Source organism: Diabrotica virgifera, chromosome 6 (assembly GCF_917563875.1).
Source record: "Diabrotica virgifera virgifera chromosome 6, PGI_DIABVI_V3a".
Classification (NCBI taxonomy): domain Eukaryota; kingdom Metazoa; phylum Arthropoda; class Insecta; order Coleoptera; family Chrysomelidae; genus Diabrotica; species Diabrotica virgifera.
Window position 1 is genome coordinate 22,267,935 of NC_065448.1, and position 72,089 is coordinate 22,340,023.

General features: G+C 33.0%; 2 protein-coding genes across 2 annotated transcripts; one reads left to right on the top strand and one right to left on the bottom strand.

Moving 5' to 3' along the window:
* Positions 1-8,914: 8,914 nt before the first annotated feature.
* On the top strand, positions 8,915-42,963 carry LOC114331450 (DNA translocase FtsK 1-like). The gene is made up of 4 exons (XM_028281037.2): positions 8,915-9,033; positions 18,155-18,838; positions 42,078-42,234; positions 42,391-42,963. The coding sequence occupies exons 1-4, from the start codon at positions 9,022-9,024 to the stop codon at positions 42,885-42,887; spliced, it is 1,350 nt and encodes a 449-aa protein (XP_028136838.2). The 5' UTR covers positions 8,915-9,021; the 3' UTR covers positions 42,888-42,963.
* Positions 27,293-52,998, bottom strand: LOC126887377 (ice-structuring glycoprotein-like). Its single transcript, XM_050654836.1, has 4 exons — positions 52,842-52,998; positions 47,337-48,203; position 46,009; positions 27,293-28,134 (listed from the first exon to the last, which is right to left on the bottom strand). Exons 1-4 carry the CDS (start codon positions 52,851-52,853, stop codon positions 27,380-27,382), a joined length of 1,635 nt encoding a protein of 544 aa, XP_050510793.1. The 5' UTR covers positions 52,854-52,998; the 3' UTR covers positions 27,293-27,379.
* Between the last annotated feature and the right edge of the window lie 19,091 nt (positions 52,999-72,089).

A 72,089-nucleotide genomic window follows, 5' to 3' on the forward strand; every position in this document is an offset into this window, starting at 1 on the left:
AATAAAACAAAAAATAAAATTCCTTTATGTAAAAGGTATATTTAAAATCCCTAGAAAGGGGTTACATCATAAGAAACAGAACATTTTCGGAATCAGTATTCCATCATCAGTGTTATCATAGTTTACATGTTTTAAGCCATCAAGATATACGGGTAAAATCCCTAACTTGTTTTAAAGTTGTAAAGAGTTTACGTTATTAGTGTAGTAAAGAAAAGAGAGACGTTCTCACAAACAATTTATTTCACCACTGACGACCGGTTTCACTGTTTACAATTTGTACAGCATCATCAGGTCCGGTTAAGGTAAAATCAAATGCTACAAAACACAAAAAACCAGAGTTAGTTAGTCTGGTTTGAGTAAAATTTAATGATACAGCCAATATCAAAGTACATCTGTTAAATCATGCACATGAATACCCACATCCACGTGCGCATGGTGTACAATCCTCATACTCACAAACATGCACGCATTCATGTGCAGTGGCAAACAAAAGTATGTCAAGTATAAGATATATACTTACTTTCCGGTATAAGGGAAAAATGTAGTAGTATTCAATATCATACTTTAATGCACTTTGCTAGAGGGATGGTTGGTGAAAGGAAAGATTTCAATGTAATATATTAACTAAACATCGATAGGGTCCTGAAGGGTTTAGTAGGAAAATACGTCATTAAACCGATAATCTAATTTGTTAGTTATATATAGTAATGTTATTTTAATTATATATATGGTGATGTTATTTTAATTATTAATGTAGCTTTTATTTATATATGATAGTTAGATGTTGTCTTGGGTGTGCGACTTTAAGAAAAGATTGGTCGTTTAAGTAATACACTATCTATTACTATTACTATTACTTAAACGACCAATCTTTTCTTAAAGTCGCACACCCAACACAACATCTAACTGTCATATATAAATAAAAGCTACATTAATAATTAAAATAACATCACCATATATATAACTAAAATAACATTACTATATATAACTAACAAATTAGATTATCGGTTTAATGTCGTATTTTCCTACTAAATCCTTCAAGACCCTATCGATGTTTAGTTAATATATTACATTGAAATCTTTCCCTTCACCAACCATCCCTCTAGCAAAGTGCATTAAAGTATGATATTGAATACTACTACATTTTTCCCTTATACCGGAAAGTAAGTACATATCTTATACTTGACATACTTTTGTTTGCCACTGCACATGAATGCGTGCATGTTTGTGAGTATGAGGATTGTACACCATGCGCACGTGTATATGGGTATTCATGTGCATGCTTTAACAGATGTACTTTGATATTGGCTGTATCATTAAATTTTACTCAAACCAGACTAACTAACTCTGGTTTTTTGTGTTTTGTAGCATTTGATTTTACCTTAACCGGACCTGATGATGCTGTACAAATTGTAAACAGCGAAACCGGTCGTCAGTGGTGAAATAAATTGTTTGTGAGAACGTCTCTCTTTTCTTTACTATACTAGTATGGACTCACACATGCAACCCATTCATTATTAGTTTACATTATATTTGAAAATTTAAGGGATGTTAAAAATATTCCTAGATTAACTCCCGGCATCACATGACTTATATCATGCTGGTTGTAATGTTCAGAAGTTAGGACTCACATAGCGGAGTTTAGGTGACAACTCCGCTGTTCTGTTTGTTCTGTTCTGCGATGACAACGTTCTGTTTGTTATGATGTAACCCCTTTCTAGGGATTTTAAATATATCTGTCACATAAAGCAGATGTAGTTTTTTGAAGTTATACTTCTTTGCGTGCGATTCAGGGTGAATTTTTATTATCCCACGCGCCTGCGCATACCGACAATATGTAGTTAGTTGCTAAATCTTTCAAGTTATGTATGTATTAGCGCAGCGCAAATAAAGTGAGAAAAGAATATATATATATATATTAGTGTTTTTAGTAAATATTGTTATTGCTCTACTTTTTCTATTTATTTAGATTAATTAGCAAATTCGTAATTTAATTGATTATCCAATTATTTTATTTATTGCCTATGTAAAAACACAACTAAATTCCAATTAAATTTTCCAATCAATTTTATTCTCAGGGCTAATTTAGTATTTGATACAATACCTGTGATCTGTGGCTTCTAGTATTTCTAGTTGCTTACTTCTTCCAGGGTAGAAACAGGGAAATTGAAAACACTCAAAATCATATAAATGTAATCTATTGTTTTTATCAATTAAGCCGTGTACATATGATTCAAGAAATACTAAAATTTAACTTTGTTGCAACAATCTCTAACTTAATAAATTTAAACTCTAACTCTGGTATCTCCTTGTTTTGACAAAAATATTTATTTAATTAATTTCTTATTTACTCATACTAAATTGAATGAATTTTACTTTTCTTCTTTTGAATTGATTTCTCAAATTTGAAATGACTGACTGCGTTAAAAAAATTGTTCAATAAACAAATAAACAAATATGGTTTTGATATAAATAAATTTTCCCCATTCAGACAAATGATTTGACTAACCTTTTATTCTTCACTCCCTCGTTTTCTGGATTGCGCCGTCCTTGATTCTCTCAACACGTACTCTCCGGTTGTTGCGAAAAAGTCCCTCTCGTCAAAACTGCTTCCAAAAAAACACACAGGACTTGCTCGAATATCTTGTGCACAAACGGATAATAATCAGCTACTCGTTCTAGACAAAACAAAGGAATCTCCCTCGGACCAGGAAAATTAACTCTTCAACCGGTCGACGATTTGGTTTCAACTTGATTCTGCTCGCAAAGGCCGATCACACCACTCTACACTGATTATGCACTTTTAAAACTCGACTGCCTTCTTCAGATGTCAATTCCACTGTGTCTTTATTTTTCTCTCAAATCCATACTCTCACATCCATTATCCCTTCTCCTGATATTTTCCATCCAATAAACAACAACCTCTCTCAAACCAATTATTTCTTAAGAAACCAAATATCCTTCCATATAACTTTTCCAATTTGTCAAATTTCAAGGAATATCATAATTAGTTCTTTACTACTTTCTACATTTACAACTAAAAACTAATACAGTTTGTTTACCACATTAAAATACCTTCCTGGAAGGATCTTAAAAACGTTATTGTCCCGTCAACGCTCTCTCCACTTTCTAATCACCGAAATGTTTGTTAATGTACCATCTATTTCCAGCTAGTCAACTACACTTGCCACCAAACAGCCATGATGTGAACAAGTCAAATTCGAGCTCAATGGTACCTAGAGCAGGAAACATTGGATATTTTTAGGATACATGTTTAAACTCACATCAATTTTCTATGTTCTTATGACGGATTATTTGTAAAGGGTTTTTACCCAAATATTTTTTACTTTGGTGGTTAGCATGTTGGATTCTGAGCAAACAATGATGATGATCGGTCAACCGATTGAAAACTAGTTATGTTTTTGATGTCGCCCTGTATAGCGATTTTAACAAATATATCTTTTATAAAGGATGATATGGTTTTTTGTAATAAATGATATACAGTCAACTACAAGAATTTTTCCTCGTGGAATTCTCTTAGCATTTATATGTTATTATTTATCTAAAATGTGAACTAATGACAATTTCAGTTGAAAACACCTTTATTTCGAGTCTTCGATTTCTACTTCATAAACCGGTGTCAAAATGCAGATTTGTATGTAACGAAAAATTAAACCTGGATGGGAAAAAGGATGCTTAGTAAGTTGAGTATTATTGTGAGTAACGGGAAAATTAACCCAAGGGGAAGTTTTGTCGTGTCCAAAATTTTTAACTGACTACCAGACGGATAAGCACTGCGATTATAATTTTTCCAATCTTGGATACCATGTTGCACCACCGTTACAATCAATTATGCTGCCCATATAAACAAATTCTACCACTCTACCAATTTCTTGGTTAATGACTACAGCGAGCTGATTGTTTCTAGTGTCAAATCGCATTTCGTTAGTTTTGTTGATGGTTAGTTCTTAGCCAATCTTCTTTGATCCTTCTTGCTTTACTTAAAGTTGCATGTCGCATTTTTTATGTTCTAAGAGGCATATATTATAATCACCGTAATCTAAATCTTTCAGTCTGTTTGTTAATACCTCTTTTAGAATGTACATATTCTAATATTCCTCGTTTTACCTTTGTAATACGAAGTTCAGTACAATATTACATAGTAGGGAGGGTGATAAAACACTGCCCTTTTTTATTCTATGATAGCTTTTGGGTTAGATGTTATGCCTTTAAGAAGGTATTTGATAAAGGAAAGATGAAGATCTCCAACACGATGGGCAGACCAAAAGACTTTGGTGGGAAAATTGTTACATCGCAGCCAATGTAGACAGCAAGCTAACAATATTTAGATTGTCACCACTAGTGTTGCCCAAACGCAAGACCAAGACGAGACTTGGACAGTCTTGGTCTACTAAAGTTAAAACTACCTCTTAAAACCCACAAAATTTCATTTGCATATCTCAACCGATTTTAGAGCAATAAATAAATCGTCAGTTTGTGAGAAAAAATTCAACCCCTCCCTATTTGGTAAACAAAGCATTTATAAAGTAAGAAAAAACACAGTTTGATTGGTACACCCGGTATACACTGACAATAATTGACCTGTCTACCAACAATATATATTATTACTGCGATACTTATAAAGAATAGAATAAGAGCAAATATTAAAAAAAATCACTTAAATTTAAATAACAACAGGTTTAGGAAATTTGAGACATTAAAAATGCCCCGTTTTTAAGGTGGTATGGTGCCATGGACGTATAAATAAAGATGGGTGGTGCGTTAATTTCTTGGAGAAATATAAGTGCTAAGGTGACATAATTTTAAAAAGTTTGGATACGATATTCGATATTACTGTAGGCGTCGCAACGCAGGAATGTTGTGTTATATGAATATGATTAGAAGACGACTATTCTCAAAACCAGGACAATTAATAATTTCAGAGCAAAGAAGTCGGCTGCTGAGCAAAGGCGTAGCTACCGCCGCGCCGTATCAATTATACGGGGCCCTGGCGCTGCATGTCGAAACAAAACTTCCATTTAAAAAATTGAACAAAATATTCTACAATTTCCCTAATAAAACGCTTTGAAACAGTGTATTGTTTGGATGTCAACCTTTTCGTGTAATGGATTCTTTATCTATAATATTTGCCGCCGTATTCCATAACAACAAAGAAGCTTTGTTTTTGGTTTCAAGTTACTTTTCATTGTTCATTCACTGTTGGCAGTGACACACTGTAAAATGGCCAAATTGCAATTTTTGTTATCGCTTAATCTTTGACGATTTGGAAAAGTGTGTATATTGTTTTGGGTATATTTTCGTGTACTTAATCTATTTATTGTTTAGCCCATTTTTTCATTGTCCAGTCACCGTAGGCTTATATAATATAACAAGAACAAGTGTTGTTGAAAAAACTGAATCTGTTTTCAAATCTATTTTTTGAGTTTGGTTTATTAGAGTTTATTAGGTTTATTAGGTTCAATTTGTGCAGTCGATTCAGAAAGTTTAAATTTTAAATTCTGAAAATATTTTGAAGTGAAAAAAATGAGTGAAATAAAAAGAGAGTAGCTGAGTGGAGCGATGAAAAGAAAAATGAAACAAAAAAGGAAGAAGTTCTGAAGAAGATACCAAAAATTTCTTCATTTTTCCATCAACCAGATTCTCAAAGTGATTTAGATTGCAATGGTAAGTAGGTACTAGATCTCTATCTACTAATGAAACAATAATTCTTATCTAATTGTCGTCTGTAACAGGGGTGGCCAAGGTCCTTGATATTCTTTGATAGAAATTTAAATTTTTTTAGAAGCCGTCATTAAATGCGTATAAAAAGTTATGCAAAAAAGAGGTGTTGAAAAATTTTTTACAGAGCTTTTTTACTTCTTTTGATAATTCTTTAAATCTCAATGAATAAATGGTGACAGCACTTCTTAGTAATTCTTTCAGATGCTGGTTAGTTCGTACTGATGAGTATTTGAATTTCAGGAATTTTAAAGTGGAATAAAATTATTCACACATGTCTTGTTCTTCATGTGCCGTGCTCGATTATCGAGTGTTGGCTATCAAAATTGGCTATAGTAATTCTCTTGGCGGCAGCTCGGAAAATGGAAGCTGGAGTTTCTCAAACCACTCTCTTAGGTTTCTAAGCCATGACGTTTTTCTTCGACCTGGCCCTATTCTTCCGTCTCCTTTGCCTTTTATTATTAAATGGAGTATATTTTAACTCTCTGGGTGGCGCATTCTTCTCTAGGTGCCGTCTCCGCTTCGAAGGTTGGCAATCATCAAAGTGATTTTTACTTTTGAGAGTGCGGCTCTAAATAATTCGTTGGCACTACATCCAAACCATGCCCTAAGATTCTTCAGTCATTAGTTAAATCAGCTATCAGCTTCCTATAAATTTTTTTCCTGGATTTTCCTTACATAATGAACTGGAGTATTAGATATTTATCTCCTCCCATCACATGTCCCATATATCTCAGTTTTCTTCTCTTAATTGTTAGAATTACTTCTCTTTCCCTATGCATACGTCTGTCTGATTACCTCTACGTTGGTTATTTTATTTACCCGTGAGATCTTCAGCACTCTTTGGTACATCCATATCTCGAATGACTCCGGTCTTCTCACGTCAATTTTCTTCAGTGTCCACGCTTCCATTCCGTAGTGTAATACGGATAGCACATAGCACCTCATAACATGGCCAAAAAAATATTCAAGTTTGCGAGTTTTTACTGCTCTGATGACTTCCCGTAATTTTCCCCTCCGATGTATAACAACTTCGTTACGAACTCTATCCACCCAACTTATTCGTAGGATCCTCCGATACACCAAGGTTTCAAAGGCTTCCAGCTTTTTGAGAAGGGTATCCGTTAAAGTCTAACCTTCGACACCATACAAAAGATTACACATTCACATAAGTACGGTGTTCCATTGAACATTTTCTAGCACTACCTTATATCATTTCTTGAAAAGGGCTCCGCGAAAATCTTTGATACGGGGCCCCTGTGGGGCTAGCTACGCCACTGCTGCTGAGAAAGGATGTATAACTAAAAAATTTTATTTTTACATTATAATAATGACCTCTCAGTACATGTCAAATGTGTCGAGTGTTCTTTTAATGGATATTTTGATTCGCTATGTAAGTTTATGGTATTGTTCGTAATGCGCATAAGTCCAATTTTCAAAATTTTTGTTACAATTTTGTTTGTTTCTCATAGAGTACCTAAGAATATAGCCGAACTTATATACTCCCTAAAACGACCCTCAGTTCTAACTGCAAGACGCAAGAGTCTCGCAGGCTTAGTCTTGTTCTTGCTCAAGTCTTGCACGGTAAGTCTTGGTCTTGGTCTTGGTCTTGGTCTTGCGAAAACGCAAGAACAACACCAAGACTGCAAGACCAAGACCGATTTTGGGCAACACTAGTCACCACGCCTTGACAAGGGGAAATGAAAAGAAAGAGGATATAAATATTCTAGAGCACAGAAAATGAACAAGAAATTGAATGTTGTTCTTGAAAGTACTCAAGCCAACAGATAACTAAAGACAGAATACTCAACAAGGCCATAAAAGAAATAAATATGCAGGACAGAGAACCCATATATTATATGCTCAATAGTATCCTTTACAACCAAAATATTTTAAAAGAAAATGAAAAAGGATCTACATAGAACTCCGTTATCAAGAGTACATTAATATATATTATGGAAGTAAAGTATGGCAGATTAAAGATAAAACAGAAAAAAAAATTACAGCTACACAGATGAATTTCTTGAAAAGAGCAGCAGGAAGTTGGAGAATAGAGGAGAAAAACGAAGGAATTAGGGAGATATTGAATGTAAAACTAAATAAGTAACTTGATAAGGCCACGTATAATGCATGGACGAGGGAAGACTACCAAAACGATTTTTGAATTTTCCCCAAGAGGAAGAAGAAGAGGAGGAGATAGGAAAAGTTGGAAAGAAAAAGAAGGCGTAGATAAATATATGTAAAAAAGAGAGTTAACTAGTAGTATGTGGAAAACATCATGTGGATAGAAATCAAGAAATTAGTTGCGGTTGGGTGTCAGAAAACGAAGGAAAATCTTTTAAGCGGACATTATGGTCTTCTACTAAACTGGACATTTACAAAGCAGCAATTAGACTGGTGGTGCGACATATGGTGCTGAAGTAATATGACACAGAAAGATGAAGAAAGCTTGAGCATCCTAGAGAGAAAAATCACCCGGAGAATAGCAGACCCACGAAACTTAGGTAATGACCAATTTAGAAAACTGCTGAACTACGAAGTAAGAGAAGTTTTGGAAGGAGAAGACATCGCCAGATATATCATATAAAAAGGAGGAATCCAGAACCAGTTATCAATAAATTGCCAAATGGAGACCAGTATCAGGCAGACCAGGAGGAAAACCGAAAACGAGATAGGAGGACCAGATAAGTGCGGATATTAAAAAGATGGAAATTAGGGAATGGATAACCATAACCAAAACAGGAATAAATTTAAAAAAATTGTAGAAGACTCCAAGTTACATAACAAATGGTAAAACCAAAATGTTAAAGAGGACTGATTCCCCGAGGGAAATAAATCGGAATAGCCCAAAGATATCACTCCGAGGATCACTCCTCTAGGAGTGTAGATGCCATGATGATGATTACCTATGGTCTTCTAATATGCAAATAAACTCTGCCCCCTTCACTGAAAGGATTCCCATTTTTAAACAATAATTTCTGTTTTTACTTTTTAAATTGCAAAATAAAAAAAATGTATCTGTAAAAATAGTTCATCATAACATTCTAGACTTGATGATTTAAATATTTATTATACAAATAAAATCTAAACTAGTTAAATTACATAACCACTTAGTCGTGGAATTTGACGATTTACAAACAGCATCCTCACTTTTGACTATGGATGTCCATAAGGACCCGGTGAAAGGTCCGGGGGGCATCTAACACCACGCCTCCACCACATTAGAACTATAAAATCGGATGACACCAAAAAATTACTCACAGTAAGACTCATCTAATAAACATGGCGTTGAAAGTGAGTACTTTTTGTTTTTGTGTGACATACATTTTGTGTGAAATTGTGAAATATTCGCGAGATTAATAATACGACAGCGTACCATCTTTTAATTGGTTTAGAAGTGATTAGTGATTATTTATGGGATGTAATTATTAATAATATTTAAATGACGTTTTAAACGTTTGTTTTAAACACGTATTTTTGATTTGGATCAGATTAATTTTTTTTGTATTAATTACTAATTATGTATTAACAAAAAATTTAATTTAAAATGATTAAATTAATCAATTACTTTTAATGGGAAATAAGCCACAATTTTACCAAAAAAATGAATTTTATTAACGTTTCGAAGCCCAATTCGGGTTTCGTTGTCAAAATACAAAATACTACTAAAATAAACAAAAATATTGTTAAAAAAATTCTTCTAATAATTTATTTAATCTGACTCATTTATATTGGCAATTAAGACGTATATTATACATTTTAAACTAGAAGACTTTAAAATGATATGGCCAATATTTATTATTTGCGTTCCTGGGACGACTTTACTAAAAGATAGTTCATTCAATTACATGAAATCAATCCCAACTCAAGAATATCCGTCAAAAAAAAAATCATAGCATGTGATCTGTCTTTAAAAAGACAACCAAATGCAACGATGACAGTAAAATTTTCGCGTTAGAGATTCCATAGTAAATCACGAGGGAAAAACAGGAAAAAACCTCGTGATACTATCCCGACATCGTAATTATTTGGTCTTACATTTAATTTAATTTCAAAAAACTAATACCAAATTCTGACTATAATCTGTTTAAGTTATAAATAATATTAATAATACATAGATATACAATGAGTAATACTAAAATATAAAATTTGTATTAACTCGATATGTTATTGACTTACTAATCGTGGTATTTTCTTTCTATTGACTTCCTTTTTCAGTATGGGAAACCACATCTTACTGCATTCTACCGAGGAATTTGCGACACAATTGGTTTCATTTAGCATAATTAGCGCCTGTCGGGATAGTATCACGAGGTTTTTTCCTGATTTTCCCTCGTGATTTACTATGGAATCTCTAACGCGAGAATTTTACTGTAATCGTTGCATTTGGTTCTCTTTTTAAAGACAGATCACATGCTATGATTTTTTTTGTGACGTATATTCTTGAGTTGGGATTGATTTCATGTAATCGAATGAACTATCTTTTAGTAAAGTCGTCTCAGGAACGCAACTCATAAATATTGGCGATATCATTTTCTACTTTAAAATGTATAATATACGTCTGAATTGCCAATATAAATGAGTCAGATTAAATAAATTATTAGAAGATTTTTTTTACTTAGCAACAACATTTTTGTTTATTTTAGTAGTATTTTGTATTTTGACAACGGAACCCGATTTTGGCTTCGAAACGTTAAGAAAATCATTTTTTTTTGGTAAAATTGTGTCTTATTTCCCATTAAAAGTAATTGATTATAAAAATGATTAAAAATGATTGATTAAAAAAATTTAATTTTTGTGGTATAAAAATAAAAATTAATATGTAAAAATATAATTTTTTTTATATTTTGAATAATCTATATTGAATATTTAGTTGAATTACCTATATCTATATATTTTTTAAATACATAAATTAATAGAACTTTAAATTTGTTATTAATAAATTTTTAACTATTTATAATGGGAAAGAAGCCACAATATTATTAAAAAAATGATTTGTATTAACGTTTCGACACCCAAATCGGGTGCCGTTGTCAAAATACAAAATACTATTAACATAAACAAAAATGTTGTTGCTTAGTAAAAAAATTCTTCTAATAATTTATTTAATTTGACTCATTTATATCTGCAATTCAGATACATATGAGAAGACACAATTCAGATACATTTTAAAGTAGAAGACTTTAAAATGATATTGCCAATATTTATGAGTTGCGTTCCTGGGACGACTTTACTGAAAGATAGTTCATTCGATTACATGAAATCAACCTCAACTCAAGAATATCCGTCACAAAAAAATCATAGCATGTTCTCTCTCTCATTCTCTCGCTTTCTCGTTCTCTCGTTCTCACGCTCTATCTCTCTCTATCTCTCTATCTCTCTATGTCTCTCTAATGGCGTTACAGCCCAAGTCGGCATCCATCTCAAAGCTTTTCTACTGGTCGACGTCCACCATTTATATTTTTGCATAATTTTCTAAGAGGGTTCTTTGTAATATTGATAAAACTCCTGATTGAACCTTATTTTCCACATACCGTTATCGCAGATGAGCCCCAATATATTTCTGAATATCTATTTTTTAAAAATATTAATCAGGTTTATTGTCTTTTCTGCCATGACCTATGTTTCTACGCCATATATTGCTATTGGTCGTATGATGCATATTTTCATGCACGTCTATGCATGTCTTTGAATCCAGAAAGCTGCGACCGAGAGAAGTGTTATTTGTTAACAAGCATTATATTTTCCGTATTTCCTCCGCATCGCTGGCTGCCGTCCTCAGTTTTCTGTACTTCCAGGTATATGAGTTGTTTTACTACTTCAATATTTGCGTTGTCTGTTGTCTGCAAGTTTCGTTGTTTCCTTGCTTCTATTAGATCTTTAGTTACATCTACTTTGGCGGATAACCCTATTTCTTTCGCATTTTCTTTAAGCTCCACATAAAGTTCAATGATGTCTCTTACAGTTTCTTCCATCAAGTTTACATCGTCTTCGTACATCACAATTTTAGTCCAGAGAAATAAGGTTTTTGTCGGGACACTTGAGCAGCCAGGTTGCAAGTGGGTTTTTTTGGATACTATAATATACCTAACACATTATAAATACAAAAATGCCCGTCACAGTTCGGACGAGAAATTTAGTTATTAACAAATAAGGGTCAAAAATGGCAATTCTTTTGTTTAAGTCACTAGAGGTAAAAATAGGGTTATCAAATATCTTATCTATAATATTCCTTTTTTTAGTAGATGATTCAAGGTTTAAAATGGCACTTTTTGAATTTTGTTCCGATCATTTGTTACTTCGGAAATTGCAAAATAAAACTAAAATTTCGAAAATAAAAAAAATTGCTATAACTTTTACGAAAATGACCTTAAGATTTTCATTTTGCATGAAAAGTTGACTCAAACAGACCATATAATACACAAAAAATTTTAGGACGATTCGTCAGTCAGTTTAAATTTTATTCAATTTGTTTATCCCAAAGATCAATGTTATTGTTCAGAAAATAATAATGATATAGCAATTCTGTGGAAATCACATGAAACACTACCATTATAGCTCACACATAATAAGGATGTGCCTCTATAGTTGGGGTAGCTGAGTTTGTCTCTCTTCTTGTTGATTGGACATATAATTACTTTTTTAAAATCTACTGGAATTTCTACTGTGTTCCAGACATACGTTATTAGTTTATGAAATCTATCTATCAATGTGTGTCCTCCAATTTTGAGAATTTCAGCTGGTATGTTTTTAATACCTGGAGGCGTGGAGGCCTTTTATTCATCAGTAATTTAAGGGCATCTTCCATTATTTCCTGTTTCGTGGGTCGGTATGTTAATTCATTATTCTGAAAGCAGGCCCTCGAAATAGTTTTTCCAACCTGATTTTATTGCTCCATCATGACTGATAAATTTGTCTTCACTATTTCTAAAAAGACTACTGCATGGTTTATCCTTTCTGAGTTGTTTTAGGAAATTATATCCTCCCCTAGTGTCATTCTGATTGAAATCTTTCTCCATTTGTAGTATTTGGTCGTTTTCGAATCTCCTCTTCTTTCTTCTGCATATTTTGTCTAACTTTCTTCGTTCGTCTTCAAATCGTTCCCACCTTTCTCGTATTCTTCTTTGAGTATACTATACTGCAAGTATAGTCCATTTCTTTTGTCTAGTGTTTAAATTCTTCATCAAACCACAGCCCTTTTCTTTGATGCTTTTTAATTCCTCTCACTGTTTTAGCAGTTTCCCATGTTAATTTCTTAATTTCATTTCAATTTCTTGTACTGGTTCCTCCCTCGGTTCTAAGAGTTCTCTATTTAATTATTCTTCTCACAATCATCTTAGTTATTAATCACCCTGTAGAATTCGGCATATTTCCAAGACTGGAGAATATCATTGCCTACATTTTTTGTTAATAACTTTTTGGATAAAGGAATTAAAACAATTTAATTTAATTTGAAAACTTAACATTATTATTGTTACAAAACATATTGTTTATTTCCTGATAGGTATATGTAACACTGGATGTATATTATATAAAACCAAAGTATGTTCAAATCTTTATCAGTTTTAAATAAAAAAAAAACACCGTGTGCAATATGGCATTGGTTGGGAAACTTGGACCATATGGCCCCAAATATTTTCTCTCGAAGCTAATAAATATTCAAATTTATCAATTTAGAATTTAAGATTTTCAATGAAGAGGAATATTAATGGCCTACGAAAGTCGGTGATGCAATTTGGTCTAATTAGCATCATCGATTAATTGGACTACCTTGAGTTAGTTTTTAAACAAACGCTTCATTTTCATATTTGAATATACAGTGTGAACGTTTCGTTTGGAATCGCCAAATTTCCTTCGTTACATTTAAGCAAAAAACGCAAAAACAGATCGATTTTTTTTATTTTGGATAACAACAACTGTGTTAAAGTTACCATGACGTCGTCATAGTCAAACTAGGTGGTCTATATGTGTTTGGTTGATATTGTTGAAGACTATGTGTTTGGTCCACGTTTTGTTGACGGCCGTGTGAATGGTGCTATATATCTGTATCTGTAATCATTTGTCATTACCATTGCAAAATATTCCACTTATCGTCAAGGATGGTTGTTAGATGACTGTAATTTTTTAAATATTATTTATAATGCATTGTTATCTTTATTTATATACTTATACTACAAAACTGTGATATAGCCGTATACTAAATAATAAATAAATAAATTTAGACGACAGTGCTCTAGTTCATCACACTGCTCTTATTCACAATCATCTAAATAAAAACTTTGATGTGAGTTCGACATTGACATGCAGATGAGGGCCAACTGTTTGGCCACCCCAATCACCGGAATTGTCTAAAATTGATTTTTTCAAAAAAACTTTGTGTATCAAAAACCCTCAACAACACTAGAAGACAGTGCAGGTTTATCCACTGGGCGCTTGGGGCGGGCGCCCAGGGGCCCGAAGGGGCCCATTCCTTTTAATTATAAAAAAATAAAGTCGCTAAATAATTTACATATTACGAAAAAAAATCTCATACGCAGATACGCCAATACACTGCAAACGTCTTTGTTCTATTGTTACATCTTTTCACGCGTATACACAGTGCCGTAGCCTAGCCCCACAGGGTCCCCGTGTCAGTGTTTGTGGCGGGACCCTTTTCCAAAAACTACAGAAAGTTGTCAGATTTCGCCATGTCATTGATTAAAAACTACCCAGGTAGTGGGTAAAAACTGTGTAGGTTATTAATCAATAGCCATGTCTCGAATTGTATCCAAAATAATCGTACAAACGGAGTTTTTTAGTTTCTAATAATTTCATTTTGAATTGTGGGGCTCAAATAATAATTTATCTCACTTTTCGGCTTTAAAATAAGTTCTTTTAAAATAGGAACAAAATAAGTCCTTTTAAATACAAAAATAGATATACATAAATCTAATTTATAGATAAAGAATTAATTATTCTCGAAAATGCCAATATCATAACAATAGGTACACACCCTTTCAAACATTCAAAAGTAAAGCGATTACAAAAATTGCAATTTGGCATTATACAGTGGCCTCTAAGGCTAGCACTCCACTTGCGATTTGTAGTCGCAGCAACAAAAAATCGCTGTCGCAGAAAATCTAGAGTCTAGAAAATTAGTCGCTGTTTTCAGCAAGGAAGTAACATCAGCTTTTAGATGTTTTTTAAATCTAGAGATAAAGAAGAAGTCAAGACGTCAATTAATTCTTTATGCGAGAAACATAAAAACGATATTGATGAAACCAAAGAGAAGTTGCATAATGAAATTACCCATTTTGTAACGTTATGCCAAAATTTGAATAAACATCATACAATTTATGAAAAATTTGATTCTTCCAGGGTGTAAAAGCTTTTTCCCATATTTTAACTTTACTGCAAAATTTGACGATACCAATTTCTAATGTGTCAGGCGAGCGTTCTTTTTCGGCTTTAAAAAGAATAAAAATACATTTAAGGTCACATTTGGGTCAAGAAAACCTAGACGCATTATCACTATTGTATATAGAGAATGAAGAACTGGAGAAACTGAATTGTGATAATATTATATGGCTGTTTGCGAATGCCAAGTCAAGAAAAAAATGATCAAATTTTTGTCTTTATGTATTTTTTAGAATATGTTTTTTTTTTGCTTGTCATGTGTTGTTTTGTGGAACTTTCTGTTTTTTATTTATGTTTTTAAATGTATTTCTTGGATTATTTTTTACATTTGCTATTCTTCTTGCTTATTTAAAAGAATATTTTATGGATTTTACAAGAAACCTTTATAGTTAATGCATGTGTTTTTTTGTTAAAAAACTGACAACGAATAGCAATGAAGGGGGCCCCTAAACCTCCAGCGCCCAGGGCCCGAAGTTAGGTTAAACCGGCACTGCTAGATGATATGAAAAATATAATAATACAGTCTTGTAATAATATTGACTTAAAATGTTAAGAAATGTGGTTTGGTCATTAAAATATAGGTTACAAAGTTGCATAGACATTGGAGTTGGTAAATTTGAATACTTAATTTAGCTTACTTTAGCTAATTTGGAAACTGGAATATATCGTGTACCTTATTATGTAAAATGATTGCTTATTTATTCCTTCTTTATATACAGTGTGTTTCTTTTATGCGATGTAGAAATAAAAATAGTCGAGGAAATGAAGCTGGAAAAATGGCAAAACTTCGCAATTGTTTCGTCCAGCATCGATTTGTACAAAAATTTGGGATTAGGCTCATTTCACCCTCTAGTTCATTTTCTATATTGAGCCGTTGTACGCTTTTGGTTTTTTAAGGGTGAAAACCACCCCTAATTGTAAAATATTATAAATAACATTTTAAAATTTAATATTGTCAACATTTGCTTCTTATTAGTTACATAATGATTGTTTTGTGCTTTAAGATATAATATCACAATATTTCAACCCTTAAAACCACCCTTGTTAGAACTATATATGAAAATTTTACTTATCCTAAAAGAATAATTTCGGCTTGCATCAATTTACATAAAAATTTGGGGTTAGGATCATCTTACCCTGTACTTCATATTCTATATTATGCTCAAGGACATTGATTATTTTTAGGGGTGTAAACTACCCTTATTGTCAAAAATTATATAAAGACATTGTAAACTTTAATATAGGTAAAATTTGGTTTTGACTGGTTAAATAATGATTGTTTTATGCTTTAGGATATAATATTTCAACCCTTCAAAACCACCCTTAATAACATTGCAATTTTTATAAGTAGACAATTTAATAGATCTATACAGAAAAAAAGTAGAATTAAATAATTACAAAAACATTTATTTACACAAAAATACGCATTTAAAAATATATAAAAATACACATACAAATAGTTTTTTAGTCATCCAATATACGAACCGGCTCTGTGGTATTATATAGGTACATTGAAAATGCTCTATAAGGGGATTATTCGAATTTTTCGAAAAAAAAAATCGTTTTATAAACATAGCTCCTTCATTTTTGGCGATAAAAAGATATTTTAATAAAAGTTTTGCAGGAATTTTGAAGATTAATAAGACTGTGTAAATTAAATTCCGTAAGATACCTTAATTTTTAATTGAGGTAGATTTAAAGGGCTCGAATAAGGGGATGTTTGCTCGTAAATAGATGTTTTAAACAGCTATATCTCGCTAACTGTCCACTGTAATAAAAATCTATGCATAAGAAAATTTTAGCTATTAAAAAAGCTACAATTTAGTAATCTATCATTTTTATCGTATCTCCAATATTTTCGGAGATATTTTGAAGAAAATGATAAAAAATGCAAAATTGCAAAAAATCAATTTTTTTTAAACTCCAATTTTTCTAAAATTAGGCCTTTTAAATAGGTAAAACTTCTTGGGTATATTGATAATATAAATGTAAAAGAAATTAAAGAAAGTCGAAGACAAATTTTCAGTTACAAGGGTAGTTTAGGGGTTGTTTTCACTGTTTTTTTCGTAGAGAAAAATAGGTAACGACTATTTTTTTGATCATAAGTTGCTCCATTTTTATGCTAGAAAGTTTTTATTATTTTTTTTTGGAAGATCTTATTATTTGCTTATAAAAACATCATGTAAGTTTTTCTGGAAAAATGCAAAGATTTCCCGTTATTTGACTTTGATTATTTAAAATTATGCATTTGACGAAAAAAGCTAACCTTTAACATGCCGTATCTCGGTTTGTATTGGTCGTAAAAATATTATAGAAAAACAGTTTCGTTTATATTACTAAAAGATACAATTTTGATATCTACAGTTTTTTTATTAAATGCATACTTTTCGAGTTATTTTCAATAAAACCCTCTAAAAAAGTCAATTTTTCCGTCGAAAAACTGTTACTTTCAACCACAAATAACTCGAAAAATATTAGTTTTACGAAGAAAATGTAAAAAACATTTTTTTCTTAAAATTAGTTTTTCATCGATTTACATGGTTAAAATGTAATAAAAAATTCCACCCCCGAGATGGGGTGCCAACTACCTCCAAAATTTTAGCGTACAGCAGCATGATATAGAAAATGATCCTTGGAGTATTCCCTACCTTCTCTGAAAATTTCAAGTAAATCCATGCTGGACGAAAAGATTGCGAACCAAAATGCTTTATTTCCTCGACTAAAATGGTAATAACGCGTTAAATACCCTGTACATTAGTGTTCAACCCCATATTATAGAAACGGGAATTGTGAGGGAAATCTAAGTACATATGAGAAAATGTATAGGGTGTTATATTTAAAAGATTTTATGCTTCTTTGCATCGTAGTTATTATTCGCTTCTGTAGATTTCGGCATTAATATCTAATCCTGGAGAAGATCATTGGCAGAATACTGTACTGAATTAAAATCTTATAAACTTAACATAAATATAAATTTAATATGTAAATTTAATATTTAAATAAATTTATTTTCTTTCAGATCATTACGTTTGCTGCTTTCATTGTAGTAGCTCGAGCTGGTGTTCTAAATGAAGCCTTTCCACCACAATTAGCCTACGCTGCATCGCCAGTTGCGAAAGTGGCCTACTCAGAAGCTCCAGCTGTGTCATACTCATCTTTATCGGCACCTTTTGCTTACCCCGCCCCTCCAGCTATCGCAAAGGTAGCTGCTCCAGTGCAATTTGGTGCTTCACCGTACGCCGGATTGTCATTTGCTCCATCAGCACCGTTTCCTTCCCCAGCATTAGCTCCAGCTTTACCTTACCAGCAACCTCAAGTTTATTCTTATGCATCTCCACCTGTTGCACCTGTTTCTTACGCAGCACCTTCACTCAAACTGGCTGCCCCATTAGCTTATGCTGCACCCATTGCTAAGACTGTTATTGCTGAACCATCTGCACCTGCTCACTACGATTTTGGATATGCTGTTAACGACCCCAACACTGGAGACAGCAAAAGCCAGCAGGAATCGCGCAGAGGTGACGTGGTGCAAGGAAGTTACTCAGTGGTAGATGCTGACGGTACCAAACGTACTGTCGATTACACTGCTGATGACCACAATGGTTTTAACGCCGTCGTTCGCAAGGAACCAGCTGCAGTAGCTGTGAAAGCAGTTGCACCAGTCGTGGCAAAAGTATCTGCTCCAGTTGCTTACGCTCAACCTGCTCCAATTAGTTACGCGCAACCTGCTCCAGTTGCGTATGCTCAACCTGCTCCAGTAGCATATTCTCATTCTGCTCCAGTGGCCCTTCCTCAACAATTCATTAGGTCATCTCCTTATGGTCCGTCTTTTCTTAATGCTTACCAACATTAACCACTGTTGGTCAAAGTGTTTTTATTGATTTGTTTGGAAAGTAAGGTAATGGGGTCTACATATATCGCATTAAATAACTATGGGTAATACTGGTACTGCGCTATATCTTTTGCTGTCTCCTGTATGCCTTTCCTCCTCGTTCAGACTCACTTTCTTCTGTGTTTATTGTTTCGGTTGTTAACGTTGGTTTTTTTGTCTGGTATGGTATTTACTGTACAATGTATATAGTTTTCCTTAGTTTTGATTGTGCTGTCTTTTCTAGAGGCAGGATTGGAAAATATCAAAAGAAATATACAAATATACATAATATATCTTATTTAAATAACGTTCATCATCATCATCCTCCTCCTCCAGCCCTTTGCGTCCACTGATGGACATAGGCCTCCCTCATTTTTGTCCATTGTGCTCTATTTTGAGCACTTTGCATCCAATTTCTCGACATTTTCTTGAGATCGTCAGTCCAACGAGTAGGTGGTCTTCCTCTACTTCTTTTGTCTAATTTCGGCCTCCACTCAAGTAATCTCTTTGTCCACCTCCCATCGCAGATTCGGGCGACGTGTCCTGCCCAGTTCCATTTCAGAGTGGCAATTCGGGAAATTACATCAGTAACCCCTATTCTTCGTTAAATAACGTTACGATTTATATATTCTTTAAAATACTAGAGATGTTGTCAAGGATGATAAATTATGTAATATTGATTTGATCTCTTTGTTATGTTATTTTATGAACACTATTAGGCCTGGATCTCGCGCACCAAAAAAAGTTTATTAATAGCAAGCTGAAAATTTGTTATTAGCTTAACGGTGTCTAGTCGGACAAACTTTGATGTACGGGAACACTGGAATAGGGGAAGTTTTAATTGTGGAACAGATTACAGGTTTCGAACGACAGACTACGAAAACGTCCCATAGTACTTCCAATTAATTTGTAACCTATCAATTAACTCTCATGCAAAAATCAGACTGTTGTTTACTGCCAACATAATTCCTGTTTTTTCACATGTACTACGTGCCCGACATATTAAAATGCCCAACATATTTGTCGAACAAACATTTTTTCATATATTATGTAAAGTTTGCTATTGAATAAAAAAAAACAACCTGCTAGTTTTCACAATCATAAACTTGTCAATATGACACGTTCCACAGTTAAAATCACGTTCCATAATTAAAACTTCCCCTGTTCCAGTGTTTCCATACATCAGAGTTTGTCCGACTAGATTCCGACAAATTTTCAGCCTGCTATTAATAAACTTTTTTTGGTACGCAGGATGCAGGCCTATTATTTTATGAACACTATGAGAATAATGCCATTTTTTATTGAACCTTAAGCCTTACTTATCATAAATTTGTTATAAACTCTTTAAAATTTATATTTATTTTGTATAAAATAGTTTACCAAATGTACTTTTAACGTTGTACCTTTTTATTTTACTTTATTAAAAGATAACATTATACAGAGTTAGGATAAAGTATGGAACCAAGCAAATATCTTTGAAACGAAAAGAACAATATTTATGAAACTTTGCATGCAAGTACAGTGACGCAAAAGGCATCTGATGCAATATTTTTTGTTACTACTTCACTTCGGGTTTCACCGGAAATACCCTTAACTTATTTACTTTAAATGGGACACCCCGTGTATTTTTACAGGTTTTAAAGAACTTGTTATTTTTAATTCATACATACCAAGTTTGGAAGAAAACATTATTAAAATAAGAAATAAATCCCTTTAAAGTTAAAAAATAGGTTAATTTATTTACGTTAGACCAATGATGTTAAAAATTAAAAAATAATTTCAAATGTTGAAAATGCTTGCCGTTCACCTCCTGACAACGTGCAAACCTATAAATAAATTCGTGAGTCACTCTTTGCAAGATTTCTCCACGTATTAGTTCACATTCATCAATTATTATTCTTTGTCTCAAATCCTGCAAGCATGTTGGTCGCCTAACGTAAACACGTGATTTTAGATAACCCCAAAGAAAAAATCTAACGGGTTAAGGTCCGGAGAACAAGCGGGTCACTCTATGAATCCTCTACGTCCAATCCATTGATTTGGAAAATTCACCTCAAAAAAATGAAAATTCACCATAACCGATTATCATTAATATTGCAATACGATCTTTTTCACTTAAATGAACCATTTTAATACAACTTATTTCTGTCAGTTAGTTCAGTAACAATTTTACCTACTATACTAAATTTAAATAAGTCATGCAGTGCATTTAAACAACAATTTTAGTCTACAGTATAGATGGTACTCGTTTATTTCCTACTACGTTCTATTAATACAAAAAATTATCTACGGAGACTCTTTAGCAAATTTTTTCTTTCAAATTTGGTATGTATGAATTAAGAATAGCAAGTTCTTTTAAAATCTGCAAAAATATACAGGGTAACCCATTTAAATTAAATAAGTTAAGGGTATTTCCGGTGAAACCGGAAGTAGAGTAGTAAGAAAAAAATATGGCATCAGATGCCTTTTGCGTCACTGTACTTGCATGCAAAGTTTCATAAATATTGTTCTTTTTATTTCAAAGATATTTGCTTGGTTCCATACTTTATCCCAACCCAGTATATCACACCAGACAGATCTTGTACAAATAACTGAAAAAAAAAGTTTGTATCAGTAGGAAAAGAATTACACATAGCTTTTGTTGACTTAGAAAAGGCATATGACACGGACGCAGAATAAATCCGTGGGAAGCCTTGAAAGACCTGAATATTGACAGCCACCTTTTGCAGATTATCATAAAAATGGACAGAAATAATACAGTACAAGTTAGAAAGGGATACATATTGTCCCACTCCAGTAACGTCACAAAAGGCCTTAGACAAGGTTGTAGTATGGTCTCCTCTTTTGTTTAATTTGTATGTTGAACAGGCCTTACTCGTAGAAGCTGTCAGAAAATATGTGGAGGAATGGGTATTCCAGTTAAAGCAAAACCCTTTTCTCTCTTAGTTTTGCAGATGATCAGGTCGTGATAGCTCAGGATACTTTCCATCCTGATGCTTGCTGATAGCAAGTCCTTGTCAATGACGTTAACATTAATCAGGTGGAAGCATTTAAATACCTGGGAGCATTGTTTGACAAGATCGGATTGGGGAGCAGAGATAAAGCAGAGAATCCGGAAAGGCAGGCAAATTGTGGGAAGCTTGAATTCATTTTGGTGGGATAAAAATATTTCTAATAAAAACAAGAAAAGGGTGGGCAGAGCAATAGTAGAGTCGGTATTGTGTTATGGCTCGGAAGTATGGACTCTCAACGCAGATGAAAAGAAAGCTACTAGCCGCAGAAATGGACTATAGAGAATAGAATAGAATAGAATAGAAATATGCTTTATTGTCATGAAAAATTTAACAATTTTACAGACAAAGCTTACAAGTAACATAAATAAGAACAATAACAAATACAATTTAGTAAAATTATATAAATCGTCAATATAAATAAAATAAAATGAAGTGAAACAAAAAACAGTAACAATCTATTGCAAAATTTAAAAAAATTGCAAATTGCATAATCTACCATAAGAAATTTAATAAGTTAAGTTAAGCTGCAGCTCCGACGCCCCTGAGGGGCATAAGGAGTTTCAAGAAAGAAGAAGAAGTTAAGCTGCTGCATATGACACTCAAATATAGATTAAGATTGTACTTATAAATAAGAATACAGTACTTTCTTAGGTATTGGTTAAGAAACTCTGCTATTGAATAATATGGTCTTTCAGATAAATAGGCTTTTGTCATTTTACGGAACTTGGGGAAAGATGTTGCAGATTTAAGTTGTAGAGGGAGATGGTTGTAAAGTTTTTTTGCAGAATATAATATAGATTTCTTTACTAACTCACTGGACGGGATCGGTAAATTTATGTCAAAGGTAGAGTTTCTGGTGGAATAGTCATGTCTAAGTCTTACTGGAAAGACATGTAGATGTTTACGAATTAAGCAAACAGTTTCTAAAATATATAAAGAAGGCAGTGTTAGAAACCTGTGATCTTTGAAGTAGCTTCTGCAATGTGTTATTCTTCTGAGGCCAAACAGATATCTTATTGACCTTTTGTGTAATTTAAAAATAACATCGGATTGGACAGCCGTACCAGAACCCCAAAAAGGGAGACCATATCGAAGATAGGACTCGAACAAAGAAAAATATGTTATTTTGGAAGAGGCTACATTCATTTCCTTCGAAACAGATCTTATTGCAAAGCAAGCTGAGGATAGTTTCTTGCTTAACACATCAATATGGAGGGACCATTTAAGGTTGCTATCTAAAAAAATACCAAGAAACTTTACAGAATCAACGATACTGATCTGTCTGTTATGAAGAGGTAAGGGTTAAAGAGCTCCTTTATAGGATAATGCTTTATATTTTATCTACGTTAAATAAGAGTAAATTTGAATCGGACCAGGATTTTATTGTGAGTAGATCAGAAGTTATAGTAGCATGAAGAGTTGCGATAATTGAGTTGCTCCAAGTGATACTGGTATCATCAGCAAAAAGAAAAACTTTTCCATCGATTTTTAAGCTAGTCATGTCATTAATAAAGATAACGAAAAGTAGAGGACCCAATACTGAACCTTGTGGTACCCCACATACAACATTTTTGAGACTACAGTCTGTATTATTTGCTCTAACCAGTTGTTTCCTATTATCTAAGTAAGATTGAAACCAGTTCGAAGAAATACCTCGAATTCCATAGAAATCTAGTTTTTTATCAAAATGTCGTGATTGACACAATCAAAAGCTTTGACATAATCACAAAAAACAGCGGCAGTGTGCAGATTATTGTTTAATGCTTGATCAACCTCATGTAGTACAGAAAACATGGGATATGTGGTAGGTACATTTATTATTTAAAAAACCGAACAGTTTTTGTGATAAAATATTGTTATCAACGAGAAAGGACAAAAGTCGGACTTTTATGAGTCTGTCAATAATTTTGGAGAATAATATAATATGTATCGGTTTTAGAACGTCTTTCGATGTTGTCCGATGCCTAACTTCCACGTCCTTCTATCATCCCATTGGCCATCTCTAAGATCCCTTGCACTCATTGGTTTGGTAGAATAACGGTAGTAATGCAATAGGTCTATAATTGCAGGCATTAGATTTTTCACCACCCTTATGAAGAGAAATAATGATGGCCGTCTTTAGACACTCTGGAAATTTACCTTTCTCAAAAGAATCATTAGTTAGAGAGATGAGAACTCCCAACACACTGTCTGGGAGATTTGAGCAAATTTTTATAGTCCTGTCGCCAGGGGGGGTACAACGGCCTCCTTAATTCAGATGGACTTACTTAAGTTTTTTTTATATATTTTGACCCGCAGAATACGAATTTTTTGGGTAACAGTTGATCCGGATGTCGATAAGATTGTTATAGACAAAGAACTTGAGGAATTACATAACAGCGATTTCTCGCAAAACAAAACATCTTTTTGTATTTTTTGGGTCATTTTAAGCAAAAAATATTCCTACAAGTTTTTTCGTAGAATGCATAGTTTTCGAGATAACCGCGGTTGAACTTTCAAAAAATAGAAAAATTGCAATTTTTGAACCCGAATAACTTTTGATTAAAAAATAAAGTAGCAATTCTGCTTACCGCATTTGAAAGTTTAAGTCAAATTATATCGGTTTTGATTATTTGCATTGCTAAAAATTAATTTTTTTATTGTTAAACTAATCTATAAACACATAGTGTTTCCCGTGCCTAATACATGCGTTTTAACGCATGCTACGTAGAAATTGCCTCGCTTGCACTCGTAGCTACTCTACCTACTCGTTCGATTTTAAATGAGAAATCATTGAAAACATCACTCACATACTAGGTGTTTAGAGCTTTGATTAACAATAAAATAATAAATTTCTAGCAATGCAAATAATCAAAACCGATATAATTTGACTTAAACTTTCAAATGCGGTAAGCAGAATTGCTACTTTATTTTTTAATCAAAAGTTATTCGGTTTCAAAAATTACAAATTTTCGATTTTTTGAAAGTTCAACCGCGGTTATCTCGAAAACTATGCATTCTACGAAAAAACTTGTAGAAATATTTTTTGCTTAAAATGACCCAAAAAATACAAAAAGATGTTTTGTTTTGCGAGAAATCGCTGTTATGTAATTCCTCAAGTTCTTTGTCTATAACAATCTTATCGACATCCGGATCAACTGTTACCCAAAAAATTCGTATTCTGCGGGTCAAAATATATAAAAAAAACTTGGGTAAGTCCATCTGAATTAAGGAGGCCGTTGTACCCCCCCTGGCGACAGGACTATTATGGATCATCGGTACTACAGGAAGATTTTCTTTTGATACTATTGATTGTTTGGATCAGTTCAGATTTATCAACTGGTCTTATAAATAATGAATTCGAGACCTTTCTTGAATTAGGGAGATAGGAAATGGGATCTTGTTGTGACACAATAGTTGATGTTATATTTTTACTCACATTAACAAAGTACTCATTTAGATTTTCTGGGTATGGAAGGTAAAATGTTTGAGCTGTGTGAGTTTTATTTCGAAGATCGTTTATTATGGACCAAGTTTCTTTTGCAACACTTTTTACAATTTTTTAGCTGATTTCATAAGTTTTAAATAGATTGCCCTGTACTTGGTGATATATTCAGTAACAGAGACGTTGGTGAAAGATGTGGCGGAAGTGTGGGTATAAGAAGATGTGCAAGAATTTCAAGTTCAAGAATTGCAAGACTTTCAAGATGGGAAAGGAAAACTAATGAAGAAATAAGAACAATAATGAACGCTGAGGAAACAATAGTAGATAGAATAGAAAGCAGATCATTGAAATTGTTTGGACAGCTATTAAGAATGCCTGAAGAACGTTTGCCTAAAAAAATATTTCAGTGGAGACCACCAGGAAGAAGAAAGCGGGGTAGATCGCGAAGGTCGTGGAATGAGAGCGTCAGGACATCGATGTATGACAGCAATTTACAAGAACACGATGCCTTGGACAGAGAGGCTTGGCAAAGCATGATGGGAATAAGGCAATATGCTGTTAACAATTGATTAATTATTGTAACACAATTGTACCGTGAATAGATAGATAGATTATTTCTTTACTTAGTGCTCACTTCAAAGAGAGGGGCAAGTCGGGCCCAGAGATATACAGCGGAATCAGCGTCTTAAACCCAGCACTAAAATTAACAACCAAAGTGAGAACAAATAAACTGAATGAAATGATAACTCGGGTATAGCAGAGCAACATTGGTTTATGTCAGTAAGATCATGCACCGACGCTATATTTATAATAAGGCAGGTGCAAGAGTAATACTTCTAGGAATATCCAAAACAATTGAAAATATCTGCCATAACAATACAATAGAAGTTAAAGTAGAAGAAGAACTATCTGACCCAAATGAAGCTGACAATTTGATAAGATAGGTAGATTCTTTAACAGGTAAAACACTGAAAAAGTAAGAACTACAAAAGGACACCAAATGGTAGAGAAACAACTAAAAATAATTTGCTATGCAGACTACGCTAGACTAGGATCTCAAAGTAAAAATGATTTACAACGTATGCTGCACCAATTAAATATAATCGCCAAAAAAGAAGAAGAATAAGTACTTTTTAATAGAATTTTAATTATACTAGCTACCCCATACGATGACGAGTATCTTCTTTTGCCCTTTAATTCGTCCAATTTTGAACATGGGCTTCCCCCAGTTTCCTCCATTCGCTTCTGTTTAGGGCTTTCTGTTTCCAGTGAGTTCCTCCTATCTTTTTAATGTCGTCTCCCCATCTCATCTGGGGTCGTCCTCTTGCTCTCTTTCCTGTCCATGGTCTCCATTGTTGTATCGTGGTATTCCACCTATTGTCCGTTTGTCTAGCGTTATGACCTTCGAAGCTCCATTTTAGCCTGGCTATATGTTGTCTTGCGTCTTTGACTTTTGTTTTATTTCTTACCCAGTTGTTTTGTTTTTGTTTGTTAATTTTAGTCATAACATTCCTCTCTCCATGGCTCTTTGTGTCTTCATTATTTTTTTTCATTATTTTGGCGAGTATGCAGTCGTACAAATATAACTAGACGGGAAAGTGAGAAAAGGAGACACTTTCTCGCCTAAAATATTTAACCATGTCTTCATAAACTTAACATCTTAAGAAGAAGCAATAGATCGTTTATAAAAATAACGGTTACAACAAGAAAAGAAAGTTGGATATAGTAAAAAGACTACAATAGATGAAAACATGAGTCATGTATAATAAGCCTAATAAGCGCATGGGTAAGAAATAAGTCATTGTTATTGGTCTAGAACCAATTTGTAAGACAAGAAAAAGTTTGAAATATAATAAAACGGATCTTTATTTTTATGGCAAAAATTGTATTATCTAATAAATAAATATTTACAAAATGGTTTTCTTACAAATTAAATTAGTGATAGTATGAGGGTGCAGCATATCCTAGGGGAGCAGAATGAGCATAGGCAAGTGGAGCTGCTACTTTGAGTGCTGGTTGAGCGTATGCGATTGGGGCGGCAATTTTGGCTACAACTGGTGCTACTGCTTTAACGGCAACTGCGGCTGGCTCCTTGTGTACAACTGCATTGAAGCCATTGTGTTCATCAGCGGTGTATTCTACGGTACGTTTGCTGCCATCGGCTTCAATAAGGGAATAGCTTCCATGTACAACATCACCGTGACGAGATTCTTGTTGGCTTTTGCTGTCTCCTGTATGGGGATCACTTACAGCATATCCAAAATCATAGTTAGCTGGTGCTGATGGTTCTGCGTAAACTGCTTTAGCAACGGGGGCGGCATAAGCTACTGGGGCAGCTACTTTAAGGGCTGGAGTGGCGTAAGAGAGAGCTGGAGTAGCGTAGGAAACAGCTGGGGCTGCATATGACACTGGAGCAGCTATTTTGGCGATGGCTGGGGCAGCGGCGTAGGCTACTGGTGCGGATACACTGGAGTATGAGACAGCTGGGGCTGATGAGTAGGCTACTTTAGCGACTGGTGCGGCGTAGGATAAAGCTGGTGCAGCATAAGACACAGGTGCAGCAAATTTAGCAACAGCTGGTGCGGCGTAAGCTACAGGTGATGACACACTTGAGTATGATACAGCTGGAGCGGCTGAGTAGGCTACCTTAGCTACTGCTGGAGCTGCATAGGCAAGTGGTGCAGAGTAGGCTTCTCCGATGACACCAGCACGGGCTACTGCGACCAATGCGGCGAAAGCAATAAACTGTAATAAAAATTGTATATTAGTTTGCTTAATTCACTTTGTATGACGCTTTATTAGTGTATATAATATACATATAGCACGTACTAAAGTAGCAAATACAATCAACTGAAAAAATAGTTTTATTTTAATAGATATTTTTCTGTGTATGATTTAACTAATTTAGTTCAGTAGTTAATAATTATTTGCAAAATAATGTATTAATGCAAAAATTCCGTTAAAATGGAGAATGGAAAATTCTATGTTCGGGAAGCATTCAATAACTGGAAGAAAAAATGAACAGGTATGGGGAACAAGTCAAATCTGACATATCTTTTCTTCGCAGACGATCAAGTGATTATGGCAAACGATGAGTACGACGTGGACTATATGATTTGAAAAGTAACTGAAGAATATAAAAATTGGGGACCGACCATCAATATTAACAAAACGAAATATCTTAGAATAGAAGACGAAGAAAGACACTCACTCTCGTTTAGACATTAAAAAAATGTGAAGAATTTTAATACCTGCGGACAGTGATACTCAAGAAAGGAACATCAAAACGGAACATTCAGCAATAAATACAAAAGGGCCGAAATGTACAAACACTAAACTCATTACTCATTGCTTGGGTCTCCTAAAATTATTTTAAGAACAAAAATGAAAATCTACAAGTTGGTTGAAGAACCAACTTTAACGTACGAATCTGAATGTTGGTAAATGGCGATGAAAAAAAAAATAATAAAAAACTGGAAAGGGTATAAATTGACTGTCTAAGAAGAGCGGGTCAGGTATCCAGACTTGATCACCTCCCAAATGATGAAATAGGAAGAATAATAGGAAGGAGCTACAATACCGTAGCGTAGGTAAAATAGAATTTAAACAACTTTTATGGTACGGGCATGTAATGAGACTGAATGATAAACAATGGTCAAAACAGGCTTTAAACTATGTTCCATGAAATAGAAGAGCGAGAGGTGACCAGCATTAGATAGTTTACCTGAATATAGACCAAAAAATAAAAAAAAATAAAGAAAAAGATAAATCAAATACGCTTCTAAATACACAATGTACAGATATTAGTAAAAGTATACTTATGACATTAAGTTTATTTGTTCTACTAATTTATTAAAAAATAAAATTAAACATGTAATGTTTGTATCATCTTAATTAAATAAAAAGTGAATAGACCATTATCAAAATAATTGCATCAAAATATATTTCGAAAAAAATATTTCAGAAAAAAAATGTACACAATACATAATACGTAATAATAATGTATATTATACATATACCAATACTAGATTAACTGATTATACTATACATGATGAATAACTTACTTTGAATGCCATGTTTTGTGATTGTGACTGTGTGTAATGCATTTGCGAATTCGAATTTTATAGTAGACGTACCGCGGAGGAGGCGTGGTGAATCAGCGGGACCAGTTTTACAATAATAATTACATTTACAAATTATTGGTCGGCATATTTTGGCACCCTGAGCAAATGAGTATCAATAGAGTTTTTATTTTAAATTATACTATGAAAAAATACTTTACTAAATAAAACTAATTATTTAGATGACACGATTTATAAAATTAATATCTAATCAAATAAATTATTTTCTACGAGCGTGCAAAAATGTCTACTTTCGCGCACGCATTTTAGTTTAGAAAGTTTCACTTTTCCGCACGCGTGTTACTTTTCCGCACGCGGTTTTTACTTTTCCGCACGCGTGTTAATTTAGATATGTTAATATGGCCTTAAAGTAACTATAATACATGCAATAAACTAATATTTAGATATTATTTACTAATTTATTTCAAATATATCTTATTGTGTTCCTGTTTTAATGAAATTAACGCGACAATTCGATGAAATAAAATTATTTTGACATAATATTCGAAAGTCAAATCGGTAGACAATAACAGTCGTTTTGAATCATCGTCATGGAAACCAAGATCGTCGTCATGCTAACTAATTATATTGAAAGTTTGGTTTTGACAACCTTGTCAAAGAATTAATTTGTGTATGTATTTTCATATTAATTGAATTAATTGATTAAGATTTGGTAATTTTTTAAAGACTCTTAGAAAAAATATTGTTCCTAACTCTTGCAGAAAGTCTCTTTTCCGCACTCGACTGCTTGCCGAACTCCCGCTTCGCGTCGTTCGGCAAACTGCAGTCGCGTGAGGAAAAGAATGACTTTCTTCACTTGTTAGGAAAATTACTATCTATATTATCATTGAAAATAGTTGATTATAAAAATGCCACAAGGAAATAGCTTCAGAACAACATTAATCAAATAAAATTACAATTTGTACCTACATAAAAAGCAAAATGTGATTCCGTACAGGTTTAAAAGATATACTTTCAAGAAAGTATATGACTGAGATAAGTGGATCTTTGTTTAAATAATGAAAAATGGGGCAATGTTTGCACAAAATTTACTTTTTTAACTGCTGCGGCAACGTAGGGTAATTTTTGAAAAATTTGTTTGTATAATAAAAAAAAAATTTCTAAAAATTTTGGAAAAATTTATTTTTTCCGAAATAACTTTCTTTCTTCTTATGGTGCCTATCCGTTACGGATGTTGGACACTAACATGGCTATTCTGACTTTGTTGACTGCTGCCCTGAAAAGTCCGGTAGTGGTTAAGTTAAACCATTTTCGCAGGTTATGCAGCCAGGATATTCTTCTTCGTCCTGGACCTCTATCCCATGCACTTTACCTTGAAGTATGGTCCGAAGTAGGTCATATCGTTGTTCGTTGCGCATTATATGACCCAGGTATTCCAGTTTGCGACGTTCTATGGTTACGACTAGTTCGCGCTCTTTACCCATTCTATGTAGAACTTCTTCGTTGGTAACTCTGTCTATCCAGGAAATCCTCAACATGCGTCTATAGCACCACATCTCAAATGCTTTGAGTCTCTTCAGTGATGCTTCAGTTAAGGTCCATGACTCCGCGCCATATAAAAGAACGAAGAATACGTAGCATTTTCGTAAACGAACTTTTATTTCCAGTTTTATATCGTGGCTGTTAAAGATTTTTTTCATTTTGACGAAAGCTGATCTTGCCTTCTCGATCCTTATCTTAATTTCCGTCGATTGGTCCCACTGTTCATTAAAGTTTGCACCCAAATAACAAAAGTTGGTGATTTGTGTTATAGGTTTTTGGTTAACTAGTAATTGACCAGGCGGTATCCTATTTTTGCTTTTAACCATGTATTTGGTTTTTTTTATGTTAAAATTAAGCCCAAACCTGCTACTTACTTCTGCCACCCTGGAGACAAGTATCTGCAGACCTTCAAGGCTGTCTGCAAAAATGACAGTATCATCAGCGTATCTTATGTTTTATGTTGTTCAATCGTTCTCCGTTTATAAGTATTCCCTCGTCTATGTCCGTTAGCGCTAGGTTCATAATGTGCTCTGAATATGTCTTGAACAATAATGGGGACAATATACATCCCTGTCGCACACCTCTTTTTATCTTTATGTCGTCTGTTAACTGATCCCCTACTCTAACAGCTTCAGTTTGTTCGTAATAGATATTGTTTATTATACGGCGATCTCAGCTGTCTAGACCAATTGAATTTAATATTTTCATCAGTTCGTCATGTTTTATTCTATCGAACGCTTTCTGGTAATCAACAAAACACACATATATATCACAATTCACGTCTCTACATCTTTGAAAGAGAACTTGTATTGCAATAAAATAAAAAATATTTAAATAATATTAATATATCAAAAATATAATAATAGTATATTATTTAAATAATAATAAATAAAATAAAATATTTAAATAACTTAAAAAGTATTAGTGATACGAAAAATCTCAAGGAATAAAAAAATGTAAGTTCTACTGTTAAAAATATGCTAGTTTCAGTTTGCTTTTCCGTAAGACAAAAAAAATTGGTAAAGATATGGCTGTTCAAAGTTTGCATACACTCGTGTGTAGTGATTCGTTCAAGCCCTTTCAACTATATCCCATTCAAAAATAAGGACTTTAAACGGGAGAAACTGACAGATCATATAAAAAACTATGAACGCGAAAATTTTCACGAACTTTTTTACCAAAAAAAGGGGGCCAACTTTATTTTGAGCGTAACTCGCTTATTTTCAAACAATTTAAAAAAGTTTAAATGGATTTCCCGAAAAGTGGTTAATTTTTCAGTGATTTCACGTTGAAATATTCGATTTGTAATTAGATGAATTAGAACATATTTTTCATGAGCTACAACTTTGCTTTTACTCAGTTTATAGACTTAACTGATACACCATGTTTTTAGTTTTTTCATAAGCTATAATTTTGCTAGGAATATTTTTTTCGATAAAATACTTACTTTTTGAGTTATTTGCGGAAAACCGTCTGAAAACGTGTTTTTTTGTCGAAAAATAAACATTTTCAATCGGAAATATCTCGAAAAGTATTGACGTACATAAAAAACTCTATAGAACAAAAGTTGCTTATAATCAGCCAATTTATCTGGCTTATCTTGAACGTATGTTTTGTCACCCCCCGAGAAGGGGTAACTGTAACCCCCCAAGCAAAAGCAACCAACGGCACAAATTCAACTTTGAAGTGGAGGGTAAGTGGAACCTAAATCTAAATTTCCATGGAATTAGGAGTTGCTCCTGAAAATTACACGGTATCGCTGTATTTCCCGTTCATTTACTGGGCTATAGGTAAAAATTTTACTTTATCTTACCTTTAAGCTTTCATGTAAGACTTACTTAATTAAATTTGACCCTTAATTCATTTAAATAATTATAAATGTCACTTTTATACGGTCTCATTTTTTTTTGTTTTTATTTGTATTTCCCAACCAATTCGTTTTGCTTTATTAGTCTAGAGAAATAAGATTTTTCTCGTGACACATCCCCCTCCGGGCCGAAACTAAATTTCTTAAGTTGTATGGACATCTATAAATAATGTCTATAGGTTTCCTGCAGCCGATTTTGATGATATACATAGTTATAAACAAATGAAGATCAAAAACGGTAAATTTTAGCTTTTTTCGCCTATTACTAAAAAGTGAAGTGAAAAACGAATTTGAGAATAATAAACTCATAAATCGTATAAAAAACTTCAATACGGCTTTCGCTGAATATGTCTATCCTTATTTGTTGCTTAGAAAATTGCAAAATAAGTCATAAATTTGGAGATTTTATAAATGTTCATAACTTATCTAAAAATTAAGTTGGAACCTTCTTATTACACGGAATACTGAGACTCCTGAGACTGTGCTTAAATTATATTTTATATTTTAAAGCAATTGGTCAAATAGTTTAAAAGTTATTTAATTTGTTACATACTTCGGACAGTTTATGAAAGAAGAACATTCATACTACTACTTTAATTAAAAAAAAAAATAACAGAAAGTAATTTGAAACAATGTAAAATTATTTTGCAAAAACATATCGATTTTTTGCTTACTTAAAAACAATTAGAATAACTTTTTAACCGTTACCCGTAGAAAAATTATTTTTTCATATTTAGGAAGACTGAATTTTATACACATTTCGAAAGAAAAACAATTGTCCTAGGACAATTAGGAAAGAAGTTAGTCCCCTGTTTTTTTTAATTCACATGATTTGCGAAATAATTTTGCAATATTTAGATATTTTTAACTATTTAGAATGGGAAATAAGCCACAATATTATTAAAAAATGATTTTTATTAACGTTTCGACGCCCAAATCGGGTGCCGTTGTCAAAATAACGTTATAAAAAAAATAAATAAAAAAATAACGTTATAACGTCGAAACGTTAATAAAAAATCATTTTTTTTTAATAATATTGTGGCTTATTTCCCATTCTAAATAGTTAAAATTGTAAAAATGCCACAAGAAAATAGCTTCAGAACAACATTAGATATTTTTGTCATTTTTTTTTAATTATTTTTTTCAATAGAGTAAATCTCCTTCTTTCGTAAACTATTTAAAGTATTACTTTAACTTCATCACATTGGGATAAACAAATTCAATAACTTTTAAACTATTTGACCAATTGCTTTGAAATTTAGGGTATGATTTATGCACCAGAAGTCTCAGCATTCCGTTTAATAAGAATGTTCTAAGTCGATTTTTTCATAAGTTATGAATATTTATAAAAACTCAAAATATATGATTAATTTTGCAATTTTCTAAGCAACCAATAAGGATAGACATATATTCAGCGAACGCCATATTGAAGTTTTTTATACGATTTATGAGTTTATTACTCTAAAATTTGTTTAAAATGCCAAACTTTTTGGTAATAGACGAAAAAAGCGAAAATTTTCCATTCTTTGATCTTCATTTGTTTATAACTATGTATGACATCAAAATCGGCTGCAGGAAACATATAGGTTATTAATATAGATACTACTCAAAAAATTTGGTTTCGGCCTGGAGGGGGTTGTGTCACCAACAGGATATTTTTTTTCCTTATTTCTCTGAACTATATACGGATAACGCAATTTCTCATGTAAAATAAAATATTCATCATCATCATTCAACCCGGATCTATCCACTGCTGGATATATGTCTCCTCAGTCTTTTCCATGCATTTATGTTTTGTGCTGTTTGCATCCAATTTTTATCAATACGTTTTATGTCATCAGACCATCTGGTTGGCGGACGACCTCTACTTCGATATGATTATTGTCTTCGTCTCCAGTGTATTATTCGCTGTGTCCATCCGACATTCGAGCTATGTGTCCAGCCCAGTTCCACTTTAGGGTCATAATTCTTTCTATGGCATCCGTCACTCATGTTCTCCGTCTTATCTCCCTGTAAAGCGATCGAATTACGAACAGGGAGAAAATAAAATATTATAGTGCTTATAATGCAAAAAAAATGTTTGCAAAGGGTCTAGCCGGGTAAGATGATGAAAAATGCCCCCAACTCGATTCGAATTCTATATAGGTCCACCGTTTAGCACAAATAGAGAAACTTACTTTCTGAAATTTTTAGCCCCCTAGGTGGTCCCGAGATGCATCTCGAGACAGCCAAAAACGGTTTTTTCGATTTTTTAGTTCTTTCCGCTCAGATATTAAAAATTCTGCCTCTGTTATTCAGAAGAACGGTAAAAAGTACACAAAAAAATACGATTTAAAAGTTGGCCAAATCATATTATCATAACCTAAAAATTTTTTGAAAATTTCAACGAATTTTCCTGGGCTAATTTTTTATTACAAAAATCTGAAAAAAATCAGGTTGTTTTTTATTCAAAAGATACAAACTCTTGAATTTTTTTATATTTTTTAAAGTAAAATTGCGCTCACAAAAAAATAAAACCTAAACATTCTTCTTTTCTCGATTTAAGATGTTCTAGGACCTCTGGGAAGCCAAAAATTTGCATGAGGGCATAATTTCCTATCCGTTATCGAAAATATAAGTAGCGGGGCTGATCGGTGCGGGGGCATTTTTGACCATCTTATCCCGCTATAGACTTTGAATTACTCCTCTAAGTTTAAAAACAGGGTATAGTATATTTCGATATGTATTTAGGTCAGAAGAATACGCTACATTATTAAGCTTTAAGTTTAAGAGTATAGGCGCAAAATTTCGGTCCAATTGTTTTTAAATGCTTTCATTTTTTACGAATTTTCAGAAAACTAATAAATATCTTTGAAATATTTAATTGCAAAATGAAAGAATACATTTTTACCAAGAACCAAAAGTCCCTAAAAACTTCTATAATGTTTATTTTAATAAGTTACATGGGTGAAAAAAAGAGAAAATTTAGTGTGTTTTTTAATTTCAAACATCTCATTCACAAAAAACTTTTTGTTAATTCTAAGGGACTTTCCGCCCTCGGTAATAATAGTAGGGGAGGAAAGTATGCTAAATTTGCAGTCACTCGAGCGCTTTGGGGACCTATTGGGTTGTGATTATTAGGTCCCAAAACCAAAAAAAGTTAAGCAAAATTTTCCATTTTAGTGGGGCCTTTCCATTTTTAAATTTAATTTTTCATTTACAACAATCGTTTTTTTCGATTATAGCGATATCTATCCATAATTTGAAAAAATATTTCAATTAAAAGTTGCTTATTTTTAAGTAAAGATTCCAAATCTACAATAAAAATTTGGGGCTCCTATTTAAGATTGTAAAGTAATCCCCCACCCCACCTCCGCGGGGGTCGTGTTTAGTACCATTCGATAGATTTTTCAAAAATATTAAATAATTGTATTTTGCAGTTTTTCGATCTGATGTTTATTTTGCGAAATATCGGGGGATTTGTATTTAAAATTTTAAATTTACTCCCCACTCCTCTCCAAGGGGGCCATGTTTGGTATCATTCGATAGATTTTTGAAAAATATTGAACACGTATTTTTTAGTTTTTCGATATGACGTTTATTTCGCGAAGTATTCGCTTTTTTGTGAAACTTTTTGACCCTCCAATTTCCTTACGCTTACGCCCCGCTCAATTCGTCAGATTTTTGAAATATACACTGTTTTGCACGTACTTAACTTACCTTATCTTAATCTGGCAATTTCGAGTATTTTTAAGGATACATTTTTTTCGGGCTCCCCTTAACGAACGCCCCTGTGTAAAGAGCCAATATATATGGTCGAGGTACATCTGCAGGGTACCAGGTTTCTCCCCATATGATAATCTGACGCGCTCGAGTAACTGCAATAATTCCCACTTGGGCTCCCCTACCATAATGTAAGCTTTCACTCTATAGACCCCAGGTCGACTCAGCTTGAATAAAATATGTACCTTGGGTAAAACCAGGGGTAATAATAGGCGGTTGAAGCGTAGCACTGGCCTATTACCTTCCTTGTATACCGCAGGCCCTAGATATAGCAGACTACCCTGCTATAGTATTTTTACTACAAAAACGTTATTACGTAGGTCAAAATTTTTGACGTAAGAGAACTGTCAAAACATTAGAATGTGACTTTTCATTATTGCTATATTTATTACAAACCAAAAGCCGTGTCAGCAGTATAAAACGGGAGACTATTATAAGTTTTTACAAATATTGTTCAATATTTTACTTATTAATACATCCGGAAGAAAAGTGACACAACTCAAAAAATGCATAATTCTAGTTATATAGTTAAATTGACTCCAAATATCCTATAGTCCTATACTTTTACCAGGAAAAATGTCCCATAGATATCTACTACCAATTTCGACAGATGGCAGTAGTGGCATTATTCCTTTGGTAGTAGAATGAATACTTATATTCCGGAATAATGACACTTTTCAGTTGGGCTCTGACGTTCGAAGTGAACGTATCGATTTTTATCAAGAAAACCGTTATATTTTGAGAAGTGTCATAGTATTTTTCGGTGTGTCGACGGAAAAGTGAGATATTTAGATTTGTGTCGTTTTTCTTGAAAAGGTGAGTAGGTTTCTTATTACATTTTTAATAAAATATAGTCATATTTTGTGTTATGTAATTTCTTTCCATTACAGATAGGCCACTAAGAACTGCCCTTCAAAAAGAAGATCTGTTTACAGGAGGAATGTTATCATCTGATTTAAAAGGGAAACACGGACATCATGTTAAAGTCGCCGAAAACATAAAAAATGATATCAGAGAACACATTAAATCAATATCCAGAGTGGAAAGTCACTATTGCCGTGCCAAAACTGAAAAGCAATGTATTCGTGTATATAAGAGTGTAAAGCGTGTATATAAGAAGGAGGTAAAACAATTGCATAGGGACTATACTAAAATTTGTGAAGAGAAAAATCGACCGTTTGGAAACTACATATTATTGTACGCTCGTATTTTTAACGAATAATTTAATCTGTCTTTCTTTTTCCCAAAGAAAGACCAGTGCAAAGTATGTGTTGGATATAATAACGCTACGGAAGAGGAGAAAAAGGGTCTACAGATCAAGTATCAAGTGCATCGTGTAGAAACAAATTTATCTCGAAAAGAAAGGAAAACGATAAAAGTTCTAACAACACGGTTGCAGTCTAAGATCTTCAGGCGGTTTTACCATGCCCGTCTGATGGAGAAGCCTCATCCTTCTATTATGTTTCCAAAGTGAACGTTTATAATCTAACTATCTGCAACATTCAAACTAAAAATGTTCAATGTTATATCTGGCAAGAAGGAGAGGCTCCAAGAGGAGTAAATTAAATAGGTTCATGTATACTAAAATACCTCAATAGTTTAGAAATAGAGAAAAATAGGAATATTATATTTTTTTCTGATAACTGTGCAGGCCAACAGAAAAACCGTCTTATGATAGCTGCATACGTATACGCCATTTTGAACATCGATGAGCTGCAGAGCATAACACATAAGTTTTTGATTTCAGGACACCCTCAGAATGAGGGAGATAGTGCTCATTCAGTTATTGAACATTGAAGGCCAAATTAAAAGATCAAAAAGCTCAGGACCTGTATATATCCCTGATCAGTATGTGACGCTTGTACGCAGTGCTAAAAAATTTGGAGAACCATACAAAAGTTGATGAAATTTGTCATCAAGATATTTATGATCTGAAGCAATTAGCAACTGATATGATTTTAAACTCTTTTTCCAAGAATACTAATGGCGAACCCGTAAAAATTTCTGATATAAAAGTTTTGAAAATCACAAATATATATAAAAAGAATTCCCTGGAATATTGTTTTATAAAACCTCTTACCAGCAAGAACATTTTGGTACTGTGTTGCTATTGAATCAAAGAAAAAAAATATCAAACCAAAATTGAAAAAAGTTTACAAAAATAAAGTAGGGATATCAGAAAAAAGAAGAAAGGGCTGATGTCATTATTTAAAAAAAAATTGTATCCCCAAGTGCTATTTGCCATTTTATGAGTCTTTGTAGATCACTATTTAGCTACCTGTTATATTCAAGTATTTTCGTTTTATCAAGTGTTAGACATAAAATGTTTATTTTCTTTTATATGTTTAATAATATTTTTTTATACTAGTAAGATAATTTTCATATTATTATAAATAAAATTTCATTTCTCAAGTTAATACTTTCATTAATTTTTAAAAAAGTGACCAACATTTTAAAAGAAAAGTGACATAAGTCAAAATTTTCATCTTTTTTTCCTTGTTAAATCAGATATCATATTATTTTTTTTTGCTTCTTACACAATTAGAAACATTCGCTTATCTATATTCTTCGCTTTTGATTTGAAAATTTTAGCAATTACCGTTTAAAACTGACAGTTAAATTAAGATTTAAAAAATCTATTTTTGTCTCTCCTGAAAATGATGTTTTTTGACTTGTGACACTGTTCTTCCGGATGAGCGATATACATATATATCTATTATACTCTTAAGTGAACTTTAAATCTGAATATCTGAATAAATCGATGCTTTCTTGTAGAGGGTGTCGAAATATACTGATCACTTAGTAAGTAATTATAAAGCAGGTCCTCCCGAGAGACCACGCCTCTACACTGAAGCGAATCAACTATAAAAATCGAATTCGCAAATTCACTGATACAGTTACATTCACAACAGTCAAACATGGCATTCAAAGTAAGTGTACATTCGGTATATTATGTCTGTTGAGTTTGTTTTCTATCTTACAATCACTTGAACTTATTATTGTTCTGAAGCTATTTTTTGTGGCATCTCAATTTATACTATTTTATTTAAAAATAAACTACAATTTTACTTTGAAAGTAAGTTTATTTGTGGTTTTTTTGGTATTTTGTCGTTGTTGTTAAGGGTATTTTGATAATGATTTCTTAAGTGGAAATCGTTATCAAAATACAGCACAATGAAGTAAACAATTTGTTTTAATATAAAAAATTATCTTTAATTTCTTAATATTTTGTATTTTGATAACGATTCCCGAAGTGGAAATCGAAACGCCAAATATACTTAATTTCAAACTAAAATTGTTGCTTATACCCAACTAGAATAGTAAACTCGAACTTATTGGTATTTTAGTTTTTTTCTCGTATGAAATATAATTTTCCAGTTTTTTATGGGAATTTTACTCTTTGAATTAGTAGTGAATTTGTAAACAGTATTATTATTACGTTTATCAATATTATCTGCATTTTAAAACTACTGTTGAACATAATGGGTCATGGCTAAGATGACTGTTAGCTTTCCTCTTCTTTAAGTGCATTCTTTTCGTTTACAATTTCAAGAGTTCGTATTTATTATTTTGTAAAATGTAGCCAAGTTGTATATTTTAAGCGCAAATAAAACTTCAAATTCTTTATTTATTACAATTACCATATTTTTATTATTTTTATCTACCTTATCTTCTTCAGATTTTTTAAATATTCTGTCTCTTAGTTGAGGATCAGTTAGAAAATAGAAGCCTTATTTTACTTTACTTCATAATTTTCTTATTATTCTTGATCTTGTATTTTATTTAATTTCAATTAGTTTGCAAAATAATTTTATGTTTACGGTAAAATTTTTTGCGGATATAAAAAATGAATTGCTAATCTTATGTATTTCTATAAAAATTTAATTATTTTTTTTTGGACATATCCTTTTATTCCTAGTAATTATTATGATCCTTTATTTTTAAAAATATCTATATTTTCTATTTATTGCAATACAAGTATTCCTTTTTGTAGTACTACCTACTTTTTATATAATTTTTTCACCGTTTATATCGCGTCCTAATGGTGACATTATTATTTCTTGATTAATTTTACATTGAAATTTGGCGGCCATTGCATTTTCTACATCTTTTCTCCACGACCGTCTTGGTCTAAATTTTCTTCTACTGAATCCATTTTTATATCTTTTTTGCCATCTATGTTCAGGCATTCTTTGCAGGTGTCCATACCAATTTCGTCCGATGTGTCCATACCAATTTCGATTTTTATCCGAATTTCTTCATTCGTCACCTTTTCTATCAAGTTTAGTTAGCCAGCAACATCGTCTCCCATAGTTTTTCCATTGCTTACTTTTTTGATTTGTTACTTTGATTTATTTCCCAGAGTGCGGCGCCATACATCCCAATACTTCCTATTATTGTTGTATAAATTATCTTTTATTCTTTTTTGTTATGTTATTATTCCACAATGGTTTATTTAACTGTGCAATGATTGCTCTTGCTTGGCCAATTCTGGAATGTATTTTTTCGTCACTCCGTGCTTTTGATTTTATTTGAACCCCCAATAACTTGAAGGTTTCAGTTGATTTTATAGTTTCCATTTAAATTTTTAGGCTTTCTGTTTTTTCTCCTACAAATAAGTACTCGGTTTTTTGTATATTAATTGTGAGGCCCCACTATTTGAACTCAATTTTCAGTTTTCTAAGTTTACACTCTATATTCTATATCACTCTCGTCTTTGACAAGAATGGCTCGGTAGTTAGCGGAGTTGTCATGTACAATCTCTCGATTGGGATGGCCATATTGCAGTACTTCCTTCTCCATAATAAAAACGCCTGATTCAGATATATTTTGGAAAGTGTACAAGCCTTGCTTTAGACCCTTACTAATTAAAATTTCAGTGGTTAATTATTGTTTCTTATCCATAATTCGTAAATATTTTTTCACCCACTGTTAGTTAGTATTTCGTGATTTTTCGCCTCTTATAGCTTTTGCAGCTCAATAAGAAGTAATTGAAGTATTTGGTTTTTAATCTGCTCAAAAGTGATTAAGTCTTCTAGTTTGTTTTGTTTCATATGTTTTGTAATACGATTTCAAATTTTTTCGCATTTTTGTCAGTTTTTGGTATGTTCGTATATTTTATTGCTGTATGTCGTGAAATGTTATAGTGAAGATTGACGGATTTCTTCTTGAAAATAATTTCTTGTAATATATTATTTTTTTCTCTTTTCTTTTTTTGCATAGCCAATTGACCAGAATATTTTAAATTTATATTCACAGATCTACAATCAGAGTTCGTACATTAAATTCAAACAATAATTATTATTATTTAGATACAAATTATCTAATAAAGCACCGTAAAAAGTAAATTATGTAAACTAATATACAATTTTTATTACAGTTAGTTGCTTTCGCCGCATTGGTAGCAGTAGCTCGTGCTGGTGTCATCGGAGAAGCCTACTCTGCACCACTTGCCTATGCAGCTCCAGCAGTAGCTAAGGTAGCCTACTCAGCCGCTCCAGCTGTATCATACTCAAGTGTGTCATCACCTGTAGCTTACGCAGCACCAGCTGTTGCTAAATTAGCTGCACCTGTATCTTATGCTGCACCAGCTTTATCTTACGCTGCACCAGTCGCTAAAGTTGCCTACTCATCAGCTCCAGCTGTCTCTTACTCCAGTGTATCCGCACCAGTAGCCTACGCCGCTGCCCCAGCCTACGCCAAAGTAGCTGCTCCAGTATCGTACGCAGCTCCAGCTGTTTCCTACGCCGCTCCAGCTCTCTCCTATGCCGCCCCAGCCCTTAAAGTAGCTGCCCCAGTAGCTTATGCCGCTCCTGTTGCCAAAGCAGTTTACGCCGAACCATCAGCACCAGCTAACTACGATTTTGGATATGCCGTAAACGACCCCCACACCGGAGATAGCAAAAGCCAACAAGAATCTCGCCACGGTGATGTTGTACATGGAAGCTATTCCCTTATTGAAGCCGATGGCAGCAAACGTACCGTAGAATACACCGCTGATGAACACAATGGTTTTAATGCAGTTGTACACAAGGAACCAGCCACAGTTGCGGTTAAAGCAGTAGCACCAGTTGTAGCCAAAATTGCCGCCCCAATCGCCTACGCTCAACCAGCCCTCAAAGTAGCAACTCCAGTTGCCTATGCTCATTCTGCTCCCCTAGGATATGCTGCACCCTCATACTATCACTAATTTAGTTTACTAATAGAAAACTATTTTGTAAATATTTATTTCCTAGAAAATATATTAAATATATTTTTTAATTGAATTATTGAAGCTTTAATTAATTTAATTACTATGTTTACATGGCATTGAGCCACAATTAGGTACTGGTGTAATGAAAATTAATTAACATTTTTAGTTAGTTAAAAATGTAATTTTTATTACACCAATAATTGTGGCTCAATCCGAAGATTTCTCTCGTGTCACTGATCTGGCTAGACAGACGACAGTTGTTTTGAGTAGTATGGATCTCTATAACAAAAACCTATATATATATATATATATATATATATATATATATATATATATATATATATATATATATATATATATATATTATGTTTTCTGCATTTGATATTTTGGACTTAAGAGCGTGGCGCAAAATTTCGGCTGTAATGCTTTTTAAATGCATTAATTTTTTTTAATCCTGAGAAACCTAATAAATATTTTTTAAAAATTTAAACGCAGAATGAATGCATACATTATTACCTAGGGCCAAAAGCCCCTTACAATAAACAAAGTGATTTTTTTGAGTCAGATATTTGAAATTAAAAATCACACTCAATTTTTTCTCTTTTTTTTTCACCCATGTAACTTATTAAAATAAACATTATAGAAGTTTTCAGGGACTTTCGATCCTCGGTAATATGGTAATCTTTCATTTTGCGTTTAAATTTTTTAAAAATACTTATTAGTTTTCTCAGAATTCGAAAAAAATTAATCATTTAAAAAGAATTGTACCTTAAATTTTGCGTATACTCCCGTAATTAGTTTTTTTTTGTATTTAGCTAATGCCTCGACAACTAATGGCCATTGGCATGGTAGGTACGGTGAATTTTTGCAGTTAGGTACCTAGTGTCATGTGTAGTGTGTGTGTTGAGTAAGTGTCTTGTTACTTTGCAAAGTCGACGTCATTGTCTTTTGCAAAGTCAATTGTCAGTTTTTTTGCCTATCAACAAAAAAAATAAGCATTTAAGAGGAAACAGGAGCGATCAACGGGAAGCGAAAACGCGTTCCAAGATTGCGGCTGTAATTTTGAATAATTTTTCGAGATATTTAGCACACATATTCGTAATATAATAAAGAATGGCGGTACAGAGCCCAATTTGAAAAATATATTAATATGTGGAAATTACTCTGTAATTAAATACAATATTAAAAAAACGAGCCTGTACCGCCATTAAGCAGAACAAAAAAATACACTTTCTTCAAATAAACTTTTTTATCCGATGCAAAATACACTTTCTTCAAATAAACTTTTTTATCCGATGCCTAGATTTGCCAAAATGACACAAAATCTAGGCATCGGATAAAAAAGTTTATTTGAAGAAAGTGTATTTTTTTGTTCTTCTTGATGGCGGTACAGGCTCGTTTGTTTAATATTGTATTTAATTACCACAGTAATTTCCACATATTAATATATTTTTCAAATTGGGCTCTGTACCGCCATTCTTTATTATATTACGGATACGTGTGCCAAATATCTCGAAAAAATATTCAAAATTACAGCCGCAATTTTGGAACGTGTTTTGGCTACCTGTTGATCGCTACTGTATCACCTTAAAACAAACTTGAGAGTAACAAACGTACCTATTATATAAGTAATAAATAAAACTTCAAAATGAGCAGTAAGCAGAATTGCTATTTTATTTTTTAATCAAAAGTTATTCCGGTTCAAAAATTGCACTTTTTCGATTTTTTGAAAGTTCAACCGTGTTTATCTCGAAAACTATGCGTCCTACGAAAATACTTGTAAGATCGTTTTTTGCTGAGAATCACCCAAAAAATACAAAAAAATGTTTTGTTTTGCGAAAAATCGCTGCTATGTAATTCCTCAAGTTCTTTGTTTATAACAATCTTATCGACATCCGGATCAACTGTTAACCAAAAAATTCGTGTTCTACGGGTCAAAATACATAAAAAAACTTAGGTAAGTCCATCTGAATTAAGGAGGTCGTTGTACCCTCCCTGGCGACAGGACTATATTACAAAGTTTCACTATTGCATTATCATAACCTGGATTTCCAAAAAATAAACTTTAGCGTTTCAAATTTTATTTGGATTTTTATTGGGTTTAATTTTTTTTTAAACGGGTAAATGAGTTGATGTCATCGTTAAGTAATAATAAAAATACGAAACATTCTCTAGAGGAGGAGGCGGCACATTAGGTCTTTGCACGCGGGCGGCCGGCCCCCTAGGATGGGCCCTGTCATGGAGACAAGTAAGTCAATTATGAAATAATGAATAACTCATGAGATTATATTTAAGAGAACATCCATTTAAAAATAAAAACTGTGTCTATTATGTTGATAAAAGTAATTGCCGTCATGTATGCAAACATTATTAAACATGGTAATTACATAACACTAAGAAATTTTTTAATTAACGTAACCTGTATGTTTTATTAGACCACTCATCAGCGGTAAAAAACTGTAAAACCGTGGAATTTTGAGAATCAATACCGATTATAATGAAAATTTGGGTTTAGGCTCTGTTGACACTCTTCTTCAAAATCTACCCTATGCCGAACTGCGCTTTTGCCCTGGGGGTGAAAACAACCCCATCTAGAGGATGAAAAGTTTTTAATCAAAATAACTATGGAAATCGATAGAGTGACCAATTCTGACTAAATTTTGTTCTATAAATTTTTTTTGGAAAAATGACATTTTCCAAGTTATTTGCGATTGAAACTACGCATTTTTCGTTGAAAAAACTCACGTTTTATAACCGTTTTTCATGAATAACTTAAAAAAAATTAATTTTATAGAAAAAAGAATTAAAAACAAAATTGTAGCCAATAATAAAACAAAGAGATTCGATTCTGAAAGACCTATGTAAACCCAATCACGACTGATTTATTGCTTTTTTAAAGGATGCTTATTTTCGAAGAACCTCGAAATGGAGAACTTTTAATGTCAAATAACTCGAATGTGGTGAAATTTTATATGAAAACTTCGGAGACATCTTTTAAAGTTCATTAAAAAGCTTTCAAATAAACTCTAATAAAAGTTTTTTGCATAAGAACTGACTGACTTATGACGAAAATAAAGTCGCTCTCTGCTTTTTTCTTTTTGCAATGTAAAAATTAAACCCTCGTCGTTACAATCCTAATATAAATGAATAGCTTCCTACTTGAAATTAACGTTGCAATTCTGTATGTTTTTCCCGATTTATTTCGACGAATATTTTTCTTGAAAAATGCAGTTTTTTCGAACAAAATCTTTAATTTTTAACTAAAATTTTAGGTTAGTAATTATTTATCGATAATTAAATAACTTGGTGATATAAAAGCTCTTTTGGTGTAGATTATACTTCCAGAAGCCTATGGAAATTGAATAAACAGTTTAGCAACAATTAAATTGGAAATTGGAAAGAACGGGGCAGGACGCTTCTTTTAAAAGAAAAAAACGTTTATGTAATTGCGGTGAGTGGTTTTTGAGATACAATCGGTCAAAGTTGACCGGCATGTACGGTGAAGATATAAATATTAGGATTGTAATTTTTGAACTATCACCTTTTTATTTCGGTTCTCTTTCTCCACACAAATTTTCATATCTTTAAAAGACTCATAACATATATTATAATAATAAAAACTATCGATATTACGAGTAAAAACTACCAAAAATAATACCAAAATTTCAATCAAAAATAAGGTTGGAGACAATGGAATCTCAAAGTTCAAAATTGAAAAAAGTTCTCAAATTGAAAAAAGAAAAAATCTCAAAAGTTAAAAAAATACATTTTCTCGGCTTCACATGGAGCAATTTTCTTCATCTTTTTTTTGTTCCCAAGTAACTCGAGTAGAGCCATCTGACTAACGCATTAGTAAATGTCAAAGCTGCTTTTGTTTTGTTATGATAAATTTATTTATTTATTTCAACAAAAATTTTTAATTTGTTTAAACAAAGATTGTTTAAATAATTATACAGCTTTTAAATGAGAATATTTGTATTTTAAACGTTAATAGGTACACTTGTGGTAAGTTCATCTAAAAAAGTCTACAATTGGAAAAAATATGTAGTTTTATTTTCTTATAAATAAATTAATTTATTATACCAAATCCAAAGGGGAATGGGATCCCATTTTTTCAAATTGTGGTACTTTAAACCTTGGACCACGGCTCTGAAGATGGCTCTGTAAGCTGAAAGAGCTCTTTTAAGAATTTTACACACTTCAAAAATACTTTTCTTTTTCCCATTCATTCATTTTTATGGAATAATTAATAAAATAAAACATAAATATATTTGTTGTAAAAATTTATCAACTAAAAAAATAAATACATCGTATTTACAAGGCAATATCCGTCAGAATGTTTACTTAGTGGTAGTATGGAGATGCGTATGGAGAAGCGTATCCAAGGGGAGCAGCTACTTTAAGAGCTGGTTGGGCGTAAGCGATTGGAGCGGCTACTTTAGCTACAACTGGAGCAGCTACAGCTTTGACAGCGACACCAAGGGGTTCCCTGTGTACGACAGCATTGAAACCATTGTGTGGGTCAGCGGTGTAGTCAACGGTGCGTTTTGTACCATCGGAATCGATGAGGGAGTAGCTGCCTTGGACAACATCACCACGACGGGATTCTTGTTGGCTTTTGCTGTCTCCGGTATGGGGGTCGCTTACGGCATATCCAAAATCGTAGTGAGCTGGTGCTGATGGTTCGGCGTAAACTGCTTTGGCAACGGGAGTGGCGTAAGCTACTGGGGCAGCTACTTTAAGGGCTGGGGCGGCATAGGAGAGAGCTGGAGCGGCGTAGGAAACAGCTGGGGCTGCGTACGATACTGGAGCAGCTACTTTGGCGTAAGCTGGGGCAGCGCCGTAGGCTACTGGTGCGGATACACTGGAGTAAGAGACAGCTGGGGCTGATGAGTAAGCTACTTTAGCGACTGGTGCGGCATATGAGAGAGCTGGAGCGGCGTATGATACTGGAGCAGCTACTTTGGCGATGGCTGGGGCAGCGGCGTAGGCTACTGGTGCAGATACACTGGAGTATGAGACTGCTGGGGCTGATGAGTAGGCTACTTTAGCGACTGGTGCGGCGTATGAAAGAGCTGGAGCGCCGTATGATACAGCTGGAGCGGCATATGATACAGCTGGAGCAGCTATCTTGGCAATAGCTGGTGCTGCGGCGTATGCTACGGGTGCTGAGATACTGGAGTATGAGACTGCTGGGGCTGGTGAGTAGGCTACTTTAGCTACTGCTGGTGCAGCGTAGGCGAGTGGTGAGGAGTAAGCTTCTCCAATGACTCCTGCACGAGCGACTGAGACAAAAGCGGCAAATGCCAAAAACTGAAATAAAGTAAAATTTAATTAGTATTTCTAAATCATATCTTATTTAAAACCTAAATCATAATTTGGTTTTATGTTTTGTTGTGTCATGTAATATATTTTTTTTAAAATGAAGTATTTGAATGCTGAAAAAGAACAAACATAAAAATCAGTCAAAATGTAATTCAAAATGTTTCAAAGATTAAAGCAAAGAAAATTAGATCTCGCTTACTTTAAGTACCTAATTAAATATGCTTTGATATGCTTTTGATGTCAATTGAAAAATATGCTTTGGAAACTAAAAGGAAACTAAAAAACTACAACAAATCGGAGACTATAGAGTATGTAATATATAGCGGAAATAAGTAAGACAATAGAACTCATAAGAAAAACAGGTTAATAAGAAGTGAAATCCTTCAAAGAAAATAATAGATAAAGTCGTTTTAAGAGAAAGATATTGTGTGACTTTTATTAGTCTTGAAATTATGAATGGCTTCTTCGGAAAACAAGAGGTTGGTAATTGTGTATATTAGAGCCAGCGAACTAGATTTATAATAGAATACATATGTGTAAAAAACAAAGTAGAGAGATAGGTAGATAAGATACACAAAAGTATTTAGAGAACAGCAGATTACCTCAGACCATTTTTTTGGTACTTAACACTTACCAATTAAAACATATATTGGATATATCTATTAAATAGGAATAGTATTGTTTTATGAGAAAAAATTAACGGCAGAATTGGAACAGTTAAAGACCAAATATAATAGTAGTGAAGAATATCGGAATAAAAAAGACGATTTGCAAAAGGAGAAGGACGATGATATCATCTGACCATTTATAAAATAAGTAAAGCATACTTAGCTCAAATATTTAGCATGAAAATCACATTATTACTCTCTGTCACTGACCTGCCCTGATGACCAATGAAAAGTCTATAAGTAACGAAAAAAATCAAACGAAGAATAATTCTAGAAAACAAGTGGTATTTTGGGCTGGGTAGACACATGAAGAGTAGAAGCTTATACCAGAAAACAAAAATAAAATTTAAAAAACACTGTCAGTGTGGATATGTCAGAAATGTGGACCATCTACAAGACAGATATACAGGGTGTTTGGTAAAGAATGGGCCAGAGGTTAACCGTAAATTTTCGAAGTTAAAATAGGTGGATTTAAGCTAACTTACCTTAGTACGAAAGTTGATAATAACCGAAATACAGGGTGTCAAAGTTAAACTTTTATTTTATTTATTTTTGAATATTTCCTGACAGGCATATGACAACAACACGAAATTTGGTAAGTGGTGCTGGTACTATACACCCTACTAAATTATGTTACACAAACGTTTCTGGCTACTATCAGAGGCGTACGAAGGGAGAACGTGAATGGATAACCCTTGCCAAATTCTACGCCATTAGCAATTTCTACTTTAGTGCAATTTTTGGATTCTCCAATACTTTCTATGTAAATAATATACTCTTGATTCGCAACGATAAAGCGATTACTTTTCGAGATATCTGAAGCTAAAAACGAAGGAGCACAATACATTATTCAAAATAACTCTGCCTTTTCATTTTTATCGTTACAAATGAAGAGTATATTATTTGCATAGAAAGTACTGGAGAATATAAAAAGTATGCTAAAATAGCAGTTACGTCAGTGGCGTAGAGTTTGGGAAGGGTCAACCCTTCACTTTCCCCTGTATTAACCAGAAAGGATTAGTTAACATAATTTAGTAGGGTGTACACAGTACCTACGCTTTCTGTCGAGTATCACAAGGATATGTCAAATAGTTTTAAAGTACCGGGCATTAATAATTCTAAAGTTTTAAATAAAGAATAAATTATTAAAAAAAAAATAATACTTTCAAACAATTTGACATATCCGTGTCAAATTTGGCAGAAAGTGTAGGTACTATACACCCTACTAAATTATGTTAAATAATCGTTTCTGGTTAATACCAGAGGTGTAGTACAGGGGAAAGTGAAGGGTTGACCCTTCCCAAATTTTTAGCCTGCTATTTTAGCATCATTGTTAGATTCTCCAATACTTTCTATGCAATTAATATACTCTTCATTTGTAACGATAAAGTCATTAGTTTTCGAGATATTTGAAGTTAAAAATGAAAAGGCGCAGTTATTTTGATTACTTAATGTATTATGCTCCTTCGTTTTTAGCTTCAAATATCTCGAAAACTAATCGCTTTATCGTTACGAATGAAGAGTATGTCATTTACATAGAAAGTATTGGAAACTCCAAAAATTGCACTAAAATAGAAATTCCGCCAGTGGCGTAGACCTTGGGAAGGGTCAAGCAATCACGTTCCCCCGTCGTACGCCTCTGGTATTAGCCAGAAACGTTTATTTAACATAATTTAGTAGGGTGTACAGTACCAGCACCACGTACCAAATTTCGTGTTGTTGTGCTATGCCTGTCAGGAAATATTCAAAAATAAATAAAATAAAAGTTTAAATTTGACACCCTGTATTTCGGTTATTATCAACTTTCGTACTAAGGTAAGTTAGCTTAAATCCACCTATTTTAACTTCGGGATTTTACGGTTAACTCATGGCCCATTCTTTACCAAGCACCCTGTATACCTCTCGTTCATATTTGAAGGATTCAGAGAGGAATATGCGGTGGCATCTCTTAAAACAGTATTTGGAGGAGGAGGTACAACCATGAAATATACTACAAATACAACTAACTATATATCTGGTGTACCTGGTGGTAAAGACGTGGTATCTCTGATAAAAATAGGAATACTAAGATGGATAGGACATCTAGCAAGATCACAGCAGAACAACATTATTGACGATGATACCACGATATTGCAGAAAATCAAAACCCAATAATACACACAAAAAGAAACTGTATGGGAGACTATACTAAGAGAACCAGACGAGACCACTGAAGACATATGATTGGATACAAAGTAATAAATAAACTTAACACACAAGAAGAAGAAAAAAGCCATATAAATAGCATTAAATAAAATGATTAATTTAAACATTTCAAAAATTATAGTTAAAAAATATGCAGTGGACGCACACAAATTTACGGTTTTCAATAAAAATACGGCAATGGGAATGAATATAAAATATATAATGACAAAAAAATTATTTTCATAAAAATACTATGTATTTCCATTTTCTCTTATAAATTAATGACCTAGTGATAGTTATACCTACAAAATGTATATAGCAACTTAAAAGTGGCTATGAGAACTACTAGATGAAAATATTTGAAAGAAATCAAAACTAGTGTTTCGAAAGTGTGTGCGTGTGTGAAGCTAGTGTTTCAAAAAATCAAACATTCATATACCAATAATGAGAAATGTGAATTTTCTTATGATGTGATCTGGCATATGAGATCTAAAGTAACATTTTCGAAGAAAAATCTAAATGCAGTAGCATGCAGAATTGAGAATTGAGAATTGAGAATTGAGAATGTGTATGATAGAAATAGATAAAGAAGATTGTAAGAGATATATATGAGAGACTACTATTAGAGCATGTGGAGAGAGAATAACAAACTTCATATAAAAGTAAAAACGCATTCGATTTTATTGTTTAGCCACGCATTAGATTTATTATGAATAGTGTTGAATTAGATAAGATGGAAATTACAAGGTGACATTTGCTGGTGTTTAATGTATGCTTAAAGTGATTTAAAGCAAACATTTAACACTTTAACAGCAGAAACAGTCCTTGAAAAAAGGTTTAACACTTAGTAAAAGAATAACAACGAATCTTAAATAATCATTTAAATATTTAGTTACTGCTACAAACAAAAATTATATCTTTGGATGTTGAAATGATTGTAACAGATCAGAGGTCTAAGTATTTAGTATAGGTGATACAGGGATGCGAAAACAGCTGGATATACATGTCGTATATTTACAGAGGGATGGAAGGCATGTGGTGTGTTGTATGGCAGAAAAACTCCAATGAAGCTGAAGGGAAAATTCTATAAAACAGCCATAAGGCCAGCTATGATGAACGAAACTGAATATTGGACAGTTAAAAAGAAAGAGTAACAAAAAATGCATGTGGCGGAAATGAGAATGCTTGGCATGGATGAGTAGAGTGATATAAGTTGAGGAACACTAAGCATTATAAAAATAATTATAAACTCGATATCCATACAATAAAAACAATAGATAAAGGTAGATACGACAGAAATAGCGATATGAAGAAAGTCCAATTGAAATAGCGCTGGGAGATAAATAAAAAGTAACAAAGAATTTAAAATATTTTAAAAAGGCTCAAAATATTTTTAAATACCATTTACTACTATGTATTACCGTATTTACTAATGTAAAATACACTAGACACGTTAAAGAAAGTGAGAGGAAAACAAAAAATAAAATATTTGTAATAAGAATAAACAATACCAATATTAGATTTTCAATTTGGAAAATTAACAACAGAACAATAAGAGAAATGAAAATTCTAAAATTTTACAGAAAAATGATATTGTTGTATTCATGTTGTATTATAATTATTAATGTAGAAGAAACGACTAAGAATTAAAAGAATATAAGATATGCAAACATAAACGACTAGATTGAAGCAATGATTAATGACGAACAAAACTCTCGAAAATCTCATTACTACAAATCGTTCACTTATGTATACACTGATTAAAGATACTCACTTTGAAAGCCATGTTTGTGAGATGTGAATGTGACTGTGCGTTATCCTTTCTGAAGTCTACTTTTATAGTAGTTTAAATATCGGAGTAGAGGCGTGGCCGATTGCCTGGACCTGCTTTATAATCATTCAAAGAACTGATCAACATATTTCGACACCCCCGAGCAAGGAGGCTGTATGAGTTAATTGTATCGATCTCATTGCCCTAAAACAAAAATAAGTTATTAAATTGTTATTTCATGAAATTGCGTTGAAAATATGACAAGTTAATCTTTTTTGATAAGTTTAATCTTCATCGAAAATCTTAGACGAAAAAGGCAGCAAAAAAATTATGCAACAATCAATTGTTCGGCCGAATACGATGTGTTACAAATTTATTTTCAGAAGAAAAAGGGAGTTTTCAGAAACTTTTTTCTATTTGACATCATTCTTCATAGATCTTTATTTGACAATGATTAAGAATACAAGTATTTATTGAATGTACGTATCTATAGTCTATGTATTTCGTGCCAATAATATTACATGTAACAAGAACTATAATAAATGTTCTATCTACAAAAAATATTATTCCTAAATATCAAACTGCATTATACTCTCAAGAGCAGTGGCGGCTGGTCAGAGGAGGCAAGGGAGGCTTAGCCTCCCCATAAATTTTTTACACACGTTACACTCTTTTGTTTACTTTGCTTCGCGTTAGAAATATCGCAAAAAGTTATTTGAACAAGTTGTTCCAAATAATATTCTAACCCCACATACCAACTTTCAGCACAAAATTCGCACTATTAGTTTTTTCATTATCTGTAGTCAGGATCCTAAAATTCGCAGAGGAGGTTAAAAACGTCAATGCTTGTAAAAAAATTTCGCGAGTGTTGAAAAATAAAATAACGATATCAAACTCCTGCAAAATGGTTATAATTTATAATGAATTTAAATGAAGCGCAAAAGCAAGAGCAATTGCCAAACTCAAAGAAGGTTGGTTTCTAAGACAAGTTGCTGCAGATTTGGACGTGAGCCATATGTGTGCATATGGAAAATCAAACAAAGATTGGATAATTTGGGATAGATATAAAATAAAATCGGTACTTTCAAACGAGACTTCCTTGTTTTCATTATTAAGACCATAATCCATTCTATTCAAAAAAACTTCTTTTTATACTTTCCATTTTGTTAAACTTTGTAAAGTATATTTGTATTAGGTATTTTAATTTTTTAATTTTAAATAACCTATTTTAGGTACACCACTGGTAACGTCATCATCATCATCATTGGCTCGACAGCCCTTTCTGGGTCTTGGCCTGTTCCAGGATTCTTCTCCACTCTGATCTGTTTCGTGCTTTTTTTCTCCAGTTTTTTATTTTTAAGATTTTTATATAATTTTCTATTTGTTCTAAATATCTCAGCTTCGGTCTTTCTCTTGTTCTTTTTCCTACTGGCATCTGTTTGAATATTTTGTTTGGTATTTCGCCTTCTTCCATTCTTTCTACATGTCCCATCCAACGCAGCCGTCCTATTTTAATGAATGTTATGATATCTGGATCCTGGTATATTTCGTATAGTTCAAAGTTGTACCTTCTTCGCCAAATTCCATTTTCTTTTGTGCCCTTATATATGTGTCGCAAGATTTTTCTTTCAAAGGTGGCTAGCAATGTTTCCTCTCTTTTAGTGAGTGCCCAGGTTTCTGAGCCGTATGTGAGTACCGGTCTTATTAGGGTTTTGTATATTTGGCATTTTGTTTTCCTTGCGACGTTGTCTGATCTTAGTTGCCGAATTAAGCCATGATAACTTTTATTGGCAATAAATATTCGCCTCTTCACTTCCTCTGCTACGTTATTATCAGATGTGACTAGGGATCCCAAGTATGTAAAGTTTTTTACCCCCTCAATGTTGTACTCTCCTATTGTTATATTTTGTGGCTGCCTTATTTCTGTGTTTTTACTTACCTGCATATATTTTGTTTTGTTCTGGTTGATTTTCAGGCCACTATTTTGTGTAGCTCGTTCTATTTGATTGAATGCCTCTATCATTTCTCTTCTTGATCTTGCGATTATGTCAACATCATCTGCAAATGCTAGTATTTGCACGCTTTTATTAATTATTGTTCCTCGAGTATTGACTGTTGTGTCCCTCATTATTTTCTCGAGTACAATGTTGAACAAGATGCATGATAGAGCGTCTCCCTGGCGTAGTCCCTTTTTCACATCTATTGTTTCCGTTAGTTCGTTTTGTATCCGGATTTTACTTTCTACTTTTAGAGATTCTTTTATCAGTTCTATTAGTTGTGTTGGTATATTAAATTCTTTCATTGCTTTTATTAAGAATTCTCGGTTTATATTGTCATATGCGCTTTCGAAGTCTATGAAGAGATGATGTGTGTCGATGTTATGTTTACTTGTTTTTTCAAGGATCTGTCGCAGAACAAATATCTGGTCTATTGTTGACTTCTGTCTACAGAAGCCACTTTGGTACCTGCCAACTATTTTTTCAGCGTGTGGTCTAAGTCTTTCATAAATGACGTTGGACATTATTTTGTATGCTGCATTCAGCAGCGTGATTCCACGGTAGTTTCCACATTCTAACTGATTCCCTTTTTTATGTAATGGTACAATAATACCACTATTCCACTCCGCTGGTAGCTGTTTATTTGACCATATCTTTGTTATCAATACATGTATTGTTTTCTGTAGTGCGTCTCCTCCTTCCTTCAGTAATTCCGATGCTACTTGATCCGATCCCGGTGATTTATTGTTCTTTAATTTGTCTACTGCTGTTCTAATCTCGGCTATTGTTGGTGGACTCTTTTCTCTGTTGTCTGCTTGGTCTAATGGTATATCAGGGTTCGTCTCACTCCCATCTCCTTCAAGCTTTTCCGTAAAATGTTCTGTCCATCTTCTTAGTAACTGGTAACGTCACTTTGACGTAAAAGGTGCGTTTAAACGAGGTAATAATTTAAAAAATCGGCTTCTAGATACGTAAGCCTGTAAACTATTCAATGACCGTAACTGTACATTCAAGATGCAGTAGAAACAAACAAACCAAGACAGGTTAAATGCTACTAGGAGCACTCCCGAATCATAATTTACAATGTATAAACTTTGGAAATCATGATTTGGGATTTACAATGTATATACATTGTAAATTATGATTCGGGAGTGCTCCTAGTAGCATTTGACGTGTCTTGGTTTGTTTATTTCTACTGCATCTTGATTGTAAATTTAGTATAGGCCCATTTATGTATTTTTCAATTTTATACTTCAAAGATTGTTAGTTATCATTAGCAGCTTTCTAAATAATATCTAAAAGTTTGTCATCTTCTTTTTTCAGACTTTTTTCAGAAGTGCTGACTCTGGTATTGGATTCTGTAAATCATTCTGGGATTTATTACAGAATTTAGCTTTAACTATTTCTTCAAATTTTTGTACTGCCTCTGATTGTAGAAGCTTTCCCCAAGATGAAGAGGAAAATGCCTCTACTTTGTGCCGAGGATCCAAAATAAGAACTATACAGTATAATGTACAATTAGTTTTATTATATTTTTTCAATATTTTATCTCTCGCTACTTGAATGCAGCAACGTCTCTCAATTTTATTATCAAGTTTATGAGTACAATATTTCCAGTTTATCTAAAAGTAAGTTTACTCCAACTACCACCAATGGGAGTGTGCAATATTTTTCCCCTTCGAGTATTGAAGAAAGTGTTTTAAAGCTTCTCAGATACTGACAAAATTTACTGATCAGAACCCATTCTTCATCTAATATTTTGCAATTATTTATATTTTTGATGTCGCAAAATATAGTTAAGACATTTTTTACACTTAAACACCATGTTGGCATCTCGAAAGTTGAATGCCACTTTGTAGGCACATCTAATTTTGGCATAGTCATTTAGTCATCTTACAATTTATGGCCTCGCAAGCACTTAAGTTTAAGTTGCATTTGCCCTGAGTTTTTGATATTTTTTGACAAGATGTTTAATTTGACTTACAGGAGAGTTGCAATCCAAAGCAGTATCATTTACATCATTTTCTACTTCGATCTTATCCTCCAAATAATCAAAATCCTTTTCGATGTCGACACTATTATGATTTGGTTCAATCATTTTTATGAAATCCTGGACAGCTAAGAATATGTGCGAAAGATACAAAATGCTTATTTTAAGCATGCAACTACAAATCAAATTTGGCGTTCGTCAAGGAATAAAATGCAGATCGGGGACTCCCCCCAGTGGCAGTGGAGGCCGTGTTAGCAAGCAACACAATAAAAAGGTCGCCGGGGAATCACCGGACCGGGTAATAAAAAAATTTCAAGATCTTGAAATTTCAAGATCTTGAAATTTCTTGGGTCAAGACAAGATATAAAATGTCAAGAAAACGTCAAGACAAGATTTTTGAAATTCCTTGACTTTTTCTCAAGACAAAACAAGAAGTTGATGTCAAGACAAGAATTCTTGTCTGGTCGACCCCTAGTTACATGAACAAATTATTAATTGATTTATCCCCGTAAGTTGCTTTAATCATATTCATCATATTCATTTGACTACCCTATATAATTCTAGAAAATATTTTCAAAATGTAATAATTGATAATATTGGTGCTCATAGGCATATAGGTACACATAACGTTCTAAACGAGACCTTGTAAAATTAGATAAAAAACAAGATAAGTAGTTTTGGGCTTCGAAACGTTAATAAATTCATTTTTTAGTAAAATTGTGGCTTATTTCCCATAAAAAAATACGTAATTAAAGATAAGTAGTTTCAGAAAAATTTCAGTGTGTGATAATATAGGTACCTATTCGAAAGACACATAAAATATTCAGATTCTGAACGTTATACCAAGAACTAAACTTTCTGTAAAAATATTTTATATCCAATTTAAAACATACAGCTGCATGGCCAATTATAATTAGATCACGTTATTGATGTTAATATTCAATAAATGGATTATTTTCAATTAGAATATCAATAATTTATATCTTATTACTTGCTGTTATTAGGAAAAACCCTGCAATTATTTGCAGTAGCCTAATTTCGCGTCTAATAATTTCATTAATATAAATTGATAATTACACTACATACGACAATAACTACAAAGGACTGTCTATTTATATACTATCAAGGAGATATTTGGATATACTATTTGGTTTATCTGAGATTAGGACCTTTATAGACTTCGGATGCTGTCCGACTTCCAAAATCTATTCCTTCCTATTCTGCCACATGTAATCTCTTGCACTTATGACCTTGCGAGTGTGAGTCGTCTGACGAGCTTTTAATCATCGTCGTTTCCTATGTTCAGGAGGTTGCCATTTCCGGCATTGTTTTGGGGCTTTTCGTTAGTTATTTGATTTATTTGTCCGTACCAGGTCAACAGTCAAGTGATTTTCCAACAGAGTATTCATATCTCTAATAGCCCCTTACTTTCATCCTTAATTTCATCTTCACGTTGGTGAAAGACAATCGAGGCTCTGACGACCGACTATCAGCGGAATAACTGGAATAACTGGTATTAAGGAAATGTAATTCCGTTGAAAGTGAATGATACTAACCCGTCTTTCTAAAGGATATTGACTGAACTGAAGCCGGAAAAGTTTAAGAAAAATATGTATTGCGTATAAACATGAACAAAAATTCACAGAATGGTAGAGATATGTAGATGATGTGTTGTTCAGATGGCCTCATGGATAAGAAACACACAACAAATTTTTGATGAACGTTAAAGGTAACGTTTTGGGTAACGTTAAAGAAGAACCAATCAAATACATAATGGAAAACAACAACTCGGAACCATTTCTGAATATGTTAATCACAAAGAAGGATATATGATATTTCACTAAAATCTACAGAAAACTAACCCACATTAATAGATATTTAAATTATAATTAAAACCACAATAGAAATATAAAAAATGAAATCATCAAATTGCTACATGATAGAGCCCAAAGCTTCTACTCTAACAAAAATGCATTTCAAAATGAAAAACCTGCTAACAAAGGTTTTAACAAAAAAGGATTATCCATTGTCACTTATAAACAATAAATTCCACAAGATTGAAGAAATAAAATAACAAAATACCAAAGACAATCCATAAATGCAACTACCACATAATCCAATAGAAGGCTGCATCAATAATCATAAAATAAAAATAGAGCAAAAAGAAGAAAACAAAGAAGCGACCTTCATTTAACTAATTGAAAAAAATATGTTGCAAAAACATTGATACAATATACCAAGATCTGGTTACCAATACTAAAAGAATAAGCTTGCAAGAGGAATATACCAACACTAAGTAGTAAACAGCATGTCAGAGACACATTATCTATAATTAACTACAACAAGTAGAAAAATATTAAAATTTGATCCGAGGGTAATACAAAACCACTCAGAAATTCACTCAAAACATGGCTGGTGCCTATAAGATCGAGGGCAAGTAAGTCAAACGTCAAATTATTATTACGACCCGCAGCCAATAGACCATTCCAGATCACGTGACTTTGACAGCGTCACTGAGGGGCAAATATTGTGTTTTCAGTGTACTTTTTGTTTTTTCTCGTTTTATTATTAAAAAAATGTGGTACTAACTGCAAAAATGTCAAATATTGGATATTATAACACTTCACAGGGGATGTAAAAACATGGTATAATCAGAAAATCAGTATTCTTAGCCCAGACCTCTCCTCGTTCTTTTGACAGTGAATTTAAAATATTTCGATCTTTAAATGCGGCAAGTATTTTAAAAAACTCACTTTATCTCTTTTACCTGTCCTGAAATACTTTAAAACTGAACAAAATTTTAACGATATTCTTAAATTAAATAATGGTTTTCTGCATTAAATGAACTTTGTTTACAAATTATGTTTGCCCCTCAGCGGCCGTCAAACGACATCATCCTGAAATGATCTTTTATAACCATTCACAGGTTAAGATCAGGTGTGGGAGCACGCCAAATAGAATTCTATTTTAGTGACGTCATGTTGCCTAGCAACCGTCGATTCTCCCATTATGAAATTCTATTTTGTGACGTCAGCAAAAGAGAATTCTATTTTGCTGACGTCACAAAATCGAATTTCACAATGCAAAAATAGACGGCTGCTAGGCGACGTGACGTCACTAAAATAGAATTTTATTTTGCGTGCTTCCACTACTGTCATAATCATTATTTCAGAATTTTTTGAAAACGATTTCCTGAATCAAAATCGAAAAGTCACAGCAAACCAAATACAATTCTCATTACAATCAACTAAACGGTGCACCGCGTTGGTTTAATGCTATATAAATTCCATATAAAACATGCCACCGGAAAACAGTTTCAGACAATATTTATATTTATGTTTAATCATATTAAAAAAACACTCCTCTTCCCACTCACTGTGAAATAGTTATTTATGAAACAGTTCGTGAAGTATGCTTTTTGCGAACGCACGCTATGTTTAGAGCACGAGCGACAGCGGCGCGAGTGCTATACATCGCGTAAGTTCGCAAAAAGTACTTCACGCAAAGTTTCGTACAATATTTTATCTACGATAAACAAATAAAAAACTGTAACTCTTCGTCACTGGAATTCATTTCATATTCTACAATTTTTAGAACTTTGACATTTAAAAATTCTAACTTCTTTCAAACCACAAAACTGTCAAAACTTTTGTTTTAATTTATTGCCACCATGACAACGCGAAAGTTAAGGATATTTTTGATTATATGAAAGTGTGCCAAAAAAACACTGCGAAAAAGTAAATCTCATTTAATAGTTATTTATGATATAAGTGTTAAAAATACAATTTTAAGGCACGCATGTGAAGGTTTGCAGAATGAGCAAAGCGAATTCTGGAATTCATATGAGTGCCTTAAAAATGTAATTTTAACACGCATATCATACAATATTTTTTCTACAAACGTGTTATATATCAACAATTATTATAATTTATTCATTCTCAATTACAGGACAATACCTACAAAAACTTTTACTTGAACTTGCCTGACATTCCATTTTTATATTTTTCTTGACATTACATCAAAACTGACTATACTGTCAATACGTAAATCATAACAACTATAGAATAACATCTACTTTTATTGTTGTATATTCCAACAAATTTTAATAGTTTTTTTCTACAAACGCGTTAAAAGTGCAATAATACAGTTTGAATAAAATTTTAGAAAAACCTTTTTCAAATTGCGCAAGTTGTACTATTAATATTAATGCTAATAAATGAAATATAAATATTTTGAAGTTTGTTTTCAAAATTTGACATTTTAACTGCAGTGCCTCAAAATTTTTATAGCATCAGTGCTTTAAAGTAACATTTTTAACGCTCCTATGGAGTGCTAAAAGTTGTATTTTTAACACGTTTGTAAAAAAATACATTGTTACTTCACGCACACTTAAAATCCTTCACGCACTGCTATCTATAATGACAGTTTTCACAAACTAAAAACTTATACATAATATGAGATAGAGTAGATAAATGAGTTTTTTGAAGTTATACTTCTTTACCGGCGATAGAGGGTGATTTTTTTATATGTTAAAACCTATCAGCCTGGCGCATGCGCATTATAACTTTGTTCTGATTGGATGTTCAAATGACATGTCAAAAATTATCCGATATGGCAGCTGTGGTTTGGAGGTAAAGTAAAGGTAAACAAATGTATAATATATTAGTTTTATTGTTGTGAGGACAAAAACAAAAAAGTTTATAATATTGTAGTGACTTTTAAATAGTTTTTAAAAGCAACAGGTACGTAATAATTGTTAATGTATCATGGGTATAAACCTACCTATTTGATCTGCCAAAATACATAGTATGTAATACTTTTATTTATATAATTTGATTACCATCAAAATTTCTATCAATATTCACCTAATATACAGTTTATTTAGTCTATGTTTTGTTGTATTTTTTCAATTCTAAATCATTTCAATTCAAAATTAAAATAATTTGATCAATTTTCAAAATATCAAAATATCACAAGTTTAATCCGTTTAGTTAGTCGATCTTCGTAAATAATGACACATACTGTCCGTGGCTAAGCGGAGAAGGCGAATGAATTCCAATACCAACCGCTCTTATCAGCGGTGGTTCGAGTCCCAATAGAAACTTTCTTTTTTGTTTTTTTTTTAATACATTTTATGATTGTAAGTATATTTATTATATAATTTTATTTTCAGAAAATACGTATTTAGTTAAAAAAAATTTCGACAATTAATGTTCAGACATCATTTGTCTAATCTAATCGAAGAGATTTATAGTTTTCTTCTAATTTCATTTACTTTTGTGCATACTTTTTGTATTATTAAGCCATTAATGTTTTGCCCAAATTATCCGCCACGAGTTAAAAGGCTACTATAAAGATTTATAACTTATGTTTACCATCTGCAAGAAATACTCTTAATATAAATTACGGTCAACATGTAATTAACGATTTGGAAAATTGTTACGAAATTTATTTATGATACTATGGGGACATTTGGATCATATTACACTATATTAATGTTCTCAAAATAAACTCTATATTCCGTGAGGTCGAGTAAGGTAATTTAAAGTTTTAAAATACCACACATAATAAAAGTGTATGTCGAAAGTTATTTTATACATCACTGATATTTTAAAATAACATAGGTACATATAAAATCAGAGCTTGGTGTTAATTTTGAGAGTAAACTATTTTTCGGGGTTTTCCTTCATGATTTACTATGCGATCACTACCACGAGAATTTTATTGTCATCATTGGATATCGTTGTTTCGGTCATCGGATGTGCAAAAAAATTACACGCTATAATTTTTTTGACGGATATTCTTAAGCTAAAGCTGATTTTTCATGTTATCGAATGAACTATCTTACAAGAAAGTCGTCTTAAGAACGCAGCTCATAAATAATATTGGCAATATCATTTTAAAGTCATCTACATACTTTAAAAGGTATAATATAATATGTAACAACTTATTGAAGTAAAAAATTATTTTATTGAAGTCAAATTTACTTCAATAAAATAATTTAATATATATTTAATATACAGTAACTACTAAAAAAAGGGGGAGAAAAACTACATCTTGAGATATATCATCTTATAAGAGTAGTGTGGGAAAGAGAAGAAATACCGAAAAACTGGCATGAAAGCCATATAATGCCTATTCACAAGAAGGAAGAAAAAACAAATATGTCGTAACTATAGAGGAATATCGTTAATCAATACAACATACAAAATTATATCTATAATGCTATATAGAAGACCAACTCCATACGCAGAGGAAATAATAGGCGACTACCAAAGCGGATTCAGACCGGGAAGGTCGACCATAGACCAGATCTTCGTCCTACGCCAGGTGTTGAAAAAAACTGGGAATTCAACCGCGATGTACACCAAATCTTCGTTGACTTTAAACAAGCTTACGATTCTGTTAGCAGAGAAGCATTGTGGGAGACTATGGTAGAAATGGGAGTGCCTGGAAAGCTGGTACGATTAGCACAGGTGAGCACGGAGAACTCTTCCGCACGAATCAGAATTGGCAGCACTACGTCGGAGGAATTTCTCATCGACACCGGGCTTAGACAAGGAGATCCTCTCGCCCCCCTGCTGTTTAACTTCGCATTGGAACATGCCGTAAGGAAAGCTCAGCCACAACTGACAAACGGATTTGCCGCCCAAGGATCAAAAATACTATTGGCCTTTGCAGATGACGTGGACACAATTGCACAATCCACCAGAGATGCACAAGAAGTTTTCACCCTATTCGAGAACGGAGCCAAGGAAGTTGGTCTTAAGGTCAACGAGGACAAGACCAAGTACATGGTGGTTACGAAGAACCCAAGACCAGGGGTTAGACAAAACGTAAAAATTAATGAATACAACTTTGAAGTCGTCAAAGAATTTAAGTACCTGGGAGCGATCATAACATCTGAAAATAAATATGAGAAGGACGTGGCAGCCAGGATCATTGCAGGAAACAGGGCATATTACTCATTAATGACCGTACTTAAATTAAAAATACTCTCAAGACCGGCAAAAATAAGAGTATATAAGACAATAATTCGTCCCACAATAACGTATGGAAGCGAGCCATGGACTCTGAACAAGCGGGAAAGAATAAAATTACTGGTACTTGAAAGAAAGATACTGCCGACTATCTATGGGCCTTGCAGAGAAGAGACAACAGGAGAATGGAGAAGAAGACACAATGATGAACTCCAGACAATATATGGAGATGAAAACATAGTACGCTACATCAAAGCAAACCGAATAAGATGGGCGGGTCACGTGCTAATATCGAGTGTCGAAAGACTTCTGAACGCCACATTCTGGGAAAGGCCCGATGGCAGAAGGTCAGTTGGTCGCCCAAGAAAGAGATGTAAGGACGCAGTAGCCAGTGATCTACGCAAAATGGGAGTACAGCAATGGGAAATAGCTGCTCAGGACCGACAACAATGGAAGGAAATAGTAAATGCGGCCAAGACTCACACAGAGTTGTAGAGCCAAATGATGATGATGAATATACAGTGATGCGTACGCTAATAACCGGCAAAATAACGGAAAAGATGGAAAACATATTAAGTTGTGAGATATAATAATAAGAAATCAAACTAGTGAAGGTGGAAATTATCGTTATAAACGTATATAATTAACCTTACATTTCATAGTTTCCCATCTTTAGACGTCTGTGACAGGAGTATTTTATAAAATTCTACCGTCACAGTGACAGTTGTCATACTCCTCTGATACGTTCGATCTAAAGGTGGGAAACTATGTAATGTAATGTTAATTTATACATTTATAACGATAATTTCCACCTCTACTACTTTCGTCTCTTTTTCCAGAATATATTATATTTTCCATCTTTTGCGCTATTTTGCCGGTTATTAGCTCGCTCATCACTGTACATTCTCTGATGATAGCTAAGGAGCTTGAAACCGGTTAGGGTGTTTATGATACTCTCTGAATGAATTGAAATATAAGACATCTCTAGTTTTCGTTTTGCAAACAAATCATTATTTATTTCAATTAGTTTACTCCTAACAGAGGATGTGGGACCAAGTTCTCGTTGGAATTTTTGCCACGCTGATCAGGCAGGAAGTGAGATGCAATTCATAGATCTCCCCTAGCTTTCTTTCCCTCACCATTCGTATGGTTTGCAAATTATAGAAACTGCGAAGGCGTTACCAGAAACTTTGTCTCAATAAAAGTTATATTTTAATATTGTATTTAATTTTATTAAATTAAAACTTTCGGTTATATGTACTTATGTCTGAATTGTACATATGAATGACTCAGATAAATTTAAGGGAGTAAACGCCAAATCTTGGTGTAATGCTATTTAAATGCATTCATTTTTTTTGGAATCTTGAGAAAGCTAATCAATATTTTTTGTAAAATTGATACGCAGAATGAAAGATTACATTATTCCCGAGGGCCAAAAGAAGTGTAAAGAGGATAAAAAATGGCATATATATGAGACATAGACCAGTTTCGGGTAGACCGCGTAAGATTCGTGGAAACAATTTAACTGCTTTAGTGGCTTTAGGACGACAAAATCCGCGCCTAGGGTTTCGAAAATTAGCGAACAGACTTGGAAATCAACGAAGAATAAAAGTGTGCCCAGAAACTGTCTGCATGTCACTGAAAAAGCAAGGCTACATATCAAGGAATCCAAAAAAAATCCCTACAATGACACCTCTGCAAAGGCAACGAAGAATAGAATTTTGTCAACGTTTTTGAGAAGATAATTTTAATAATGTCTTTATGTTATATCTAATAAAATATTTATATTTATATTGATGAAAAATATTTATATTATATCTTTATGTTATATCATTATATCTGATGAAAGTTGTTTCCAGCTTGGTGCAAATCATCTAAAAGCCCTAAAGGGAAAATGTTACCGTTCAAATTTCCAAATTTCCCACTAAAATAATGGTTTGGGGAGCAATATCTCAGCGTGGTGCTACAGCTCTCTGTATAGTTAATGGTACTGTTAATAGTGCGAAATATTGTGACATCCTAAATGGTTTTCTTCTTGAAACGGCTTATGTTTTATATCGAGAGGGGTGGAGTTTTCAGCAAGATAATGCAAGATGCTATAGTTCTGCTTATACCCAAGCTTGGATGCAAGAACACGAATTGGTAACAATTCCGTGGCCAGCAGCATCTCCAGATCTTAGCCCCATTGAAAACATATGGGGATTGATGAAGATTGAAGTGGAACGAGCAGCGCCACGAGATATAGAAGGTTTTATTCGGTCAGTTTTACAGGCCTGTAACACCATTACCGAAAATTATGGCCTTAACCTAGTTTCGGGTGTAGCTGGACGTTTAGTTAAGTGTTTAGATTTAAATGGAGGTTGTATAAGTAAATGAGATGAATTATTTGTTGAAATTTTGTATTTCAAGTGATAGAAATAGATACCGTTAAATTATAATTCTGCTTTCTTTTTTCCGGATACTTTCTAGACGGACTATACATATAATCTTTAATTCTGCGTTTAAATTTTTCAAAAATACTTAGTAGTTTTCTCAGGATTCGAAAAAAATGAATACATTAAATAGCATTGGACGAAGATTTTGCACCTAGCCCCATAAATTATTGGAAGAATTTTTTACCAAGGAACAAAAATAATTTATTACTGTTTAATATTTTGAGAACAGTTTCCGAAGTGGAAATCGAAACGTCAAATAAACTTAATTTTCAAGTAAAATTGTGGATTTTTCCCACCAAATATACTAAAAAGGAAACAAACTTGGGGACTTGCGTATTCTCGGTCTGTTAAACATGTAACTCGGGAAAGTATCAGATTGTGTCTTCCCTCGTTATTCCTGGATTCGTCACAAGGCGTCCAATGGAAACGGTTGGTCGCTTTCGTTACACTTTCCACTTCTCTATTGGCGTCGAATAAAACTGTTTCCATTCAGATTGCTCGTCTCGTTATCCAACGAAAAGTCTGAGAGGGAAAGCCGATTTTCACGAAAGGAACAGAAAGCTCTGGTGTGTAATGATTTTTATAGGGCTTCTATAAATTTTAAATTATTTTTTCTACAAACGTGTTAAAAATGCAATTTTTAGCACTCCATACGAGCGTTAAAAATGCTACTTTAAGGCACTAGTGCTTTAAAATATTTTTAAGGCACTGCAGTTCGTAATGACCGTATAGCCAATTTTGATGTAATGTCAAAAAATATAAAAATGGAATGTCAGTCAAGTTCAAGTAAAAGGTTTTGTAGATATTGGTCTGTAATTACGTTTGTAGAAAAAATATTGTATGATACAGTATGATATTGTATGATATTGTATTGTATGTATTGTATGATATTGTATAATTGCAGAACTCGCTATCGCTCATTCTGCAAACTTTCACATGCGTGCCTTAAACGTGTACTTTTAACACTTATATCATAAATAATTATTAAAAAAATTGGTAACTACATTTGTGTTTTAAATAGTAGTTATTTATGATATAAGTGTTAAAAGTACAATTTTAAGGCACGCATGTGAAAGTTTGCAGAATGAGCGAAACGAATTCTGCAATTCACATGAGTGCCTTTTTAAAAATGTACTTTTTAACACGTATATCATACAATATCTTTTCTACAAACGTCTTATATATCAACAATTATAATTTATTTATTTCAATTCAGCACAATACCTACAAAAATTTTTACTTGAACTTGACTGACATTCCATTTTTATATTTTTCTTGACATTACATCAAAACTGCCTATACTGTCAATACGTAAATGATAACAACTATAGAATGACATCTATTTTTATTGTTGTATTATTCTAACAAATTTTAATAGTTTTTTCTACAAACGTGTTAAAAATGCAACAATACAGTTTAAATTAAATTTTAAAAAACCTTTTAAACCACCTTTTTTAAATTGCGCAAGTTGTATTCTTTTTCTCATGATCATCTTTCAGTGCGTCACAGTTTTTCGATTTCTCTCTAACGCATTAAATTGTATGTGACAGAAAAAAAGGCACGTCTGTGAATACTTTGGTAATTATTCTAGTTTGGTGATTATTCTAGTTGTCGATAGATGGCGCCATAATCAAAAAAGAATTATTTATTAAATAAAATAATACTATTATCAATATAATCTGTACAATTTATAAGACTATACAAATGAAAGAAAATACCATTTTATAAATGCAATAGACACAAATGATTTGGTTTTATTCCAAATTGAAAATAAAATAGCAAAAACACTGAAAATTTAATGGAAAAGTACATATTTGTTATACGAACTTCCAAAGGGGCATTTAATAATGTATAATATAATTTAGGTTTTATAATTTAGTTTTAGGCGGGTTTTAGGAAAAACTTTGGCACTAACGACCACCTATACTGCATAAAAGGAATTATAGAAAAATCTATCGAATACAACCGACCATTGGTCCTGGCTTTCGTAGACTTTCGCAAAGCACTTGATACGATAGAAATTAACAGCATCATGAGAGCATTGGAGGAAAGTCGTATAGATTATCGGTACTCCAAACTGACAGCGAACATATACAATAATGCAACCATGACCGTCCGACTACACAATTATACCAAATCTATAAAAATCAAAAGAGGAATTAGACAGGGAGACACGTTATCTCACAAACTCTTTACGGCAGTAGGTACTTAAACATGCTTTCCAACAATTAGAGTGGGACGCCAAAGGAATAAATGTCGAGACGGTGAAAAGCTCTCCCACCTACGATTCTCAGACGACATAGTTCTTATAACAGACAACTTAAAAGATATAAGAACTATGCTTACTGAGTTAGATGCCGCCTGTAAAAAAGTTAAACATAAATTTTGGCAAGACACAATACATGACAAACCTGGTAGATACCAAGCGAAAATCCAAAAGTCGACGTCAACGAAGTAGCATTGGTCAATAAATATAAATACTTAGAGCATGAAATCCAAATTGCCAGGGACAATCAAACTGCCGAATTACAGAGAAGGATCACCTTAGCATGGGCCGCATATGGAGCTCTACGAGACATCTTCAAGAGCAACTTTATTATTTGAAAAGGAAGACGTTCAACCAATGTGTGCTTCCAGTTATGACTTACGGCGCCGAAAAATTATCGTTAACCCAGGCCACAGCAACTAAACTTAGAGTGGCCCAAAGAAGAATGGAACGGTTACTACTTGGATTGACTCTTAGAGACAGGGTCAGAAACGAAGAAATAAGAAGAAGGACAGGCGTCACAGCTGTCATAGAGCGAGTAGCATGGCTGAAGTATAATTGGGCGGGCCATGTAGCCAGAATGAAGGACGGGAGGTGGATCCAAAAAATTACAGTGTGGAGACCAAAAGAAGACAGAAGAAGTAGAAGTAGACCACCTACACGATGGACAGACGGCGTCAAAAAGATTGCTGGGAATTGGTTGCAGAAAGCCCAAGATCGAGAAAACTGGAAGAAATTAGGGGGGCCTATGTTTAACTTTAGATGCAGAAGGCTGGATGATGATGATGATGAATATAATTTAATTTGTTAATTCTTCTTCTTCTTAAGGTTACATCTTCTATCGAAGGTTGGATATTAACATGGCAATTCTTATTTTACTTACAGCAGTTCTAAATAGTTAGTTAGAGCTCACACTAAACCATTTCCTTAGATTTCGTAACCAGGAGGTTCGTCTTCTTCCTACATCTCTTTTACTTTTTATTTTGCCCTCTATAATCAAACGCAGGAAACTATAACGAGGACCTCTTATTATATGACCGAAATATCCAAGCTTAATTGTCTGTATAATTTCTTCCCTCTTATTAACCCTATCAAGAATTTCAATATTGCTAATCTTGTCTACCCATGATATTAGTAGCATTCTTAGATAACACCAACGCTCAATAGCTTCCAATTTCTTAATCTCTAATTGCTTCAATTTCCAGGCCTCAAATCCGTAGAGCAAATGACCCCGCAGAAACCTTATGGGAAATGGCACTCTGTCAAATGCTCTGAAACTTTGGGTTCTGGTAGTCCTTGATGTGTAGAACAAAATACTCCATGGGCGCGTAGCTCCAAAAAGTCATGGTTTCACGATATAAGCCTCTGAAGTTATAGGTACAGTGAGGATGTTTGAGTTGGAATAAATTCCTTTTCTAGAGAATGGGCGACTCTGGAGATAAATTACGGATCAAGTCGATTTTTATTTTTAAATTATAATTTTTTGGCATATATATAATACTAGTGACGTCATCCATCTGGGCGTGATGACGCAATCGATGATTTTTTTAAATAAAAATAGGGGTCGTGTAACAGCTCATTTGAAAGGTTATTCAATTCTCTATTCACTGATATAAATATTAACATAATTATTTATAGAGGGTGCCCAAAAAACTTTTTGAATGAAATTAGTTAAGACAAAAAGAAGAATGTATATAATTTATTTAATTCGAAATACATTTTACTGCTGTCAGAAAACAGAAAAAAATGTTAATTTGAAAAATAAACATTGGTTTTCGCTTAAACTAAATGTTCAAATTGCTAAAAGGCAGGTGGGTTGCAGCTTTAATATTGAATTTAAGCGAAAAACAATATTTTTTTATCAAATAAACATTTTTTCCTGTTTTCGGACAACAGTAAAATGTATTTCGAATTAAATCAATTATATACATTCTTCTTTTTGTCTCAATTAATTTAATTAAAAAAAAATTTGGGCAACCTGTATAAATAATTATGTTAGAGTTTATTAATGAATAGAGAGTTTAATAACCTTTTAAATGAGCTATTACACGACCCATATTCTTATTTAAAAAATCATCGATTGTGTCATCACTCCCAGATGGATGACGTTACTAGTATGATATAGATGCAAAAAAATTATAATTTAAAAATAAAAATCGACCTGATTCGTAATTTATCTCCAGAGTCACCCGTTCTCAAGAAAATGAATTTATTCCAACTCAAACGTCCTCACTGTACCTATATAACTTCAGAGGCTTATATCTTAAAACCATGATTTTTTGGAGCAACGCGTCCATTGAGTCTTTTGTTCTACACGTCAAGGACTACCATAACCCAAAGTTTCAGAGGATTTGACAGAGAGCCATTTTCCATAAGGTTTCTGCGGGGTCCTTTGTAAAAACCTAGCAGTACAACAACCAGACGTTTCATTTTGAATCATCCAATGTTGAATGTTTTGTAATGGTAATGAATGTGAATTTTGTTTTCTTCAAGTTCATTTTAATACCATATAATATCTATATGGTACACTTTTCGTTCAACCGTTCCACAATGTTTGTCAGACTTTGTAGAATTGAATTAAATATGATAGTGTCATCGTCGAATCTTACATCTAATGTTGTTTGATAAATACAGTGGAACCTCGATAACTCGGATTAATCGGGACCGCGACCGATCCGGGTTATCGAAAATCCGAGATAGCCGGAGAATATGGTAAAAATTAATAAAATACGGTATACTTACAGCTAAACTTCGTTAGAATTGAAAAACATGAAATATATTTATAAATATGCAGTTACCTACTCATTAAAATTACTAAAAAAACACCAAACCCAAACGTAAGCAAATGGAAGCGAACAATACAAGACACAATACTAAAGACCATTGTTTATAAAAGAATTTTTTAAATAGTCTTTCCTAAACAATGCTGACAGTTTGAAATAAAAAGGAATAGATACTACAGACAGGTGGCTGTTGTTTCTGCGGCGTGTGCTGAGTCATTTTTAATATCGTATAGTTCAAATTACACACATAAGTACACATTGTCATTATCTCTCAAATATTATATTACATACATTTTTATTGTTGAAAGGTTTGTCTGATAATTAACTATTTTGATTGGAAATAAGCCACAATTAAATTGAAAAATACAAAATATTGAAAATCAAAATGTTTATCTGATGAAAATCGGTCCGGGTTAGCCGGACTTCCGGGTTATCGGCGGCCGACTTATCGGAGTTCCACTGTAATTCTAAATGGGATGTATTTTTTCGGTTTTATTGACTTGTTTTATAATTTTGTAAGTGAAAGTTTGCCTCTCATGTAAATCAGTTTTTAGTTTATTCAACCAATAAACTTTTTCCATGATTAACGATTTGTTTTTGTTTAAAAGTATTTTTGTTTTATTTTTGAGTATGTATTTGTATGTTTTTCTACGTATTATTTTGACTTAATTTCCACATATACATTTTTTTCTACAACCGTGTTAAAAATGCAATTTTTAGCACTCCATAGGAGCGTTAAAAATGCTACTTTAAGGCACTACTGCTTTAAAATTTTTAAGGCACTGCAGTTAAAAGTGAAT

What these genes read in the sequence shown, in the direction of transcription:
- LOC114331450 (XM_028281037.2), top strand. An exon ending in CAGTTGCTTACGCTCAACCT is followed by an intron (nt 18,839 to 42,077) that starts GCTCCAATTAGT and finishes TTTTTATTACAG; the next exon opens with TTAGTTGCTTTCGCCGCATT. An exon ending in TGTGTCATCACCTGTAGCTT is followed by an intron (nt 42,235 to 42,390) that starts ACGCAGCACCAG and finishes CCGCTGCCCCAG; the next exon opens with CCTACGCCAAAGTAGCTGCT.